The following is a 72,089-nucleotide window of genomic DNA, read 5'->3' on the forward strand; positions in this document are numbered from 1 at the left end:
AAAAGCCTAGACTTTGTGACCCAGATTTCATTTTTATTCCCCGGGAACTGTTAACGGGCTTCGCGGCGATGCTAGGAGTCCACCGGCGGGCGGCAGACGAAGCGATGACCGTGTCCTGTGTTGGCCCTGACAGGTCAGAGTGAGTCACAGTGTACTCGTGTGGGAATTGAGGGAGAAGGAACAGGACGCTGTTACATTTCACGGGGATTTTGCTAAGCATTTCCCACCGAGGAACCCCACCAAACACCTCGTGTTCCTGTCCGTCTCTCAGAAAGGACTCTGCTTCCACGGATGGCGCTGCTGCTCCCTGGCCGGTGCTCTCGTGGTCTGAGCCCTTCCCGCAGGGCGGCCCGAGGGGCTGAGCCTTTACAGATAAGAAAGTGGAAGTGAAGTCCCTCAGTCGTGTCCGACTCTGTGACGCCATGGACTGTGGCCTGCTAAGCTCCTCCATCCATGAGATTTCCCAGGCAAGAGTACCGGAGTGGGTTGCCATTCCTTGCTCCAGGGGATCTTCCCGACCCAGGGATCAAACCCACGTCTCTTGCATCTCCTGCATTGGCAGGCAGATTCTTTACTACTGAGCCGCCTGAGATCTCCCATAGAGCACAGTGTCGGTAGGGCCCAGATTGGAGATGGCAAAGAAAGGTCTTGAAGAAGCATATTTCCGTTTATGACAACCAGGAACCTTGATTAACCTCCAAAAGTTCCCCACAAATCTCTCACACCCTACCCTTTTCAAGCATCTTCTAAACTGTAATTTCATCAAAGATGTCAGTGTTTGAGGGAGCTGACAGCCTGGGGTAACATCTAGCGGTACTGAGTGTCTTCTGGAAGATATGGAAGGTGCATTTTTGTCCTCTGGTGGACAAAAGATGCTGTCATGCCCTTAAGGGCCAATATTTTAAAATTGGATTATGTTGATGTTCATTGAAGTTCTTATCCATATGCAGCTATGTATGCCTTTTGCTTCTCCCTACTGAAATATGTATCATTGAAGAATTGGTATAGAATTCTTCATATTTGGAAACTGTACAGTTTGTGCATTATAATCTATAAAGGCTAACTATATTAATAAAAATAGAAATAACATATTGACTAAGGGGTTACCCTTGAATGTCCTACTTGCCTGAGTTGTAATTCCTATAGCTGTGCCACTTGGGGAACTTTAGATTATGTAAACTTTTAAACCCTTATTTGTAATGGAAAATTTCTAGTGTTATATGTAATTGAAATCAGGTACAGTTAACTTAAGAAAAACAAGAATTTATTACCTGGCAGCCAGGAATTCCTCTGGAATGAACAGCAGGCTGATGAGCAGGGCTTGTAGCCAGCATGACCCAAGCAGCTTCAGAAGTTTCTGGAGAACGCTGGAATCTTCTTGGAAGGTTCTTGGCAGGACATGTGGGCACTGTCTCTGGAATGAAAGACTCCCCACACCCCACCCCGAAGAGAGAGTCTCAGTCTGTGTTAGGCCAAAGAACCATGTCTTGGGTGTATTGGGAGGATGGCAAGAAGGATCTAAGAGGAGGACTTTATAAGAAGCATCCTCCTCCTGTAGTGTATCAGCAGACTTCTGAATTAAGCCTCCTCCCAGGCCTGGGATTAGGCAGAGAGAACAGAGGGTGGGGTTGGGGGAGTGGGGGGATGGAAAAGCCATTGCGTAACATTAGTTCCATCAGGGACTTCCCTGATGACTCAGCAGTGAAGAAACTGCCTGCTAATATAGGAGATACAGGAAATACAGGTTCGATCCCTGGGTCAGGAAGATCCCCTGGAGGAGGAATTGACAGCCCACTCCAGTATTCTTGCCTGGAGAATACCATGGACAGAAAAACTTGACTGGCTACAGTCCATGGGAGTCACAGAGTCAAGCACTTTATCAAAAGTCCGAAGGATTGTTTAAGAGAATTCCATGGGTTTTGCATGTGTACTTAGGTAGAATGATATATCTTTAGTTGCTCCAGAATTGGAACATAGGCTCATCCCTGAAACATGATCAGGGATAGTTTCTTCACATTCTAAGAAGACCCCGTCTCTAGAACTTACTGGGAGATCAAGCCTGACCACCAGGAGTGAATGCTGTTGGTTCTCTGCCCAGATCCGCTGACCAAGCCAACACAGCAGCCCTCGGGAGGGAGAGTTAGCTGCTATTGGCTCCTAGCTGCCCCTTCTTCCCCGGAGATTTCCTCTCAGATGATTGGGGCCAAATTCCTGCAAGATTAAGATGAGCCCTGCCGCACCCCTATTTGCCCTGGTCTGTGGAGTGACATGCAGATGAGATGGATGGGCTGATATGGGTTTCAAAAGACCAACCCTTTTTCTTCCAGAAAGGACAGTGCTGCAATGTGAGTCCTTTGAGCTCCCTGTATATCAGGTCCATCTCTCACAGCCTCAGTAAATCTTGTGCTCTCAGATGCATCTAAGGCTTTGTTTCTGGGGGACCCAAGGCACATTTACCTCCCAGTTCATGTGTTGGAAGGACAGGGAAGGCATTAATATTTGCTATATGGAATATTAAGGGTGCACATATTCCCAACTTCTCATATTTCTCCTTTGGAAACAATTTCAATCAAAAAAAAAAAAAAAAGAAAATACAAGGCCAACTAGGAAATCTGTAATGAGACACGACTGAACAGATGGATGTGTGTCAAGAGACCTGGGATTTTCGAAGTAAATCTAGATCTACACGGAAGAAAAGGGATAGACCTCAAAGCATCCCCTATAGTCTAAAAGCCCTCAAGCAGCATATTTAAAACATGAGGAGCTGTTTCAACTTGTTATTACATCAGCAAGGATGGTTGGGGCCCCAGATAATTCAGTAGGGCTCAGAAAGGAGTCAGGAATGAGTTCCCAGGAAGCTGCCTAGATTCTACCAAGAAGCATGTTTTTAAAGCATGTTTTTAAAGTGCAGTGAGAGAATCTTCTTGAACACTTGGGCCATTGTTCTAAGGAACTGGTAAAAACATGAGCCAATTTCAGAGGGAAATATCAAGAAGATTAAGTACAATACTCAAAGAACAATTGGATGAGCTTTCAGATGACCCAGTTCACCTGGATGAAGATAGAAGTGTCACTTGTTTCCTTGGAGAACATGCTGGAGAGATTTATGGAATTAGAACTCCAGGAAGACATAGGAGGATAAGGTACATTAACAACAAAGTTGTCACCCATATAGTATTTCTGCCAGAAGGCTTTAGTTTGTAGCTAAGCATGAGTAAACCAAGAGACAAAAGTAAACAACTAAGATCGATTTTATAAAAGACAAAACACCTTGAAAAACCTGCTAGATTAAAAAAGACCAAAAAGACATGACAATTAAATGCAAGAGATGAACCTTAATTGGATCTTGGATTAACGAAACAAACAAAAACTGATAGCTCTAGAGGACAATTTTGGGACACTTGGAGAACATTGGGTGTGATGTATGTTAGATAATAGCATAAAATTAATATTTGATGTCCTCCATGTGGTCATTTTATTTTCTTTGGACTTTGAAGTTGACATATGAAACTTTCTTTGACGTTTAACTTGTAAAGGCAGTAGTTTGGGGATCTAAAATTTCTCTTTCTTGAGACAGCTGTATGTCAAATACGTTGAACTTTATATTACCTTTTTGCCTAACCTAGTAGAATATATGGGGCAGACAGATTGGGTGTCATTTGGAACATAATAGCATTGAGAGTAAATCTTCAACCTTTGGGTAAAGTAGAGCCCTGGAGTTCATTAATGTCCCACACTGACCAATTTTAGGATTGCATGAGCAAATGATAACAGGCTTCCCTGGTGGTTAGATAGTAAAGAATCCGCCTGTAATGCAGGAGACCCAAATTCAGGCCCTGGGTCAGGAGGATCCCCTGGAGAAGGGAATGGCTGTCCACTCCAGTATTCTTGCCTGGAGAATTCCCTGGGCAGAGGAGCCTGGTGGGCTATAGTCCATGGGGTCACAGAGAGTCAGACACGACTGAGTGACTAATATTTTCACACTTTCATGCAGGACCCTGGAGTTCATTAATGTCCTGATCTGACCAAGTTTAGGGCTAAGTGAGCAAATGACAACAGGCTCCTGCTAGTCCCAGAAGAGCATCTGTAGGGGAACATGGTGGAAATGGGGGAATGGGCCTGTTTTCGTATGCAAAATCTTTAACATTTAAAAGAAAGTGTCAGGCATGTTAATTTCAACCACTGTATCAATTTTGGCCACCTAGTTAGTTGTATACACACTCAGGTACTTGGAAGGTTATTGCATGACTTTTTTAACTGGTCATCCAGGCAAGGTGATCACTTTTCCCACAACCTGAGTCCATGTGATCTTCGGGGAAGAGATTTATCTGTGCAGACACTGCAGCTGATCTTTGTATCAGCTTTAGGAAACCAGTCAACTTAGCTTGATTCTTGTGACCTCTTTCACTTCAGAACCTCATGTTTATTGAACTGCTGTGCTCAATTGCTTTGGCTGTGTCCAACTCTGTGCGATCCCATGGACAGTAGTCCACCAGGCTCCTGTGTTCATGGGATTTCCCAGGCAAGAATATAGGAATGGGTTGCCATCCTCCAGGGGATCTTGCTGACCCAGGGATTGCATCTGTGTCTTCTTCATTTCCTGCCTTGTCAGGCAGATTCTTTACTGCTTGAGCCACCTGAGAAGCCCTTTACTGAACTGGAGATAGCAATTAAACTAGGCCAGCTGAGACACCACGCCCTCAGGAAAGCAAAACAAAACAAAAGAATTCTAGAATGGCCTTCTAGAATGACAGCAAGCAGCAGTAACATAAGTGTTAGTAGACCCTTCTTACCTGATTATACAGAGGCTGTAGTTCAAGAGTTTTTCCACCTGCAAGACTCTTAAGATTGCTTGCTAATGAATTTTTTGCTTTTTTTTTTTTTTCCCTACTTGGTGGTTTTGATGGATTTACTGTGATCCAGGGGTGTTCTCCTTGCCTGGCCTTTTGCTGGATCTGCTTCAGTGGACTTGAAATGAGATTCCAGGCCTCGTCTGGTCCTGTTTTAATATTTTGTAGCAACCCATAAGCAACACAAACTTTCTGACCAGTACCAAATTGGCCTCACAACTTTCCTTGCATTTGCATATGTTTTTTTGTTTTGTTCTTGCTCGCAGTTTGCAAAATTTCGCCAGATGACCTCTAGCGCTATGAAAATAGCTGAGTCAGAACACAGCTGGTGGAAAAGAAAATGGCATGAACCCTCTAAATCAGCATGGTAGAGAAAATGCCATGCTGTCCTGGTGAGAGATTCTTTTTTTTTTTTTTTAAGAAGTCCTTTTTATTCAGCCTTTTCTTCAAAAATAAAATTTTGATACGCTCATATCACAGTGAGATCATTCTGTCTGGTGTGAGAAAGTAGAGGCAATGGAAAAAAACAACAGGGTTCGGATTACTAGGAGATGACAACTTGACCAAACAGGAGGTGGCAGCCTGCCGGCTCCGTGGCTCAGCGGCTGTGACAGGCAATTAGTGATCTCAGCCATCCAGATGCAATGGGAGGAGCTGCGGTGCCCTGAGCACTTCCGGCTTCTCTGCTGCTATCATTCATGGTGTTTGCAGAGACAAATAAACACTAATGCATGTTTTTTTTTTTTTTTTTTTTTCTTTTTCTTTTAAACAATGAGATTAGGAAGAAAATCACAGGATCAGAAAACCCAAGGTTCTAATGAAGGCAGTGGCCCCAGTGCATGCTGTGGTAGAGGAAATGCTTATTGTCAAACTATTTAATAGCAGATAATTATTTTATTTTTCATGACACCATAGAATGTGAAGGAAATTTTAGAAGTCACCTGGCATCTCCAGCCCAGAACTCACTGATTGCTCTTCTACACTTGCTACAAGTAGCCTTTTTTTCCTCTTTAATTTTGCCGTTCGCATTTTTGCCTCTATTTGTTGTTGTTTAGTCACTTGGTCCTGTCGGACTCTGTGATCCATGGAGTGCTTCTCTGTCCTTTGCTTTCTCCAGGAGTTTGCTCAAACTCATGTCCATTGTGTCAGGGATGCCATCCAACCATCTCATCCTCTGTGTTTCCCTTCTTCTTCTGCCCTCCATCTTTCCCAGCATCAGAGTCTTTTCCATTTTTCCCATGCTTCTATATAAATTCATAACATTGGAAATTACACATCAATAATAAACCTCTACTTACTAATATATATATTTAATTTAAAAAATGTAATGCTCTGTGGCTGTAGATAGGTGAACTTGGTATCTTTGTTAACAGTGTGACCGCCTATGTAAATGCAACTCTACAGTGAGTTAATGTTATTTCTGCACATCACAGTTTGCTCCTGAATTTCATGGATACAGTATCTTCAGGAGTGTACTCAATTCCAAAAAATAGAGCCTAAAATTTGTGATGCAGTTAGCAGCCCATTCCCCAAATAATGTATAAGTTGACCCCTACACATATTAGCACATTATTTCCACATGCAGCACATACTCTTAAATGTAAACCTAAATCACCCTTTTAAAATTAAATATTGAATGCTTGAATAATCTTTATGTATTTAATATTATAGATATATTAAATTTGGAATATAGCAATGGAAACTATAAACTGTCAGTTAAGACCAGTAGCTGGCATTATCAGTGTATCTCATGATCACCTGAACTGCTATATAAGAAAGAAAACATCTTAAAATGATATAATCATGTCTGCCGTGTATGAGTGTGGAAGTAGAAAAAGTTAAGTTTCAATAACTCAGAAGCAGATGCTTCTGAATACTCATTTATCTAGTCACCGAGTATAATGAAATGAAAATATAGAAACATTTACTTGACTACATCAATCTGCAAAAATGCAACTTTATGGTAAAGAGACATTTAAATAAATCTACCCACATTTATTTTGCTAAATGAGTCTTATCATGAAATTATGGGATTTGAAATTTCAGGCAAAATCAGTTTAGGACTGATTCCTTAAAAAAGTATATCTTACTACTCTACGATCATGCCTATTTTTAATTAAAGTTTATTTATGATCTGTTAGCTTACTCCTGTAATCACTAAAATGGGTTTCGAATTATTTTCAAGTGTTTCTAATGAATAACATACACTCAGAGAACAAATGTAAAATTTTTGAAGATACTGAAAAGAAAGTGACATTGTTCTTCAATAATATTTTAAAAGTGGAAATCTGAAACAATACTTTGTATCATGATGGTAATATTTGTGTGATGAGCTTTTAAAGGTCTTAATGCACATCCAACTATATACATGTCTATCAAACATAAGCTTGAGTTTCTGTTTTTGAACTAGGGAGATTCTCCTGAAACAAGAGACAAAAGATAAAAAAAAAAAAAAGAAAAAAAAAAGAGAGACATAGCTCTGCCCACTTGGAGCTCCTAGTTTAATAATAATAATAATAATAATAAAAAAAATAACACCTGAGCAAATATCTGATAAAATTGAAGTATGTTTATAATATTAAAAAAAAAATGGAAGCTAGTTGAAAGAAAATCCCAGAAAAGTCAGTGTTTTTCATGAATATACTAGGTTAGGTTATTTTTGTGTGACCATTCCTCAGAACATAACTAAAAATGCTAGATACATGTAAGATAAATCTTAAGAGTGTGAAGAGGGAATGATATTGATAGAAATTGTCTGGTGAAATTTAAGCAACACAAGACTCCAGAGAGATAAACAGAGGTCTGTAGCTGCTCTTCTCCTGATGAATTTGTCTGTCACACTTTGGGAAGATCATCATTGACAATGTGAAGTCTAAGAATCCAGTTTCTAGTAGAAGAAAAATGATACAAACACATCCGAGATGGAATTAAAAACAAATGAAATATAAATATGCTGATTCTTCCAGATGACTGAATAAATTTAGGAGGCTAAAACCTAATTGTTTTTTTTTTAAAGAAAAAGTGGCAACTCTAACAACTCTGATGGGAAGGGTAAGTGGAGATAAAGACCTTCTAAGATCTCTTGCATTATACTTTACATTAAGGGATTGGGAGATACAAGAAAGGTCTTTACATTCACTCCAGTATTCTTGTCTGGGAAATCCCATGAACAGAGGAGCCTGGCAGGCTATGTAGTCTGTAGGGTCACAGAGAGTCGGACACAACTTAGCGACTGAGCTGTGATGAATTAGAGGAGCATGATGAATTAGATGTTTAGAGATATGTGAACTTCACCTCTACTTTCAAAAGAGTAAATAGCAAATCGTCAGTTTTAAAACTACCAATAGAGAGTGTATAAAGCTACATTCCTCCTATTACATTTTAGCCTGTGTAAGTCTAGGTATAGTGGTGAACACAGATCTCTTTCTCGCCATGAGTAGAAGGTACAGAAATAGGAAGTAAGTGATTTCCTCTAGAAATCATAGAACCAAGAGACAGTTTATTTCCGTTTTTGAATAAATCACACTGCTCCGTTATTAACCTCACATCTCACATGTGTGCATTTGTAAAGAATTGTTGAGATTATTTTCTTATTTAAACTCACTGGAATGAAGTGTTGGAAAATGTTATCTCCGATATTTTCAACATAGTTTTCTTCATGTTACATCATTTGAGAAAACTCTTAACAATAAAACAAATTGGAGCAGGCTAGAAAAAAGAAGGGCATGATTCATTATAAAGTGTGACCCTAATGGATTCACCCTAATGGATAATGACCCTAATACCATTCAAAAAGTATTCAAAAGTATTGAATATCAAAAGATATTCAAAAAGTATTAAAATAATTAAAATAATTCAAATTTAGGTAACAGATCAGCTATTTTAAGTTTTATGACTCATGAAATACAATTCTCATAAATAGATTGTGGTTTGATACTGAAAGCAATGAATGGTGTGTTCAAACAGAAATCCGGCAGTCAGCGTGGCTTTCTATAACACATGCACTCTCTCATTGTCTTCTTGACCAGTGCAGACTCAAGTCTGGGTCCCAGTAAGAGACATGGCCCTTCACTGAAGTTTGTTTAATCATTTTTTAAAGCAGGACCACAGAAACAAGTACAGATTTTTTTTTTTCCTTTAGACATAATACTTTTGACCTTAATAAATTTAAAAGCATTGAGATCATGCAAAGTTTTTCTCCAACTACAATGGAATAAAATTAGAAATCAATCAACAGGAGGAAATTTGAGAAATTCACAGGTATGTGGAATTTAAATAACACACTCTTAAGGTATCAGTGGGTCGGGCTTCCCTGCTGGCTCAGTGGTAAAGTATGTGCCTGTCAATGCAGGAGACGTGATTTGATCCCTGGTCTGGGAAGATCCCACATGCGCCCGCAGAGCAACTGGCCTGGCGTGCCACAGCTACGGAGGCCCACGCACCCTAGAGCCCATGCTCCACAACAGGAACCACTGCAGTAAGAACCCTGGGCACCACAACTGGAGAGTAGCCTCCACTCCCCAGAACTAGAGAAAAGCCAGCATTGCAACAAAGACCCAGCACAGCCAAAACAGCAGAAAGGAAACAGAGTCAAAAAAGGAAAACCAAGAAATATTAGAAAGTACATTGAGATGAACAAAATACATGATGCTTTCTCTATATATACATATATGTTTGGGCTAAGAAAGAATCCTTTCTATAGATGAGCCCAGTAATTTTGAAATTGAAGCAACTACATGATTGCTGTGGATTTCCAAGATAATAGGGGGAAATAATGAGTTGTGAGGATGATCAACCTGATTGTAGACAAATAATAAAGAAGAGAATGGGCCCCAAGGGAAAAAGCAATGATTAGAGTGAAGAAGAATTGTTTATGTAAACCAGCCAAGAGTTTTGGAACTAGATATGTACATTAAGAATACTTGGTTTTCTTAATACTGATTTTCTTTTTTACCCATTTAGGTACTAGCTCCTCAAACAACATATTGTTGTCTTGTCCTCAATGGCTATAATACTCCTTAGAAACCCAGCTGTAAGGAATAGGAGCTCTGGTAAATGTTAACTACAATGATGTACCTTATAAATATGAATTGAAGGTGAACTCTCAAAAAAAAATAATATGAGCCTAGGGAGGGGATAGGGATATAGACAGAAGCCACAGGACTGGAAAAGGTCAGTTTTCATTCCAATCCCAAAGAAAGGCAATGCCAAAGAATGCTCAAACTACCCCACAATTGCACTCATCTCACACGCTAGCAAAATAATGCTCAAAATTCTCCAAGTCAGGCTTCAATAGTATGTGAACTGTGGACTTCCAGATGTTCAAGCTGGATTTGGAAAAGGCAGAGGAACCAAAGATCAAATTGCCAACATCTGTTGGATCATTGAAAAAGTGAGGAAGTTCCAGAAAAACATATATTTCTGCTTTATTGACAATGCCAAAGGCTTTGACTGTGTGGATCAGAACAAACTGTGGAAAATTCTGAAAGAGATGGGAATACCAGACCACCTGACCTGCCTCCTGAGAAATCTGTATGCAGATCAAGAAGCAACAGTTAGAACTGGACATGGAACAACAGACTGGTTCCAAATCAGGAAAGGATTACATCAAGGCTGTATATTGTTACCCTGCTTATTTAACTTATATGCAGAGTACATCATGAGAAGCACTGGGCTGGAAGAAGCACAAGCTGGAATCAAGATTGCCGGGAGAAATATCAATAACCTCAGATATGCAGATGACACCGCCCTTATGGCAGAAAGTGAAGAAGAACTAAGGAGCTGCTTGATGAAAGTGAAAGAGGAGAGTGAAAAAGTTGGCTTAAAGCTCAGCATTCAGAAAACTAAGATCATGGCATCTGGTCCCATGACTTCATGGGAAATAGATGGGGAGACAGTGGAAACAGTGTCAGATTTTATTTTTTGGGCTCCAAAATCACTGCAGATGGTGACTGCAGCCATGAAGTTAAAAGACTCTTTCTCCTTGGAAGGAAAGTTATGAACAACCTGCTGCTGCTGTTGCTAAGTCGCTTCAGTGAACAACCTAGACAGCATATTAAAAAGAAGAGATGTTACGTTGCCGACAAAGGTCCATCTAGTCAAACTTTTTGTTTTCCCAGTATTTGAACTATGGTGTTGGAGATGACTCTTGAGAATCCCTTGAACAACAAGGAGATATAACCAGTCCATCTTAAAGGAATTCAGTCCTGAATTTTCATTGGAAGGACTGATGCTGAAACTCCAATACTTTGGCCACCTGATGTGAAGAACTGACTCATTTGAAAAGACCCTGATTCTGGGAGAGATTGAGGGCAGGAGGAGAAGGGGACGACAGAGGATGAGATGGTTGGATGGCATCACCAGCTCAATGAGCATGAGTTTGAGTAAGCTCGGGGAGTTGGTGATGAACAGGGAAGCGTGGGGTGTTGCAGTTCATGGGGTTGCAAAGAGTCAGACATGAATGAATGACTGAACTGAACTGAAATGAACTGAGAGGTGTAGACCACTTCTGCCTTTGATTAGCAAACCGCAAATATAGAGGACCATATAGTCTTATATTTAGCAAAACTTAATCCTTAATTTTTTCTGTCCTAAGCTAATATAGAGCAGTCAATCACGGAATAGAACATTGAATTGATGAGAAAACCGAGACCTAGATGAGGCTAGAAAGCACAGAATGCTTTACCCTCCATGTTCAGGAGAGAAAGAGAACCAGCCACATGATAGATTTTGATAATAAATAATTTAAAATGATTGTGACTTCCGACTGCTGGTAGAATAATGTTGATTATTTTTTTCTTTCACTCCTCTTTATATTATTGTTTGCAAAGGTAAGATGTATAAAGAGACTTAGATATGATAAATATTTAAGTTAATGTGGGGTCTGAAGACAGAATAATTTTGCCAAATACTGCAATTATAACTTCTAAGACAGATTGTAAGTAGAAATAGAAAAAAGATATTTGATAACATTTACCAATAAAAAGGCAGGATGCTCATAATGGAAATTATAAAATTTATTTAGGGACACAAAATCAAAAATTGCATGAATGAAGAGAAATTCCATTTTTCTAAATTAACACTTGGAAACTGTTAATCCTTCCCAAAGTTATTTATTTTTTTAAGAGCTTTTTTCTTTTGAATTTTAATTTTGCACTGGGATGTAGCCAGTTAACAATGTTGTGAGTTTCAGGTGAGCAGTGAAGGGACTCAGACATACATATACATGTATCCACTCTTCGCCAAATTCCCCTCCCATCCAGGCTGCCATGTAACTTTGAGCAGAGGGTCCTGTACTATACAGTAGGTCCTTATTGGTTTTCCATTTTAAATATAGCATTATGTGTATGACCATCCCAAACTCCCTAACTACTCCCAAAATTTATTTTCAAGTAAATGCAGTTTTATTCAGAATCCCAAAAGAATTTCAGGAAGAGTTGGACAAGATAATTTCAAAGTTCCTATCTGCTCAGTCTTTGTCTGGATGTTGTATTTGATTCAGTGCTGCAGTCACAAATGACCACGGACTTAGTGATTTATAACATCAGAAATGTATTCCCTCATTGTTTGAGGGAGTCAGAGGTCCAAAATCAGGGTGACGTCAGGGCTGTGCTCCCTCCGAAGGCTCTAGGGGAGATCCTTCTGTGGGTCTTTCCGATTCTCGGGGCTCCGGGCATTCCTTGGCTTGTTGCTGCATGACCCCAGTCTCTGTCTCAAGCTTTCACATGCCCCGTCCTCTGTGTCTCTGTCTCCCTCTCCTCTTGACTTTGGACCTGGGATCCACCCAGATCATCCACCCAGGGTGATCTCATTTTGTCATTCTTGACATAATCATATCTGCCAAGATCCTTCTTCCAAATAAGATCACATTCTAAGATTCTGAGATTGGACATAGCTTTTGAGGGGCCATCATTCAGCCCACTACTGATGTCAACTCCTCCTCCATCTTATGGTAACCAGGCCTGATTTTTTTTATTTAGGGCATCGGACCTGACCTTCCAGCACTAATCGCTGTTAAATACCCCATTACAGGTCAATTACATGATTCCACCCTTCTGGCCAGAGTGATTGGTTCCTTCATTTAAACCAGTCTGTGCTTAGGGCTGTATTGGTGCTGGTGGTGGTTTAGTGGCCAAGGCGTGACGAACTCTTGCAACCCCATGGACTATAGCCTGCCAGGCTCCTCTGCCCACGAGACTTCCTAGGTACTGGAGTGGGTTGCCATTTCCTTCTCCAGGGGATCTTCACAACCCAGGGGTCGAACTGGCATCTTGAATCTGCCTCCCCTGCATTTCAGGCAGATTCTTTACCATTGAGCCATCAGGAAAACTCAAATATAGCTTCAAAAGGGCTGTATTTCTCTGTCATAATTAGCAAAAGAAGCTAATGCCTGTGTGTATGCTGTCTCTTGGTCATGAGCAGCCCTTTTGCAACTCCGTGGGCTGTAGCCAGTCAGGCTCCTCTGTCCATGGGATTTTCCCAGCAAGAATACTGGAGTGGGTTGCCATATCTTCCTCCAGGGGATTTTCCCAACCCAGGGATTAAACCCCCCTCTTCTCTGTCTCCTGCGTTGTCAGATGGATTCTTTACCACTGAGCCACCTGGGAAGCCACAACCTAATGCCTAGAAGGATTTTAAAAATGTTTTAAAAAAATCAGTCAAATATTCTCAGTTTAGAGGCCTAGCTTCAAAACTCACTGTTGTTCTAAGCAACTTTGCTTTTTTTCTTTTGATTTATTTTCAGATTTTATAACATGGATATGCTCAGTCTTTAATTATTATGATGATTAGTATATTAAATAGTCACAGCTAGACTTTGTATAGGAGTTAGTGTTATGTTTGAAATTTTATAAATTGTTCTCTGCCTTAGGCAAGAATCTTGGTATTTAATGTTAAATGCATTCAGTTATTTAACTATAGATGCAATAGAAAAATAGTGTTTGATTGAACAAAGGGGAAAAATTAAACTAAGGCGGTATCACTATTGTAAAGTGATGTTGTACATGATTCAACTAAAACCATGGCATTTAACTTCACATCAGTATTCATAAAAATACAATTAAAGAGAGAGCAGGGCAGTGGATTATACAGTAAGCAGTAAAATGAAATAAGTCCATTTGCCTTTAAGGTTTGCATGTGACTTATGGATGGAAACACATTGGATTCATGGAGGATAAAAAATACCTCCATCTAGGTAGATGAAAAATCATCTATCTGAATATTTAGTAAAATTAAAATGTACCTGAAGCCTAAGGAAATGTCACTGAAAGAAAGAACAGTAACCGCCTGTGAAATAGAGCCTGTTTCCCGCTGGATGGATTTTTAGTAAGCGTCCTCTCATCATTTCAAGAGGAGCTAGCAAGCCATGTGAAAAATGGAAAAAGCCGGTCAGCGTACACGCTTGCATCATGGTTCTTTCCCATCGCCCATCAAGGAAAGTTAACTGTCACTGCAGTGGGAGCATGGATTAATGTCTAACTTACTGCAGCCTGACACCCCCATCTATCTTCAGCTGTCCCGAGAGCGTGAGGCACGCTGAATGGAAGATAGCTCAAAAATGATGCAACTCACTCAAGCCACAAAGAAACTTCTTATCCAGGCAGCATTTGGCCGAAGCCCCAGGGCTCTCTTGGATATGAGATGGGGAAAAAAATTAAATAAACTAGTGGATGATAGAGTGGAAGGCACGAAAATTATAAACCGGATTTGATCTTGTGAGCTTTCCTTGGTGTTTCTGTTTGGGCATTATGTAATGTTTACTGGAATCATGTCTACTTTTGCCAATGCACCCTTTGGAATGTCTTACAAAGAGAAAAAACCTAGATTTAGAGTGAAATTTATTTTTTTTTTAAAGCAAGTTAAATCTTTTTCTTCCTTCTTCTGTATTTATTTGTTATTTTCCTTGCTGGTGAGTCTAAGTTGTGATGAAGGATAAGCTCCAACCTTTTTGTTCATGTTTGATGCTCAGTTTTTCATCTCTTTTTGAAGATGCTAAAGGTTTTTGTTTTTGCTTTTATTTTTGGAAATAGCATGAAGTGAGTTTCTGCTTCAGCATCTACTCATGGTAGAAACAGAGATCTGAGTTCACTTTTCAATACTATACTTTCAAGTTGCATGAGTGGCTTGGGTTTCTGATTTTTTAAATGCTTTAGAGTCAAAGGGGCCACAGTGTTTCTGCAACCCAGGGGAATTCAGCACGCAAGTGCACTCAGCACTCATTTCGCTAGATGGAGTCATTCCCAGGAAGATTCTTGATGCAATAAGGTTATTCCACAAGCATTTATTTAATTAAGACTGTTTAGTATATGTGTCAGGCACAGTGGGAACAACAAAAATAAACAAACAAACCAAAAGTCAGAACACAGCAGACCTGCATCTGAGCAGCCCAGAACTGCTTGGCATTATGGAATTTGGGGCATGGGTCAGGTGATTTTTTCAACATACTTTCCTTATAGATGAGACAACTGAATTTGGGAGATATCAAAGTACATGTCCAGAATCACATGATTAATGTGCTAACAGGAGACATGCAGTTCCTAAATCTCATCAGTGCTCTTTTTTCTCCTCCATGGAGAGCAGACTTGGAACCAGAGTGGAGAAAAAGGAAAGCATCTAGAAGCATACATTATGAATACACGAACTGGGGAAGAATTCATGGAGCTGACAACCATGTATCAAGAGGATGCTTAACTCACAGTAGGAGATATCCATAGACATTAGTATGAAAATGGAGACAAAAAGTGATCTATTTAGGAAATACTAAAGAGCCCTGTTCATGGGGGAAATATTGAGGGCAATAAGGGGGCAACAGAGGATGAGATGGTTGGATGGCATCACCGACTCAATGGACTAGAGTTTGAACAAACTATGGGAACAGTGAAGGACAGGGAAGCCTGGGGTGCTGTAGTCCATGGGGTCGCAAAGTGTCAGACACAATTTAGCCACTGAACAACAACAAAATAGCCGTGTGTGACTTTAGCAAGAGTTTAAACTAAACAGATTACATGAGTTGATACAGGAGAGGAAGGGCCCAACTCATGTTGTTTATGTTGACTATTCAAAAGTCCTTAGAAGTTAACTGGAAACAGATATTAATGATACAATTTAATACATTGGAATAAAAACAGGTAACATGAAGACCTCTTAAACTAGTGAAAGTCACTCTACTTTTTGGAAGCCAATTCAGTACAGGGATGATTTGGGGTAAACTTTATCAAATGTAAGACATGGATAATGACTTTTTGTTAAGGATGCTTCCCTTCACACACACAACATTTATTTTGCATTTATTAAGTAAAAACCGAATTGTAAATCTGACGTTAAACATTTTCTCGGGCGTAGGTGTGTCTCTCTGCCAGTTTACCCCTGGTTATTGCAGGTTGGTATGTTTCTGTGCCTGAAAGGTAGCACTCACTTAATTAAAATATCATTTAAAGGGAAACATACAAAAGGTTGTGACATTTAAAAACTTTCCAGGCAATTTGTATACAAAATCATACTTATTTCTATCAACAGTTCTTAGAGGATTCAATATAGTCATGGAGTGGTGGGCAAAATGAGAAACGATTGTGGGTTTTGGAATCACTTTGAACAAGGAGTGCTTATAAAGTAAAAATAACTTAGAATGACAGTATACATGTGGGAACTCATTAATTATACATTAAAATTAAGCAAAGATTAAAGGTGTAGGGCATTAATACCTCAGATTAAGGAGATGCATGGATTTTTAAACCAAGAATGTGTGTATTTGGAAGAAATATGTTATTTTAAGATTTCTAAATACAGGCTAGATCACAGAATAGTTCATTTTTCGCTTATATAAGTGTTAAACAGAAGAATGTGTTTGTAAGTTATTTATAAATATTCCATTTTGTTTACTTTATTCATTCATACTATCCAATAGTTGGAGGTACCCCTAAACATCAGAAAGAGAGCTAAAATTATTCTGCACAAATCCAATTTTACAACAAAAGGCTGTAGAATTTGTACTCACTGAAATTCTGGTAACAAGAAATTTTTTAATTTTCGTCACTTCAGATTTTCCTGTGTGCTCAGGTGTGTCCAATTCTTTGAGACCCCATGAACTATAGCCCACCAGGCTCCTATGTCTTTGGCATTTTCCAGGCAAGAATACTGAAGTGGGTTGCCATTTTCTTTTTCATGTTGGCAAACCTAATACAAAATTGGCACTGAATATAAATATGCAAGGGAATATTGTACATTAAGAAAGGCAGATCTATACTTGAAATTGCATAAAAGGGGGGAAAAAACCCCAGAAAACTGAATTTCATTGCATGGTTTACACCTAGTATTGCATCAGTTCAGTTCAGTCGCTCATTCCTGTCTGACTCTTTGCGACCCCATGGACTGCAGCATACCAGGCCTCCCTGTCCATCACCAACTCCCGGAGTTTACTCAAACTCATGTCCATCAAGTCAGTGACACCATCCAACCATCTCATCCTTGTCGACCCCTTCTCCTCCTGCCTTCAATCTTTCCCAGCATCAGGGTCTTTGCCAGTGAGTCAGTTCTTCACATCAGGTGGCAAAAGTATTGGAGTTTCAGCTTCAGCATCAATCCTTCCAATGAATATTCAGGACTGGTTTCCTTTAGAATGGACTGGTTGGATCTTCTTGCAGTCCAAAGGACTCTCAAGAGTCTTCTCCAACACCATAGTTCAAAAGCATCAATTCTTTGGCACTCAGCTTTCTTATAGTCCAACTCTCACATCCTTAGGTGACTACTGGAAAAGCCATAGCTTTGACTAGATGGACCTTTGTTGGCAACGTAATGTCTCTGTTTTTTAATATGTTGTCTAGGTTGGTCATAGCGTTTCTTTCAAGGAGCAGGTGTCTTAATTTCATGGCTGCAGTCACCATCTGCAGTGATTTTGGAGCCCCCAAAATAAAGTCAGTCTCTGTTTCAATTGTTTCCCCCATCTATTTGCCATGAAATGATGGGACCAGATGCCATGATCTTAGTTTTCTGAGTGTTGAATTTTAAGCCAAATTTTTCACTCTTCTCTTTCACTTTCATCAAGAGGCTATTTAGTTCTTTGCTTTCTGCCATAAGGGTGGTGTCATCTGCATTTCTGAGTTTATTGATATTTCTCCTGGCAATCTTCATTCCAGTTTGTGCTTAATCCAGCCCAGCATTTAGCCTGAGAAAGAGAAATTGGCAAAATACAAGTTGAAAATCAGTTTAATCCTTTTTACTCTACAATTGTATATTTGTTGTTTAAATTTTCTTAGTAAGTGAAGGCATAGAATGATATTGGTGATGGACAGAAAATCACGCTTCTTTTGTACACAGGGATTTTTTTTTAATACTTATTTAAGACTCAATTTTGAAAGAGTATGGGCTCGCAGGATACAATGTTTGACATGAAAAACCTTTACACAATACTTAGTGCAGTCTCTTATCGGTTATGTCACACTTGACGACACAGAAATACAGAATTTGGCACTAATAGGCAAAGCCAGTTTATGCGTTTAGTACTTGGTCATTGTTTAGTCGCTAAGTCATGTCCCACTCTCTTGTGACCCCAGGGACTGTAGCCTTCCAGGCTCCTCAGTCCGTGGCATTTCCCAGGCAAGGATACTGGAGTGGGCTGCCATTCCCTGCTCCAGGGGATCTCCGCAACCCAGAGATGGAACCTGCATCTCCTGCCTTGCAGGCGGGTCCTTCACCCCTGAACCACCTGAAGCACTTTCCTGGCTGTAGCAGCACGATTTATTTCTGTGATGTCTTATTGCCTTTTGTCTATATTTTTTATTTCTTCACATTTTCCCTCTTACGAGGGTGGCTAGAGAAGGTCAGAATGGGGAGAATTCCCTTCCTAGAGCTGAGACAGTGTTTCAGAAGGCCTTGTGCTCGGAAGGCCTCTGTGATGTTAAGTCTCTGCATTTCTTGTCTTGACTCTTCCCTTCCCTGGGCAGTCAGGAGGGGACTTTTCTTGGATATTTATTAGGAGAAGCTGGTAGAACTCTTTAGGTAAGTATAGTTCAAGTTCCCCCAGAGACTGCAGCCCTAAGATTTTCTCACTGTTCCGCTATAGTCCACACTCAGATTTCAGCAATTTGTAAAAATTATAATAAAGTGTTCCTAACCGTTCATGGCTCTAGTAGCTTCATTCCAGGTGAATAAATCTTGGTTGCTGTTTCTTTCAATAAAGAATCCTGATTATTTTGGAATGAAATCTTGAGAAATAAGTGACTTGTGAATTGCTCATTGCAGCCAAAGTGATTCCACTAAATTAAACACCCCTTAAGTACTAGTAATACCCGCTATTCATCTTAATATTGCTCAAAATACTTCATGTTGAGTTTCACATTTAACAAGCTTTTGATATATATTTGATTGATTTGCTTGTTGAAATCAGTCATTGAAGATAACCAGGATCCCTGTTTAAAGGGGGTCTGTAGTGGTCACACAGGCAATCTTAAATAATACCAGTATCATCTTTTATAACCCTAAAATGAATTACCCTTGCAATATCAGTATGATGTTGGCAAGGATTATTAGTTTCAGTTAATCAATGAATCAAGCCAGAATTTGCACCTCAGTTTTACTAAGGTGCAAATTAAATGATATTAAATTGTATTAAGAATGAATTGGTCATTTTAGCACATTTATTAATGAGGAGAATTTATGATAAAGCAACCAAAGTTATTTCCACTAAACTCAACGCTCGACATACATACACATTTATAATTGGGTATGGTTTTAATCAAGTGGTTTATGCCATCTTATTTTATTCCTATCATTTTACTTCTGTGATTAAGTATTTCTATATATATATATATACATATATATACACACACACACACACATATATATATATTTGAAAATGAGAATGCATCTAACAAATCCATATCGCCTACTTACAATTTGATGAGTTCTGAGGCAACCACTTGCAGTCACATTAAAGCATATTTTTAAGAGAAAAACTTAGCTGAACACTTACAGAAAATAAACTGAAGCAGGTGGTGGATTCTTACTCTTTGTTGAGAGCTTTCAACACTTTACCCTAAGGACCAGTTTTTTGAAGAGATTAACAGCTGTTATTACAGAAAATATCATATAATTCAGGACATATTCTTGAGACTTTTAAGGCATTATACACAAGGTCTAAGAGTTCACCCTGTTACGTTATACAATATTAGTAGTCATGTTAAGTAATCTTCAATACATACCACAGTAAATACCCAAATTTTTAAAAAGAGTACAACCAAGAACATGTTTGTTTCTACTTAAGTTTTATATTTTGTGCAATTATAAGCAATACTTCCTTCAGTTCAGTTCAGTTCAGTTGCTGAGTTGTGTCTGACTCTCTGCGACCCCATGAACTGCAGCATGCCAGGCCTCCCTGTCCATCACCAACTCCCGGAGTTTACTCGGACTCATGTCCATCGAGTCGGTGATGCCATCCAGCCATCTTATCCTCTGTCATCCCCTTCTCCTCCTGCCCTCAATCTTTCCCAGCATCAGGGTCTTTTCCAATGAGTGAGTTCTTCACATCAGGTAGCCAAAGTATTGGAGTTTCAGCTTCAACATCAGTCCTGCCAATGAACACCCAGGACTGATCTCCCTTAGGATGGACTGGTTGGATCTCCTTGCAGTCCAAGGAACTCTCAAGAATCCTCTCCAATGCCACAGCTCAAAAGCATCAATTCTTCGGTGCTCAGCTTTCTTCACAGTCCAACTCTCACATCCATATATGACCACTGGAAAAACCATAGCCTTGACTAGATGGACCTTTGTTGGCAAAGTTATGTCTGTGCTTTTTAATATGCTCTCTAGGTTGGTCATAACTTTCCTTCCAAGGAATAAGCGTCTTTTAATTTCATGGCTGCAGTCACCATCTGCAGTGATTCTGGCGTCCAGAAAAATAAAGTCAGCCACTGTTTCCACTGATTCCCCATCTCTTTGCCATGAAGTGATGGGAGCAGATGCCATGATCTTAGTTTTCTGAATGTTGAGCTTTAAGCCAACTTTTTCACTCTCCTCTTCCACTTTCATCGAGAGGCTCTTTAGTTCTTCTTCACTTTCTGCCATAAGGGTGGTATCATCTGCATATCTGAGGTTATTGATATTTCTCCCAGCAATCTTGATTCCAGCTTGTGCTTTATCCAGCCCAGTGCTTCTCACGATGTACTCTGCATATAAGTTAAATAAGCAGGGTGACAATATACAGCCTTGATGTACTCCTTTTCCTATTTAGAACCAGTCTGTTGTTCCATGTCCAGTTCTAACTGTTGCTTCCTGACCTGCATACAGGTTTCTCAAGAGGTAGGTCAGGTGGTCTGGTATCCCCATCTCTTTCAGAATTTTCCACAGTTTATTGTGATCCACCCAGTCAAAAGCTTTGGGATAGTCAATAATGCAGAAATAGATGTTTTCCTGGAACTCTCTTGCTTTTTCAATGATGCAGGGGATGTTGGCAATTTGATGTTTGGCTCCTCTGCCTTTTCTAAATCCAGCTTGAACATCTGAAAGTTCATGGTTCACATATTGCTGAAGCCTGGCTTGGAGAATTTTGAGCCTTACTATACTAGCGTGTGAGATGAGTGCAATTGTGTGGTAGTTTGAGCATTCGTTGGCATTGTCTTTTTTTGGAATTGGAATGAAAACTGACCTTTTCCAGTCCAGTGGCTACTGCTGAGTCTTCCAAATATTTCCTTAGCAATGCATTAATACTCTTTTTGTGCAACTTATTTTATCTTTTTTTTTTTGCAAATTTAAAATAATATTATAAAATATTTTTAATATTTAAATAGAATACAGATTATACATTTTTACTATTTAGTTTCATCATGGGAATAAGGGCAAACAAATTTTAGAAGCTCACTAGTGTTATTAAATACAAGATTTTTTGCCATTTCATTATATAACTCCCATTGTAATGGAAGAAATTTACAGATTTCTCATGACCCAGGTGTACATTTACATGTTAGTAATGCAATAGAGTATGTTAATTGCATCTTGATTTCTCTTCCTCAGTTTCTCTAGTTATAATGGCATTAATAATGCATCTGTAATGAAGGCCTAACTCAGATTGTGTGTTAAAAATGAATCAGAAATCCCACTGTGGTATCTGCATTTTGAAAAGAAAAAAATCATGAAAGAACATAGCCCCTCCCAAATCCTTTCTTGTTATAAATTTGATTTTGCACTGATGTCTTCAAGCAATGTATTCAATAAGCCAATTTAAGATGATTCAAACCTTATATTGAACTCAAACGACTTCTGACCATAAACTCAAGCACAAAGGTGGCATCTGTCAGTCTCCACACCACTTGGGCTTTCCAGTTACACAAGCACTTTCTTTCTTTGTGATGAAATATTGTGTTCAAGTTAACTAAATTTCATTTTGGTCAAGTAAGTTTTCTTGTTTGAAAATGTGAGGTATGTGATGTTCTTGCATGTACAATGTGATGTTAATTGATAGAGGTTATTCCTTAAATTACTTTCCTTTTTCACTATTTATGATTTTACAGGTAGACATCACCCTCTATATGTTTGCAATTTGGGCTTATACCTAACTGTTTTATCTGGAGGGCAGTTTTATCATTAAAGCGAAAAGTTAATATTGATAAATAGGCTAAACAAGTAATATAAGAGGAGGAACACACATTATGAAAGCAAAATAGTTTCCAGTGACACATAGGCTGTGTTCATTTTGCCTGATTAAAAGCATTTCAGAAGCTTTAAATGAGGAAAAGGACAATATTCTGTTCATGAGCTCAGTTAATTGATGACAGTATATTTTGGCAATGGATATAAAAACTTTATAAGTCCTTCAACATAAAGACGAATTTCTTATCACCTGTAAGTATAGAGCAGCAGTAATTAGGAATTGCCAGTGATATTCTTTTGTGAATATATTTCACTTTAAACCTCTTCTAGAGGAGATTCTACATTGAATTTCACACAAATTGTTGTCATGTACCGTCTTGAGAGAGGCTTATGAGAAGATTAGAATATATATCCACTAGACATGACTTGAAGTTGTTTCAAAAGCCCTAAGAAAACCTGTTTGGAATCCCAAACTTCCGTTTCATTGCATTTAACTTTGAGGATGGAAAGAAGAGAACGTTGTCACGACGGCCTCAAAGCTTGCTCTGTGTTGGGGCCAGTGTTTAGGACCCACAGAGCATGTTTCTCAGCTGCTTTGGTGGTTCACTTACACTCCATTAGCACCGAGACCTGCTTAGCACACACTCTCCCATGTAGCGCCGACACCCGCCCTCAGAAAGGAAAGAGAAAACCCAAATGTTTTTACAGTAAAGATCATGTACTTTTGGAAATACAAGTTGGCTAATATGTTATTTCACTAAATGGAATTCTAAAATAATCATTCTTTATATGTAGGGTGAAAGCAGTTTAGATCATCTCTAAGGAGAAATCTGGGATATAACTTATAAATAAAACTTAAGGCTACACACAGTCCCAAAGTTAGAGTAGATTTATTCTGCACATTTAAACATTATCTTAAAAGCGGTTCACAAAGTCGTTAGAATATGCATATTCCCTTACATTGGCATGATGTCAAAGATTCTAGGTTTAATGATCTTGTGATGAAATTCTCCTTAAAAATATTCAATGAAAATATTTAATTTTTTATATATTCAGTCGAGTAGTACCAAATATACACAAAATTCCAACAATATTGATATTTGTAGATGCTTGATATAGGCTCTATGATATGCTATATCATGTGTAAGCCTGTGATATCTTATATAATATTTGTAACTATATTATATTTATAACCTAGCTTATTTCTGATTAGTTACATATTAAATATACTTTCATATATGTGCAAATGATGCATACATATAAAGTTTTATTTTGTTACTGCTGCTTCTTAATTTGGATCATGCAAAGGATAATGTAATGCATTTACAATACTTTGGAAAAGGAAATGGCAACCCACTCAGTATTCTTGTCTGGAGAATCCCATGGACAGGGGAACCCTGGTGAGCTTCAGTGCATGGGGTCATGGGGAGTCGGACCCTACTGAGCAACTTGACACACTCACACACTTACAATACTGAAAACATTTTAGCTAAATTGTAGACTTTCATATTTGACCTAGGAAGTGATCAGTTTTGTAAGAGATGCTAGGTTGTTGAAAATACATAAGTAACAATATAACAGGGATTTTTTAGGCTAAGGGAATAGTGTGGAAAAGGGTACCAAGACAAGAAGCATCTCTGAGTTTGTAAGGAAAATGTGTAGTCTGTCACCCTTTGGTATAAATTACTCTGTGAGCAGTGGCCAGCGATGACATTGAGGAAGATGACAGAGGCATTTGCATGATGCCCAAGTCCAATGTTACAGGTGTACAAGTGACTCAAGGCTTTTTTAAGAGACAAGGATCAAAAGCCTGGCTTATATATTAAGGACAGGATCCCCAAAGTAGAGAATGTTTGGAGTTGAAGAAGCCAATTTGAAGTTTAGAACACGCAGGTCGGCAATGCTGAAGCCCTACCTTCAAGGAGTGGCTGTGATAACAAGAGGAAGGGACAGCTTTGAGACTAATTGCCTAAAAGCCTGGAAACCCATGATTAACTGGGTATGGATGAGTGAATGACATGATAGGAGCATTCTCAGTTTTCTGGCTTTGATAACTGGTGAACAGACCATAAATGAATTTAGGAACAATCTAGAAGAGGAACGATATGATGAATTTATATTCTGAGCAAAATATGATGAATTCAGTTTTTGACATAATGTGTCTTAGATGTCCACTGGATAATCCGAGTGGAAATGTGTGGTGAGCAGATTTATACATGCACCTGAATCTTTGAGGTCATAGCACAGAAATCATGGCTGGAGATTTTGCTGTAATAAAGATAAGAGAGTGGATTCAACTACCTAGATCCAAATATGTTTACATAAGGAGAGCAGGGGTAAAGTGAAATGCAGCCAAAGAATTCTAAAACTCATTGTGAAGAAAATAAAGGCAACCAGTGAGGTAGAAAATTTCAGGAAAGAGAAATATAATGAAAATCAGAGGTTTTGGAACTTTCATTATGTGAAGAGTAGTCAAAAGCATCAAATATTTTCAGTTAGATAAAAATTTATAGAAGCCGAAGACACAGACAGTTTCACTTCTGACGTTTGTTTTTTCAAATGGTTCGGTGTGAGTAGAGTCACGAGGCAAAGGTCTGGACAGTGGCTCAGATTTGAGGGCGTTCTTAAAGTGAGTGTCATCGATTCTGTCAAAAATCATGGCTAAGAAAGGGAAGAAAGAAATGCGGTGGGATTGATGGTGAGAAGCATGGCCAAGGATTTCTTTTTTTTTAAATCGGAGTATAATTGCTTTACGATGCTATGCTCGCATCTGCTATACCACAGTGTGAGTCAGCCGTATGTGTACGTATGTCTCTTCCCTGTTGGACCTCCCCACCTTCATCCCACCAGTCAGTCATCACAGAGCAGCACGCTGAGGTCCCTGCGCCATACGGCAGTTTCCCACTAGCTCTCTTACACACAGGGGAGTGTACATATGTCAGTGCTGAAGTATTTTTTCCCCTTATTTCTTCTATCATGGAGCAGACTTAGATAGAGTAATGTGAAATAATCAGTCAGTTCAGTTCAGTCATTCAGTCATGTCCGACTCCTTGCGACCCCATGGACTGCAGCATGCCAGGCCTCCCTGCCCATCACTAACTCCCAGAGTTTGCTCAAACTCTTGTCCATTGAGCCAGTGATGCCATCCAACCACTCACCCTCTGTCGTCCCCTTCTCCTCCTGCCTTCAATCTTTCCCAGCATCAGGGTCTTTTACCATGAGATTATTTCTAATGAAATAATCATTAGGAAAAGTGATTTAAGAAAATAGGAAACAAACTCCACAGAAGAGAAAGAAATGCCCAACTTGGGGGGCTGATATTGACTGGAAAGAGTGCCACTTCATCAACTGGTAATGAAGAAAAAGAGGAGGGATGCTGGTTTCTGATGGGTGGAATTGGGAAGTGGAGACAGTTCATGCCTGAGCCTCCAATTCTCTCTATAAAGGAGGAAGAGAGGTGCTCTCTGTAGATAAGAGCTGTCAGCAAAATAGACTAGTCACTGAGGATAAATGGAAATTTAACTGGAAAAAGAAAACCAAATGAGAGAGTTGCTGGATGACAGTATGTCTTGTGACTTTGGGGGCAAAAAGTGAAAGTGTTGTTTGCTCATTCGTGTCTGACTCTTTGTGACCCCATGGACAGTACGCCAGGCTCCTCTGTCCATTGGATTCTCTGGGCAAGAATACTGGAGTGGTTTGCCATCTCCTTCTCCAGGGGATACTAGGAGTGCATAAAAGAGAAAATATGTGGAAATAATGATTTTCTACTTTTAGATTTTGAATGGACAACACAGGCTTAATTAGGTCTTATCTCTGTAGTTCCAAAGGTGGAATTCAGAACCACTGGATGGAAATTATGTTGATTCAAGTTTAAGTGTGGAGACGAAACTTCTAGCATATATGTAATTTATTTGTATGCCTGTTTCTCCCTTGCTACTATTAAGATTTGAAGGATAAATGATGGATCTTATTTATATTTCATTTTAATAATACTTATCACAGAATCTTACATAAGTTGTTGTTTAATTGTTAGGTCCTGTCTGACTCTTTTATGACCCCATGGACTGTGGCCAGCCAGGCTCCTTTGTCCACGGGATTCCCAGGCAAGAATACTGGAGTGGGTTGCCATTTTCTCCTCCAGGGATCTTCCCGACCCAGGGATTGAACCCGTGTTTCCTGCTTGGTAGGTGGGCTATTTACCACTGAGCCACCTGCAAAGCCCTCAGTCATCTTGCGTATAGTAGATCCTAAGTAAATATTTCTTCTCTTAAGCCGACTAATGCCCTATTCTGTACCCATTATGTACAGGTGAGGTACTTAGTAAAATAAATTCAGTTGAAGAACACTTTGAATTTTATTTTGGTTGTGGCAGAATGAAGAATAAAATCCCAGTGGCATTCAAACTGATGTAAGAATAAAATATTTTCCATGAACATAATTTCACTGTGGTATTCGGCCACATAAGCAAACACGCAACTGAGGGGGAATACATTTGCTAGCAACTCTTAGGTCAAAGAGTATTCAGTGTTGTGAGTGAGTGCCTGTCTTCTGTTTCACGCTGAACTCTACACTGAAATATGAGAGGGTACTTGCTTTGCCTCCTTCATCACTACTGGAGGACAGGCTTGAGTATCGGAAAAAGCCTGGTGTTTAGAATAAGACCGCATCCTAGATTCCATGTTTACCAACTATGTGATTAAACAAAGCAGCAGATATCTTTAGGACTCAGTTTTGTTGTCTCTTTAATGACCACCATGATACACCGCTCTCACAATCATTCTTAGAGTAAAATGGGACAATGCATGTGAAACCACTCAGGCCAGTGTCCGGCTCATGACATACATTCAGTCCCTGTCATTTGGGGATACTAGAATAAATGTCGCAGGTTAAGGTTCAGGTGTGAATGGCAGAGACCGCCACCCCCTTGTTAGGCAATTATCCTCCAATAATAATTAAAAAAAAAAAAGCCCAACAGGATGCTCTGCAAGTGGTTTTAGGTATAGATGCATTTTGGAATATAAACCAGTACTTAAAAATGCATGTTCCTTTCCTCTTTTCCTGTAATATGTATGAACGTTTTTCTAGTTTTATTGAATAATTTGCTCTGATATTTGCAGTATAGATTACATTTTCCCTTGAGGCCATTAACTGAGAGACATGTTATGAATACTTTATAGTCAATTTATCCCTTTCTTTTTAGTGCCTTAATGCATTTTTTGTATCAATAGTCACTTTATGTATTTTAGCAATTATTTAAACATTTTCTTGTACATAATTTTTTCAAATGCACTTGAATTATCAATGTCAAGTTTACTTAGAATGTTTGTAAGTTTTCTTCCTTAATATATGTTTCAAATGAAGCCTTTTGAGCACTTTGGTCATTCTAATCTCTCACACATTTCCCCGTTTGGATCATGGATGTTAAATATCACTCTCCTTTACTTGTATGATATATCATGCTTTGCACAATTCATTCTCAGAAGTTTCATGGTGTGGTTTTCTTGAAGGCTGGTGTAGTTTTCACAGTTCTGTTTTACACTTCAGAACACTACATAACTACTCCTTATCCTCCATTGGCCACTGTGCTCAAAAACTTCCTCATTTCCACTTTATTAGGCAACAAAGTGAACAGAAGGAAAATCTGACCCGGGTTTCTTTTAATAATAAGATGACATTTCTAACGCTTTCAGAAATGGCTTATTCTCTTTTATGAACCAAGTGCTCCAAGTGTTTCTTCTGTCTGGAATGAAAACACGTTTCTGTCAAAATTTTCACATATACCAGTTTGATATGCAAAAAATAAGACAGATTTACTAAATTAAACAAATCATCTGAAAATTTAATGAAGTGCTGATTAGAGCTGTTCAAATGATCACCTGCTTCTGCATCAGGCCACTGATTATATATTAAGCCACAGTCTTTTATTTCCATGTTTTTAAAAGACTCCTTTTTTTTTTTTTTTTTTTACATAATACAGGATTTATTAAATAGTTTGTCACTCAAAGGTGACTGTTTGGTTCAGTCTAGATTTCATGCATATGAAATAATCTTTTTTTTAAAGTCCATAGTCCATAGTTCTTGAATTCCCATTTTAATTAATGCCTCATGATTCTTATCCATAGAATAAATAATTTTCCTATGTAGCAGTATTAAACATGGGTGGAATTTCCAATGCAAATTTGAATATTCTTCTCTATTTTAAAGGTAAGTGCTAATCAATCATGAAAGAAAATCTCTTTAGGATTTTCCAAATATCTTGCATTAATCTACTCAAATTATTTCCTTCCTGTCTGCCTACAGTAGCTGAGAGCTTACCTGATTATATTTAATTAATTTAAAACTCTTTGTTCATTCTCTACATAATTATTTCTATAAACATTTCTTAATCTACATTCAGAAGATGAGAGAGGAATATGATTTTCATATGCTTGATTTCCTGCATTTGATTTGTGAGGAAACAATGAAATTAATTCTTCACTGATTTTTCAAACACATTATTTCAACTGGGATTATTTCAGAAGAGGACAGTACTTTCAAGGAAGTATCAGGAGGACTGCTATTCAAACAGATTTAGTAGTTGTAGTCAGCTGATGGTGAACAGCCATATAAAAGTAAAATGAGAATATAACACTTACCTCACTGGGGTATTCTGATAGCTAAATAAGAAAATGCATGTGGGACACCTATGAGCCCAGGAATATAATATTGAATAGCCACATTACTATTTTGTAAGCCACGTGTATACATAAGAATAGAGAAATATTTAAGTCTTCCATGAACTTGAGAAGTCCTTTAACTAGCCTAGGAAAGCCAATGTGTGTGTGAATGCTCAGTTGCTTAAACAGTTATGTCCAACTCTTTGCAACCCCATAGGCTGTATCCCGCCAGGCACCTCTGTCCATCAGATTCCCCAGGCAAGAATACTAGAGTGGGTAGCCACTTCCTTCTCCAGGGGATCTTTCCAACCCAGGGATCTCAACCCGCATCTCTTGCATCTCCTGCATTGGTAGGTGGATTCTTTACCACTAGCACCACCTGGGAAGCCCAGGGAAGCCAGTGAAACCCACTAAGTGTAAAGAAACCAGAACATTGCATAAAACAGAAAATTACTGTGGTGGGCTGAATAATAGCCCCCGAGGATGTCTGGGTCCTAATCCCCAGAACCTGTAACTATGTTATCATGATTGTAAAAGGGAATTTGCAGATGTAAGTATCTGTAAATTTGGACTCCTGAAAAGTATTGATTACCCTGGATTATCCAGGTGGGCCTGGTAGAACCAGAAAAGCCAGTAGAAGAGGTAGTGTGATCGGAGTTGGTAACAGGAGATGTGATGATGGATGTAAAACATTGGAGCAAAACCTGAGGAAAGGGTCACGCATGGATGGATGCAGCAGCCCTTAGACCTGAAAAAGGCAGGAAAACAGATCCTCCCCCCGGAGCCTCCAGAAGGGTGCCCTGCTGGCAGCCTTAGCCCAACAAACGATGACTTTTGTCTTCCACCGTTAGAACTGTCTGATAACAAACCTGTGTCCTTTTAAAGCTAGTCAACGAATTAAAAAGCAGTGACATCACTTTGCCGACCAAGGTCTCTATAGTCAAAGCTATGGTTTTGCCAGTAGTCACGTATGGATGTGAGAGTTGGACCATAAGGAAGGCTGAGTGCTAAAGAATTGATGCTTTCGAACCGTGGTGCTGAAGACTCTTGAGAGTCCCTTGGGCAGAAAGGAGATCAAACCAGTCCATCCTAAAAGAAATAAACCCTGAATATTCATTGGAAGGACTGATACTGAAGTTACAATATTTTAGCCACCTGATGAGAACAGCCGGCTCATTGGAAAAGACCTTGATGCTGGGAAAGACTGAGGGCAGGAAAAGGAGGGGACAACAAAGGATGAGATGGTTGGATGGCATCACCGACTCAGTGGACATGAGTTGAGCAAACTCCAGGAGATGTTGAAGGACAGGAAAGCCTGGCATGCTGCAGTCCATGGATCCAAAGAGTTGGACCCGACTTAGTGAGTGAAAAACAACAACGGAGTTTGTGAAAATTTGCTGCAGCAGAAACAGAAAACTAAAACAGCTCTCTAAAAGTATCTTCTCATTACAGTCTGGAAGCACTAACACCAGTCCTTTGAAAAGAATGAAATATACAAAAATTGTTTTCGTAGAGTTCATGCAGAAAAATGTCTTCAAAATTTAAAGAAGAGTTTGTGTTTCCTCATCACATCTTATTTCATGTAAAATCATAATTGAAAAAAAATCCATACATACAGTAACTATTCTAATTAAAGTCTGTTACTAACCAGAGAAATTTGTTTTCAGAATCTAGAATTAGCTATATTTGTTTTGACTTTAACCAGATAATGATAATAAAATTACTTCGAGAATTTTTGAAAAGACTATAGGACTTTTACTGATTCTAACATTAATGTTAAAATAAAAAAATCAAAGTCATATTAAATATTATAAGTGGAATTGATAAATTTTCATGAAATCAACAAATGATAGTAATTTACTAATGTATTGTTGAGTTTTAAAATTGAGCCCTTCCTGTGAGCTTTTCAATTCTAAGCAAGAACAATGCTTGATATGAACAGGAAAGAGTAATAACTATTGGGTATTTTATTTTTAATAAAATCCTGTTGTTACTAGTTATTTGGGACCAGTGGTGAAAGTTTGCAGATCATAAGGGGGACTTTGCCACCTTAAACTGTGGGTCTCATGTTGACTTTCCAATGTTTACGTTAGAAACATCTAGTGCATTTTGCTCCTCTCATGTTAAAGCTTGGCTTCTGATGGACTACTGATATCATACTTTTATGTTATGGAAATTCTTCCATAATTGTACATGTATTTAGAAAGGCAAGATGTATTATGAGAGACACTAGAGTTCTTGATAGAGAAAATATATATTCACAACATTCGTGTATTCAGTCAGTTCAGTCACTCAGTGGTGTCTGACTCTTTGTGACCCCGTGGACTGCAGCACACCAGGCTTCCCTGTCCATCAAAATCCCAGAGCTTGCTCAAACTCACGTCCATCAGATCGCTGATGCCATCCAACCATCTCATCCTCTGTTGTCCCCTTCTCCTCCTGCCCTCAATGTTTCCCAGCATCAGGGTCTTTCCAAATGATTCAGCTCTTTGCATCAGGTGGCCAAAGTATTGGAGTTTCAGCTTCAACATCAGTCCTTCCAATGAACATCCAGGATTGATTTCCTTTAGGATGGACTGGTTGGATCTCCTTGCAGTGCAAGGGACTCTCAAGAGTCTTCTCTGACACCACAGTTCAAAAGCATCAATTCTTTGGTGCTCAGCTTTCTTTATAGTCCAACTCTCATATCCATACGTGACTACTAGAGAAACCATAGCTCTGACTAGATGGACCTTTGTTGGCAAAGCAATGTCTCTGCTTTTAAACATGCTGTCTAGGTTGGTCACAGCTTTTCTTCCAAGAAGCAAGTGTCTCTTAATATCATGGCTGCAGTCACTATCTGCAGTGATTTTGGAGCCCAGGAAAATAAAGTCGGTCACTGTGACCATGACCATCTATTTAGTAATGTATTGTAGAATTTTTAAATCAAGCTCTTCCTGTGAGCTTTTCAATTCTAAAGAAGGACAATGTATAACCTTGATATGAAGAGTAAAGAGTAATAACTATTGGGTATTTTGTTTTTAATAAATTGTTACTGTTGTTACTAGTTATTTGGCACCCGTGAAGTGATGGGACCAGATGCCATGATCTTAGTTTTCTGAATGTTGGGTTTTAAGCCTACTTTTTCACTCTCCTCTTTCACTTTCCTCACAGGCTTTTTATTTCCTCTTCACTTTCTGCCATAAGGGTGGTGTCATCTGCATATCTGAGGTTATTGATGTTTCTCTTGGCAAGCTTGATTCCAGCTTGTGCTTCTTCCAGTCCGGCATTTTCCCTGATGTACTCTGCATATAAGTTAAAAAGCAGGGTGACAATATACAGCCTTGACGTACTACTTTCCTGTTTTGGAACCAGTCTGTTGTTCCATGTCCAGTTGTAACTGTTGCTTCTTGACCTGCATTCAGATTTCTCAGGAGGCAAATAAGGTGGTCTGGTATTCCCATCTCTTGAAGAATTTTCCACAGTTTGTTGTGATCTACACAGTCAAAGGCTTTGGCATAATCAATAAAGCAAGAGTAGATGTTTTTCTGGAATTCTTTTGATCATTGATGGCTAATGATCCATCAATTGATAATCTGATGTTTGGTTCCTCTGCCTTTTCTAAATCTAGCTTGAACATCTGGAAGTCCATGGCTCACGTGATGGTGAAGCCTGGCTTGGTGTGTTTTCAGCATTGTTTTGCTAGTGTGTGAGATGAGTGCAATTGTGCACTGGTTTCAACAATTTTTGGCATTGCCCTTCTTTGGGATTGGAATGAAAACTGACCTTTTCCAGTTCTGTGGCCACTGCTGAGTTTTCCAAATTTGCTGGCATATTTGATGCAGCACTTTCACAGCATCATCTTTTAGGATTTGAAAGAGTTCAACTGAAATTCTGTCACCTCCACCAGCTTTCTTCATAATGATGCTTCCTAAGACCCACTTGACTTTGCACTTCAAGATGTCTTGCTCTAGGTGAGTGATGGTACCATCGTGGTTATCTGAGTCATGAAGATCTTTTCTGAATAGTTCTTCTGTGTATTCTTGTCACCTTTTCTTAATGTCTTCTGCTTCTGTTAGACCCATACCATTTCTGTCCTTTACTGAGCCCATCTTTCAATAAAATGTACCCTTGGTATCTCATTTTCTTGAAGAGATCTCTAGTCTTTCCCATCCCACTGTTTCTTTCTATGTCTTTGCATTGATCACTGAGGAAGGCTTTCTTATCTCTCCTTGCTATTCATTGAAACTCTGCATTCAAATGGGTATAACTTTCCTTTTCTCCTTTGCCTTTTCCTTTTCTTTTTTTCTCAGCTATTTGTAAGGTCTTCTCATACAGCCATTTTGCCTTTTTGCATTTCTTTTTCTTGGGAATGATTTTGACCACCAACTCCCTAACTGTGTTATGAACCTCCATCCATAGTTCTTCAGGCACTCCCTCTATCAGATCTAATCCCTTGAATGTATTTGTCACTTCCACTGTATAATTGTAAGGGATTTGATTTAGATCATATCTAAGTAATCTAGTGGTTTCCCCTACTTTCTCAATTTAAGTCTGAATTTGCAATAAGGAGTTCATGATCTGAGCCACAGTCAGCTCCTGGTCTTGTTTGTGCTGACTGTATAGAGCTTCTCCATCTTTGGCTGCAAAGAGTATAATCAATCTGGGTTCGGTATTGATGATCTGGTGATGTCCATGTGTAAAGTCTTCTGTGTTGTTGTAAGAAGGTGATTGCTATGACCAGTGTGTTCTCTTGGCAAAACTCTGTTAGCCTTTGCCTGCTTCATTTTGTACTCCAAGGCCTTGAAGGCCTTGTAGGTCTTCATAGAACCATTCAACTTCAGCTTCTTCAGCATGACTGATCAGGGCCTAGACTTGGATTACTGTGATACTGAATGTTTTGCTTTAGAAATAAAGAGAGATAATTCTGTAATTTTTGAGATTGCACCCAAGTACTGCATTTAGGACTTTTTTTGACTGTGATGGCTACTCCATTTCTTCTAAGGGATTCTTGCCCACAGTAGTAGATATAATGGTCATCTGAATTAAATTCACCCATTCCAGTCCATTTTAGTTCACTGATTCCTAAAATGTCAATGTTCACTCTTGCCATATCCTGCTTGACCACTTCCTGTTTAACTTGATTCATGGACCTAAGATTCCAGGTTCCTATGCAGTATTGCTCTTTACAGCATTGGACCTTGCCTCTGTCACCAGTCACATCCACAACTGGGCATTGTTTTCACTTCGACTCCGTCTCTTCATTCTTTCTGGAGTTTTTTCTCCACTGATCTTCAGTAGCATATTGGGCACCTACCGACCTGGGGAGTTTATCTTTCAGTGTCTTATCTTTTTGCCTTTTCATACTGTTTATGGGTTCTCAAGGTAAGAATGCTGAAGTGGTTTGCCATTCCCTTCTCCAGTGGACCATGCTTTGTCATAACTCTCCACCATGACCTGTCCATCTTGGGTAGCCCTACAGGGCATGGCTCATAGTTTCATTGAATTAGACAAGGCTGTGGTCCATGTGATTAGTTTGATTAGTTTCAGTGATTGTGGTTTTCATTCTGTCAGCCCTCTGAAGGATAAGGATGAAATGAAAGGCTTATGGAAGCTTCCTGATGGGAGAGACTGACTGAGGGGCAAACTGGGTCTTGTTCTGATGGGTGGGGCATGCTTAGTAAATCTTTAATCCAATTTTCTATTGATATGTGGGGTTGTGTTCCCTCTCTATTGTTTGACCTGAGACCAAACTATGGTGAAGGTGATGAAGATAATTACCTTCAAAAGGTCCATGTATTAACTAACTAATTAATTCATGTATTTATAATATGAATAGTGGTGGCACTGTTGTGTACCAGGCTCAGGGCCTGCCAGTAAAATGTGTTAGTGGAAAAGTTAAAAATAAATATCACTGATGAATATAGATGCAGAAATCCTTAACAAAATTCTGGCAAACAGAATCCAACAACATATTAAAAAGATCATACATCATGACCAAGTGGGCTTTATCCCAGGAATGCAAGGATTCTTTAATATCTGCAAATCAATCAATGTAATACACCACATTAACAAATTGAAAGATAAAAACCATATGATTATCTCAATAGATGCAGAAAAAGCCTTTGACAAAATTCAGCATCCATTTATGATAAAAACTCTCCAGAAAGCAGGAATAGAAGGAACATACCTCAACATAATAAAAGCTACATATGACAAACCCACAGCAAACATTATCCTCAATGGTGAAAAATTGAAAGAATTTCCCCTAAAATCAGGAACAGGACAAGGGTGCCCACTCTCACCACTACTATTCAACATAGTGTTGGAAGTTTTGGCCACAGCAATCAGAGCAGAAAAAGAAATAAAAGGAATCCAGATAGGAAAAGAAGAAGTGAAACTTTGACTGTTTGCAGATGACATGATCCTCTACATAGAAAACCTAAAGACTCTACCAGAAAATTACTAGAGCTAATCAACAAATATAGTAAAGTTGCAGGATATAAAATTAAGACACAGAAATCCCTTGCATTTCTATACAGTAACAATGAGAAAACAGAAAGAGAAATTAAGGAAACAATACCATTCACCATTGCAACAAGAAGAATAAAATACTTAGGAGTATATCTACCTAAAGAAACCAAAACCAGTACATAGAAAACTATAAAACACTGATGAAAGAAATCAAAGAGGACACAAATGGAGAAATATACCGTGTTCATGGATTGGAAGAATCAATATTGTGAAAATGAGTATACTACCCAAAGCAATCTATAGATTCAATGTGATCCCTATCAAGCTACCAACGGTATTCTTCACAGAACTAGAACAAATAATTTCACAATTTGTATGTAAATACAAAAAACCTTGAATAGACGAAGCAATCTTGAGAAAGAGGAAGGGAACTGGAAGAATCAACCTACCTGACTTCAGGCTCTACTACAAAGCCACAGTCATCAAGACAGTATGGTACTGGCACAAAGACAGAAATATAGATCAATGGAACAAAATAGGAAGCCCAGAGATAAATCCACGTACCTACGGACACCTTATCTTTGACAACGGAGGCAAGAACATACAATGGAAAAAAGACAACCTCTTTAACAAGTGGTGCTGGGAAAACTGGTCAACCACTTGTAAAAGAATGAAACCAGTACACTTTCTAACACCATACACAAAAATAAACTCAAAATGGATTAAAGATCTAAATGTAAGACCAGAAACTATAAAACTCCTAGAGGAGAACATAGGCAAAACACTCTCCGACATGAATCACAGCAAGATCCTCTATGACCCACCTCCCAGAATATTGGAAATAAAAGCAAAAATAAACAAATGGGATCTAATTAAACTTAAAAGCTTTTGCACAACAAAGGAAACTATAAGCAAGGTGAAAAGACAGCCCTCAGATTGGGAGAAAATAATAGCAAATGAAGCAACAGACAAAGGATTAATCTCAAAAATATATAAGCAACTCCTGAAGCTCAATTCCAGAAAAATAAATGACCCAATCAAAAAATGGGCCAAAGATCTAAACAGGCATTTCTCCAAAAAAGACATATAGATGGCTAACAAACACATGAAAAGATGCTCAACATCACTCATTATTAGAGAAATGCAAATCAAAACCACAGTGAGGTTCCATTACATGCCAGTCAGAATGGCTGCTATCCAAAAGTCTACAAGCAATAAATGCTGGAGGGGATGTGGAGAAAAGGCAACCCTCTTACACTGTTGGTGGGAATGCAAACTAGTACAGCCACTATGGAGAACAGTGTGGAGATTCCTTAAAAAACTGGAAATAGAACTGCCATATGACCCAGCAATCCCACTTCTGGCATACACACCAAGGAAACCAGATCTGAAGGAGACGCGTGTGCCCCAATGTTCATCGCAGCACTGTTTATAATAGCCAGGACATGGAAGCAACCTAGATGCCCATCAGCAGACGAATGGATAAGGAAGCTGTGGTACATATACACCATGGACTATTACTCAGCCGTTAAAAAGAATTCATTTGAATCAGTTCTAATGAGATGGATGAAACTGGAGCCCATTATACAGAGTGAAGTAAGCCAGAAAGATAAAGACCAATACAGTATACTAACACATATATATGGAATTTTAAAAGATGGTAACGATAACCCTATATGCAAAACAGAAAAAGAGACACAGATGTACAGAACAGACTTTTAGACTCTGTGGGAGAAGGGAAGGGTGGGATGTTCAGAGAGAACAGCATTGAAACAAGTATACTATCAAGGGTGAAACAGATCACCAGCCCAGGTTGGATGCATGAGATGGCTGCTCAGGGCTGGTGCACTGGGTAGACCCAGAGGGATGGGATGGAGAGGGAGGTGGGAGGGGGGATCAGGATGGGAACACATGTAAACCCATGGCTGATTCATATTAATGTATGGCAAAAACAACTACAATATTGTAAAGTAATTAGCCTCCAATGAATAAAAATAAATGGAGAAAAAGATAAATTCCATGTCAATATTAATGTACAGTTAATTTGCTCTTGAAAGACCTATGTGAATGTGAAGTTACATATTTTATTTTGTCTTTCTAGATTCTGAAGAATTTATTTGTAGGAAAAATTGGCATCTCAGTGTCTGTAGATGGATGGCTATTATCTACTTAACTTTTAGACAAAGGATGGGGGATGTGATGGATTTAACTAGAAGTCATTAATCATGGCTTATAAAATAACTATGGAAGTTTTACAATCTTAAAGATATTATATGGTCAAATAGGTTTGAAATAAGACTTGCAAGATTAATTTGCAAAAAGCTGGTCATAGAGAGCAAGTTTTATCCATTAATAGAATCCATATATTCCACGTTTGTTTCACATTAACTAGCTTTCAAAATGTATGTTTGTGGTAGGGGAGTGGCACTGGGGATATTTTGTAACTGACAAGGTAATAGAAATTAAAGGGAAATTGTAGACTATATTAAAGTTGAGTTTAGGATTTCTGGCTTCCTGGGATGTAGAAAGCTGAAAACAGCTGAGTTCCATCCTGTCAACTATAAATGGTACTTTTTATCCACCTCTACAAAGACTAAGTCATGTGCTGCTGTCACTGCTGATTTTCAATACCCTCTGAAAGGAGTTCAGACTCAAGATCAGGAATGAGGCACTCTCTGCTCTGGGAAAAACAGGCAGAATAGCTCTTCACATAGTTAGATATTTTCTGGAGCAAGTTTTATAATTCTTGTATCTTCTTATATCTAGAAAAGCCCTAATATCTTTCTTGGTGACTAGCAGAAACCTTCTGCAAAAAAAAAAAAAAAATACATGCTTTAATGCATATGTTCCCCTTTCACCAAAATCATACAAACACTAACCTCTCAGAGTGGTTTCCCAGAACTATCTTAAATGCTGTCTCTCTGGCTATAGTCCTTATTTTGCTTCAAATCAAGCGACTCACAACTCTCACGTGCATTTTTTTTTTTTTTTAACGTGGGGACAATCCTTACAGTTAAAAAGACCCAAACTAATATTGAATTGATGATGTTTTCAAACCTATATGATAGCTGAAATTGCAAAGAAAAAACAGGATGAAAATCTGAGAGTCATGGTGCCTGTAGGGATCAGGAAGGCTTGAACAGCTGTTTACCGATTATCGACGCAAGAGAGTGCCAGTGACCAGAGCTTGGCTACAAGAGTTGACACCCTGGGCAAGGCTGAGTGTGGCTGGAGGGACACCACAAAATCCCTGGGGTAAGGGACGTTTGAGGAGCCGGCACACACTCTTTCTCACCAGGCGATCCCAGATAAGCTCAAAGAGCACTGATGCTGTAGTTCTGGGCAGAGAATGTACACCCATGTGTGAGAAATGGGAAACTCCATCTCCTGGACCTCCCTTTCTCCTCTTCTTGTATGTCCATGCTGGACAAAAGCCTTCATTTGTGGGCAAAGCGGCTAACCCTTGGGCTGCAGTAAATAATCACTGCAGATGGGGATGAGGAAGAAGGAACTCTGCTCCTGGAAGAGTGGCAGCAGTGAGTCCCAAGCCCACAAAGGCAGCTTGGGGAGGACAGGAGAATGGAGGAGGTCACCGCCCCGTGGTCAGGGCACCATGCCCGCCTTCAGCAGAGCCTTGATCAGAGCAGAGCCTGGGGCCTTCTACAACCCGAGCAGTTTCAAATAGTGAGTAAGAGTAGAACGCTGCTGAGAGGAGGCCAGTAGACAAACAGGTGCTTGAAATGAGACCCACTCATGGTCCAGCACAAAGAGAGGCCTTAAAACTCACAATCAAATAGAGGTGGTTCTGTCAAACCATTCTCCTGGAATGTCCTGGAATTTGAAGCTTTTGCTGCACAGTTAGTAACCATAGCAACAATAAATCACAAACACAACCCAGCTCCTAACAGGAGTAACACAACCCCCTACACTAAAAGGTCTCGCAGAAGGAAAGGAATGCTGTTTCCATGCATATTTGGTTATCATTTAAGTACTAAGAAGGGTGACATTTCATTATGAATCATCAATAATGAACTTGATTTTTTCCTCTGTACTTCAACTTAGAAATGATATACCATAACATAACAACACTTAGTGTGTTCATGTGATTATTTAGTAACATGTTTCTTCTAAATAGTTTTAATTACAAAGACCTATAAACACTCTCCAATATGACACGATCTTGGTCTTGAGTGATGGTAATAGATCTGGATGGTAATAGTTTCATCAGATATTTGAAAATTAGTCACTATATTAGCAAGTTTTAGTACATTCTTTGTGTGTGGCTGGTTAATTTTCACCTTCCTTTACTGTTTTTGTCATTGTATAATCTTAATTTTTAAAAGAAACTTTTATTGGAGTTTAGTTGATCTCCATGTTGTGTTAGATTCAGATGTACAGCAAAGTGATTCAGTTATGCAGGTACATCCAGTTTCTTTTAGATTCTTTCCCCAAGTAGGCCATTATAACGTACTGAGCAGAGATCCCTGCCGTACTCAGTAGGTCTTATTAGTTATCTATGTTATACATAACAGTGTACATATCTCAAACTCAGCCTCCCAATTTATCCCTTTCCACCTTCCCCCCATGTCAGGAAAATCTCCTGGAAGGGGAAATGGCAACCCGCTCTGACACTCTTGCCTGGGAAGTCCCATGGAGAGAGGAGCTTGGTGTACTATGGTCCATGGAGTTGCAAAGAGCTGGACACGACTGACCAACTAAGCAACAAGAACCTTCCCCGCTGGTGGCCATGAGTTTGTTTTCTACATCCGGGATCCTGTTTCTCTTTTGCAGATAAGTTCATTTGTCAGTATAATTTATTCTTACCAACAGTGGGCAAGGTTAACTTGACAGAGGCCTTTGCCAGGCTGTCAAAGTGAAAGTCGCTCATTCATGTCCAACTCTTTGTGATCCCATGGACTATACAGTCATGTCCTCTCAGCTCCCATCTGGAGGCAACTTGCAGCTTTGTTATGCAGTTTCCTTAAATGCCCTGACTTCCTTCCTCAAGCAGGCTGCCTCTCCCCTAAGGGCATCAGTCTAGTGTTGAAGTGCCAATGAATTAGTGCCTCCAGTTTAGTTCAGTTCAGTCACTCAGTCATGTCCGACTCTTCGCAACCCCATGGACCACAGCATTCCAGGCCTCCCTTCCATCACCAACTCCCGGAGTTTACTTAAACTCATGTCCATTGAGCCAGTGATGCCATCCAAACATCTCATCTTCTGTCGTCCCCTTCTCCTCCTGCCCAATCTTTCCCAGTATCAGGGTCTTTTCAAATGAGTCAGTTCTTCGCATGAGGTGGCCAAAGTATTGGAGTTTCAGCTTCAATATCAGTCCTTCCAATGAACACTCAGGACTGAATTCCTTTAGGTATCAACCATCAACTAATGAGGGAGGGACAAAAGTGGGTAGATGACTAGCCAACTGTCTTATATATTTGTGGTCCAACCTAGAGTTGTGTTTCATAGTCTCTCAGCCACCAGCAGTAACCTGTTCATTGACCTCAACCTCCTTTACATACCTGCTTTCTCTGTTTTACCTCCCATTCTTTCACCTTGCTTCTGGGGATCATCTCTCAAATAGTCTACTTGCACCAAAACCCTCCCCCCCGCCCCCGCCCCCAGTATCATGTTTGGGGAAAACTCAAATGAAGACAGACATCAATTACACAAGTTTGTGTGCCCGTGTGTCGATTCATATCATCAACATGCATGTGGTGTGCTAAGTCGATTCAGTCATTTTAGTCAGTTCAGTCTGACTTTTCAACCCTACGGACTGTAGCCCGTCAGGCTCCTCTGGCCATGGGATTCTTCAGGCAAGAAGACTGGAATGGGTTGCCATGCCCTCTTCCAGGGGATCTTCCTGACCCAGGGATCGAATGTACATCTCTTACATCTCCTGCATTGGCAGGCAGGTTCTTTACCACTAGTGACACCTGGGAAACCAAAAGATATATATCATCTATCTATCTATCTATCTATATTTAAAACTGGAGTGGAAGGAAAAGAGATTGTATTGCAAGTGTATGCATTTCCTAGATAACAAATCGCTGAAAACTTGATGGCTTAAAAGAGTTGAAGTTTATTCTTTAACAGTTCTGGGGGCTGGAAATCTGAATCCAGTTGTCTGCAGGGCCAGCATTGCCTGAAGGCTCTGGAGGAGGAGCCCTTCTTGCCTTTTCCTAGCTTCTGCTGGCTGCCTTGGCAGTCTTTGGCTTCTCTTGACTTGGAGATGCACCGTGTCTCTGCCTCTGTCATCACACGGTTTTCTCTCTCTGTGTCTGTGTCTCTGTATTTCTTCATGTTTTTTTAGAAAGACTACAGTCATAGAATTTAGGGGTCCCCTCTAACCCAGTCTGACTTTGTCTTTGATGGTGGTGTTCAGTCGCGTCTGACTCTTTGCGACCCCATGGACTACCACACACCAGGCTTCCCTGTCCTTCACTATCTCCTGGAGTTGGCTCAGACTCATATCTGTTGATCATTACATAAGGAAAAAGACGTATTTCCATATGAAGTCACAATTACAGGTACTGAGGCTTAGGACATCATTTTTTTTGGAGGACATGATTCAACCCACAAAAATATGTTGGGTATTTTATCATTACACTATTTAAGTTTTCTATATCATATTAGATTGTGACAAGTAACCATTTAGACTGGCTACATCCCCAAATACAGTCCATGTTCTTATTTCAGAGTAAGAAATTAAGAGTGTCTTTATAGCAATACTAATTTCAGATATACTGTTGATTTTGCAGATTATGGAAGATCTCCAGACTGAAATTCCGTGACTTAATTTTTTACAACATATGCTTAACTGTAGGACTTTGCAAGACTCTTCATGACCTGAGCTTCATCACCATCTTTCTATTAGCCATGTCATCCATACCCTGCTGTAGTCAAAGCCCAAAGCATCAGTCTCTTCCTTACTCTGTGACATGGCTTAGGATGCTTGTCCCACAAGACAACAGGCTCACTTCTGAGCACCTTCCAGTTCACATGTGAGGATAATTTCCTCAGGAGCTTCCTCTGATGTTCATTAGTGCAGCCTCTATATCTTATCTTCATATATTCCTTTAATCCCCCATGCTTACAACTATTGTAGCAAAAATCACAGTGCTAAGTAGCTTTACATTTACCTGTCAATTGTAGGCTGCAGCTAATTAATGGCAGGAACACTTGACAGGTACCAGGGGCTTCTTTTGTAACTTAGATGGTAAAAAATCTGCCTGCAATATGGAAGACCCAGGTTCAATCCCTGGTTTGAGATGATCCCCTGGAGAAGGGAATGGCAACCCGATCCAGTGTTCTTGCCTAGAGAATTCCATGGACAGAGGGGCCTGGTGGTTTACAGTCCATGGGGTTGCAAAGAGTCAGACATGACTGCGCAACTACACCTTTTTTTTCCCCAAAATAGTACAGAATGTCAGATAAGTAGCAAAGTGAGAATGAATGGATACCTATTCAAGTATATCAAGCTGAAAAGCAGCCAAGTTGTATATATTTGGTCAATAATATTCTTTAAATCTTATTTTAAAATGAGAAGTCAAATGGATACTAAACATTTCAGAAGAGATCCTTTAGGATCTTTAGTTCACTTTAGTGAACTCTGAAAATCTTACCTTATCAGACTTATTAAGATGATGGGCTAATGATGCATTTTATCAAGCTTTTGACAGATAATTGCTGTTTTTCAGTCAGTCAGTCATGTCTGAATCTTTGCAACCTCATGGACTGCAGCACACCAGGCTTCTCTGTCCTTTACTATCTCCTGGTGTTATAATAGATAACAGATAATAGATATCTATTTAGATACAGATGTATCTATATATGTATCTATATATATGTATATATATCTACAATAGATACACTTGAGTGTTTACCGCATGACAAGCAAATGTTCTAAGTACTATACTTTTATAAAACACTTGTTTCCTATAAGAAACTTACTGACTATAAGGTCGGTGCTGATATTATGTCCATTTTAGCCATGGGGAAATAGGGTACAAGGTTACACACATGGCTGAATAATTAGTAAGTGGCAGAACCATGACTGGAATTCACTGAGTCTGGCTCCAGGCCCACAGTTCTGATGAGAAAGCCGGTCTCCTCTGCACGGCCTCAAGTGGCACTGTCCACGCTTGCTCTTTTTCATTTGCCACTGTGGACGTGCTCTCAATTCCAGAAATAAGCACCATCAGGCCATAATCATGCTGTGTTGGACAAAAAACAATTTGTAGACTTTGTTGAATAAATTATCACTTTCCTTCATACATGTGTCACCAAAAAATGTGAACCTAGCTTTCCGGATACAGCTGAGAGGAATAAATAAATTCCAAAATCCAAATAAATTCCAAAATTCACCTTCTCTGATTTGGACTGTTATTCTCCTATTAAAGAGACCTAAGGAATATTTTAATGTACTGCCTGCCCTTCATTAATTTTAAGTCTGTTTCCCAGTCTACAGATTAAAAACTTTACTATCCATTTTTTTTTTAAAATGTGAGTTGTTGCAAACAGTATTCTGGGAGACTGGAAGGGCAGGTTTGCAAGCATCATATCCATTTGTCTGCTCAGTTTTTCCTTCAGTGATGGTCCTCAGAACACCTGCACAGTATCTGAATGGTGCTTGTAAAACAGGAGGGGTCAATCCCTTTCTCCCTTCAGTTTAAAGTTTCTGCTAGCGGTGCCCCCAAATGTGTATTTTAACAACCACTCAGGGCATTTTCACAGTGAAGTAAGAATCACCAGTCTGAATTTTATACTGTCATCCTACTGATCATCAATAAATAGTATCTGGGAGTTAATTCTTTCTGTTCCCTGCAGTCTGAGCTGAGTATGTCTCCTTCACCTGGCTTTCAACAAGAGTCACCTTCTGATAGAGTCATTGGCTTTGCCACTGGGAGATAGTTGATGCTGTCACTAATTTCACCACTTAATATTTCAATAAAAGGACCAGAAGATTAGTGTGTCCTAGATCTGAGAGCTGGGAAGGACTCAGTTCCCCTGAGTCAATTGTGTTCATGTATGTGTGTGTGTGCAAATGCATGTGCATATGTATCATTATATGTGCACTGAGCCTTTTATAACTGATGTGCCTGTAAGTTTGCAATCTCTGCTGCCTAATTTTACTATTCGTCATTTTTGGATTTGTGCCACTGTCTTCCTATATTGCATATATTTCTGTGATTCACCTTAATGTCTTTTTGAAATGAGGCACAGTAGAGATTAAAAGAACAAGCAGATAAAAAGAGAATTAATAAGTCTGAAAGTACTTAAGCATCAGATGCTACTATTCAATTTGTGTGCTTATAAAATAAAGAATTGATTTGCATTTACAAACCAACTCATCTCCAGTGGAAAATAGTACCTATTGTCAGAAGCAGAAATGTTAATATTAGGGTTGGAGATTTTTAAAATTTCTAGATGTTAAAAATAGTAAGGCTACTGAACGTATTAACAGGCATCCATTCATAATGGTTTGGTTGAGAAAGGCAATCTCAGATTCAATCAAGGGTAGAAAAGTGGTCTCTTTATGAGATCTACTGCTCCAGTCATCTGGAAGGTCAATGATATCTGACCTTTTGCAAACCACTTGTAAAGCATGGGGGGCGTAGCATCTGTGGGCTTATTTTCCTGGTCTTTCTATAAATAAATCATCTTATTAGCAGGCACAGAAAGCAGCGTTTTTATGTCAGCAAAGCAAAGATGATTTAGAACACTTATAAAAAAGTAAAGTGGGTCATTTCTAATGTGAGTTGATAAGGAATCCAAATGTAGTAGAAACAGAAATATTACTGAACTTAAATTTCAAATATATCATATTTAATTTTTTTCATTTCTTTCACCACTATGATACAGAAAATGTTTCATCAAGTCATCATACTCAGGATATTTGGGGTCTTTTCAGATTGCTTGAATAACTTTAGATAAATATGTATTTTTATTTTCATAGTAGATATAAATATGGATGATTTTAAAAATGGGACTGCTTATAATTTGGATTCTTTTATATTTTACAAAAAAAACCTGGAAATTATGAGAAAAGGCTAGATTCCATGTAAAAATAGCTTGCTTATAACTTTCGGGTCCCAAGTATGATTAGAAAGTGGTGTAGAGTGGTTAAAAAAATCTGTACTATGAAATAATTTTAGGTATGCACAGGACAAAAAAGCAAAAAGGTAAATGGCTCTATATTTCTTATATATAGTGTTATGTTAATTTATATGTTAACAGTTTGAAAATACTCTCCAGATGCAGCTGAGTATATGTACGTATATATACATACATCTGTGTTAATTCACTCAGTCGTGGCCAGCTGTTTGTGTCTCCATGTAGTGTAACCTTCCAGGCTCCTCTGTTCATGGAATTTTTCAGGCAGGAATACTGGAATGGGTTGCCATTTCCTTCTCCAATACATACATATACATATTTATATATGTACATACATGTGCATATTTACACACACACACACACACACACACATATATATGTATGAATCTTGGCCTAAATTTCTTCAAAATCATGTTATGTTGAAGAATAAGAACGCATTTTTGCAGTCTTCTTACTGTGCATGTATCCATATTTACTCAAGGTTAAGTTTATATTAGAAATTTACAAACACCTATAAATGTCTTTGCTGTTAAAGATAAATGATGCAGACTTATCTTTCTTGGTTATTATCAGAAATTTGATCTGGTGATATCCAATCTGCACATGGATATGCAGAGCTTTCAATGAACGCTTAAAGTATTCATTCTATCAACAAATGTTATGTATAACAATCTATATAATAAATGTTCAATAATTATTATTACTTATGAGTGCAACACTGTAAATATAGCACTACTGAAATGTTTGTTAAGAGACAAATCACCTGTGAAGTAAACCTTTATGATAACATCAATAGGAAAACCTGGGAAGGATCTTTATTTCATTGTTTCAGTATTGTTGTGTGTGTATGTGTGTGCCTGTAAAGAAAAAGCTTTTACTTTTGCATATGATGTCAGTTCTGTGAAAATACTACATGCCTTCCATTGCAGCAATTGCATTTAAAATAAAATTTATGTAAACCCAGAGGCAGGCAAACCCTCTGAGCACATGCACAGTTTAATTTTCCCAGGTGCTCTGTGGTGCTGTTCTGCCGACACTGTTGGGGAAGGAAGAAGGGTCCCGTTTGTGTGCAGAGGGACGTGGTTCGCCATCGGCACACAGGAGGGCTGCTGGGGACGTCCTCTGCTGCTCAGAGTAGCCTGGCTTCCACATGGGTTTAATCTTTGGCCTCCGAACTTGGCCCTTCTTTTGGGGATTCTGTGCTGGGGCACCTGTTACCTTGGAATTCCACAGAGGCTGTAGGTCTCCTTTCATTGACTGTCAATTGGAAACCAGATTGTAGGATTTTTTAGCCACTGTTAACTGAGTCTGGATTCAAATGGTTGACCTGTGGGTCAGGGGTCCATTACTAATCCTTGGAGCAATTCAGTTTCCTTGTTATTATGTGTCATTTAGGAGACTTGATTTATATGCACATCTCTGAGCAACATCAATAGAAAGTCCGTGTAGGGACTTGAGAGCAATGAGGGCCCCAGACTTGATTGAAAAAATGCAAGAGAAGCGCTGGATTAGCTTTGTGACTTGGAGATGTGACCTCTCATTGGTTGTGGACGGGGATCTGTGTGCACACGAAAACCAGTGTGGTCAAGCACAGGTGACACGTGAGACAAACAGATTGTTTTACAGGGCTATGGAACATGCGTAATTTTTACTGCTCTCTAAAGCAATCAGGGTGTGTGTGTATATATAAGTGATCTATGCTACTTTTCTCATTTTCTATAAAAATTTCACTATTTTAACAGACTTTATACTAAACACGATTTCTACAGAACTTGCTTTTGCGGCAAAGGCATTATTTATTCAGGTAGAATAGTGCAGTATATTACAAAGCTTTGAGACAACATTCTTGAGTAGTAAACATTAGTAGCTATATAGATACTTTTGGGGAAATGCATTCTGTTAGATTAGTTTTGTCTAAGAGAAAGAAAGTAACAGAGTTTGTTAAAAAGTAGAAATAGGCATGGAGAGTAAATGAATTTATATTTGGGGGCTGTATCAGAAAGCAATGTGAGCAACCATATTCCACGTTTACAGAGGATATATTGTGATGTTTGGTAAAAGAGGATTAAGTTAGATCTAAGATAGTTGCAACCCTATGGACTGTAGCCCACAAGCTCCTCTATCCATGGGATTTCCCAGGGAAGAATACTGGAGTGGGTTCCCATTTCCTTCTCCAAGGGATCTATTTTCCCGACCCAGGAATTGAACCCAGGTCTCTTGCATTGTAGGCGGATTCTTTACTGTCACCAGGGAAGCCCCATGTTAAGGGAAAAGATGGTTAAAGGCCAACTAATAAATAATGGAAATAATAATGGCCAGCATTTATTGAAATCTCACTAGGAGTTAGGTATTATTTAAAGCAGTGTTCATTCACTTGAGACTCACAAAACACAAGAAAATAAAGGTGAAGCAGTTTCTAGCGTTTTCTCCAATCTCGAGGATGAGGGTAGGCACACACAGGCCAAGTTGTTTGCCCAGGGTTATATTGACGGTGCGTCCTGGAATCCAGGGTTGAAGCAGGCAGTCAACCTCCAGAGCCTGTACTCTTAACCTCTAAGCTACTTAGAAAAAGTTCCTTTTCCATTCTTTAGACTATCATGGAGAGTAACCATAAAATCAGACGCATCATTTCTCAAAGCTTTCCTAATCCCCATTTCCCTCTTTCCATTACTAGATAATAGCATAATGATACTTATCCTGTAAGCTGGCTTCTCAGTCATCTCTGAGTCCTTCTCATCCTCCACACCCTGCATTTCATCATTCACAAGGTCCTGCGCTTGACACCTGCCCTCACTTCATCCTGCTGCCCCTCCAGGCTTGATCTTCAGTACATTCCCCCCTGGAAAATTGCAAAATAGTCTTAGGTTATCTCCTCTCCTGACCCAAGATGCATCATTTAAGACACAATTATCTTTGTGTCACTTCTCTCCTTAAAACTTCTAAAAATCCCCTGTCGTCAGTGGAATAAAGAATAAACCAATAGCTTAGTCTGAAATGGAATGTCCCCTGTGACCTTGTGACCTAGACTCATCTCCCTCTGGTCTCCTGCATAATCTGATAGGCATTCCTTTAATAAGACGACACTGTTTGCACTTTGAGTCCATGCTCCGGTATCTCTACCTCTGCCCTTCCCCGCATGTCCTTCCTCCTTGGGGAAAGCAGTCACCCCCACCTCCTGCTGGACATGCTTCCATGCCTTTTCCAGTCTCAGCAATTGTATGCAAACTTTTTTGTTCCTTGACCTTCAAATGTTATGTTTATATTTCTCCTTCACTGCCATCTGCTTTTTCTCATTATCTGTGGTCTTTCAATAACACCATGAACCTTAGAAGAGAGTTGATGGATTATTAAATCCTCTTCTCAGAAGAACCTGTGTGAGTGAGTGAGTGAAAGTCGCTCAGTCATGTCTGATTCTTTGTGACCCCGTGGATTGTAGCCCACTAGGCTCCTCTCTCCATGGGGATCTCGGGGCAAGAACACTGGAGTGGGTTGCCATGCCCTCCTCCAGGGGATCTTCCCGACCCAGGGATCAAACTCGGGTCTCCCACATTGCAGGCGGATTCTTTACCATCTCAGCCACCAGGGAAGCTTTAGTTAAGTAACCTGTGCACTTAACTAAGGTTTCAGAGTCGGTGTTCTACCCAACACCTAAGGGATGAGGATGTCTGGCATCCACAAGCCACGTGTCCTGCTGGGGCTGCATTCTCTCCCAGGTTGGTGCTTGTCTGTAATTCACACAGAGGCCAGCACCACCGTGCTGACGCCTTGCCGTTTTACTTGACGGTTGCTCTATGTCCCTCCCACCCTTTGATTCTAAATGTGGTTCACTGATTTAATCATGGCTTGTGACAGGATGGGCCATAAAACCAGATGTGCTGTTTCCACTGCGTTCTGTAATTTACTGCATGACGTATCACAGACCATCTAATGGGTTTCTTATTTGAAGAGTGTGGTTAATGAGTCACATTTTATTTTCCTACATCCCCCACCCAACCAGCACGTCCTGATTAGTAAGATAGCACTTAGAATCCAGACAAAAAGTGGACCCAGAAAAGCTTCCTCTGTACAGCTAGCCCAGCGTGAGCATTCCTATTCATGGTTAGGATTTCATGTTTAATCTCTCGTTCACGGACCCACAGTCATGAGGCTTCCCGTGGTTCCCATGGGCAAAGGTGTCCCTGAGGCAAAGTGTTCCTTGGGCTCAGACTTTGGGAGTCTTCAAGATGCTAAATTCTAACTTCAGAAAGCAAATGTTAATGCAGAATAACTTGTTGGGGGGAGCCCGTGCCTTGGACCCTCTTGTATATCAACACAAGGCACATGCCTCGGGGTATCTTGACCCAAAGCAAAAGGCCTTTTGTGCAGTGTTCGTGAATGGTTAGCTTCCCCCAGCTTCTGGGAAAGCTCACTGCATGCTTTTCTTCACTTGCCGATGGAGAGGAACTCTTCCTTCTACTTAGAATTTCCTATAAAGCCTCCCATGCTCAACTCTGCCTCCCTATAACTCTCTGAGAACAACGAAAGAGAATATTGGCTTCAGGTGGCTTTTGAGGACTTCTTAATAGTTAAGGAAGCACATAATGAGGCCTGGCTTGGTGTGTACTGTTGCAGAAAGGATGAAAGAACAGTACTGGTTTTCAACAGTGGTTACCTCAGAGCTGTCTGCTGACAGTTAAGATTATCTCTCTAATGTCGTTCATTAAATCTTATAATTTTTATTTTTTTGACTAGAAATATATAAGAAATATAATTTTAGTTACAGATGCTTCAATGTACATTTCCTGTACACTAATGGCTTTATTTGGGAGTAATGAACATATTTTCACCCCAAAGTTCTTTTACACAGAACAAATTTTCTAGTAACCAGTGGACATTCCAGAAACACTGGGTCTTTCAGTTATGAAACTCATTAAAAGATCCTCCAGTTAAAAGTCAGAAAAGAACCTAGCGTGTTTACATCATTATTCATGTTGACCTAATGGAGATTTAACCATGAAGGCAAAGGAGTAAAAGATACTTGCTCTCGTAAGTATCATCGGTCACAGGGCAAGTGAACCTCTTTGAACCTCTCAGTAGACCATCAGCTACACCAGATAATAACAGTACTTGACAAGTTAAAATTTTATTTGCACGGTAACATTTTGTACAGTCAAACTAGGAATAAAAGGCACTTTGGCCTGAGTATTATCACTAAAGTAAATATTTATTCTCCTTTATCAGGCTGGGGTTTTGGATGTACTTTCATTACATTTCTTGTTGTCTCATAGATTATCACTTTCATTCCATTGAACTTATTCATACTTTATATTTTATTTGTAAAATATGATAAATTTTAATAGCATCCTGTGATTGTAATGGTTTCCTGTGAGTTTAATAGCAGAGGTACAGTATTTTGCCAGAAGCAGTACAGATGTCTGTGCTAAGAAGCACTAAACAAGTTTGCTTTTCTGCTTTGAAATGGTTTATACATGTTTTAGGGCTTCTCATGTGTTGCTAGTGGTTAAGAACCCGCCTGCCAATGCAGGAGACATAAGAGACACGGGTTCAATCCTTGCGTCAGGAAGATCCCCTGGAGAAGGGTATGGCAGCCCATTCCAATATTCTTGACTAGAGAATCCCGTGGGCAGAGGACCCTGGTGGGCTACAGTCCATGGGGTCACAAAGAGCTGGACATGACTGAAGAGACCTAGCATGCACACACACATGCATGCATTAAAGTTTTATTTGATTTTAATCTGCCAAAGCTAAGAAGTATGCTATTTTTCTTTGTACAGTTCTTGTCCTCTATATAATGTAGAAATTTCAGCTTTTTCATGTCAGTATTCCTTTTTCTTAATGTTGCTAGAAAAAAATCATCCACTAACTAGACTTTTGCCTTAAAACAATATTTATTAAACAAGAATATTCATTGTTTAATAAATAAAGCCACAGATTCTTCTCTACATAGCCTTGGGATGTAAATAAATATACAGAAATGTAATAAATATTGATAAGATAGATTAGGAACATTAGCAAGTCACAATAACTGAAAAATAAAATTGATATTAACTATCAAAACTTAAGAACAGAAAGAGTTAGTTTTATCCAGTGATAAAGCATGGTAAAAATTCATAATATGCATCACTTCTTTACTTTACTAAACTCTTTACTTAAGAAATGATATTTATTAAATTAAAGTTATCTATCATATAACCATTAACTGTATACTTAGTACTGCCAGCTACTAGAAAGCTATGTTAACAAAATATGAAGTGTCGGTCGAGAGCAGCATGCAATATTTTGATACATCATGAACTTCATAGTAAGAGATAACACTTTGTATAATTTGCTTTAATTTTATTCCTAATTTAAAATTTGTTCCTAAGTTGTAAATTTTATATTCTTCTGATCAGCCAGTACATACACTTGTCACCATCTCCTGCTAACAACAGGTTTCTTTTTCTTCTATGGCCCATCAACCAAGATTCACTGCCAAACTGCCAGTGCGTTATATATATTATTTAACTTCATTGTTTCCCCGTCTCCTTCCAACCAAAGCCAAAATTCTCACGTTGACCCTCCAAGGCAGCTGCGCGTGTGACTCCCCCTGGCCTCTCTGGCCGTCCCCGCCCGGGCCGGTCCCACCCCTCGGCCGCGTCTCCCGGGCGTTCCCCGGACAGCCGGCGCGCATTCCCCGGACAGCCGGTGCGCATTCCCCGGACAGCCGGCGCGCATTCCCCCTTGTGTCTTTGTGCTGGCAGTGTTTGCTCCCTGTCGCATGCACACTGCAAGCCTCGGTCCATGAGCAGTTCATCTTCTCAGTGGTACCTGTCCTGGCCGCCTACTTAAAATTTGAACCCAGTCTCTGCTTCCCTGGCCAGCACTCCTGATTCTTTCCACCTTCCTGTACCTTTTTACTTTTCCGTGGCATTTATTATCTTCTGCTACTATACTGTATGGGCTACCTGGTGGCTCAGTGGTAGAGAATCCGCCTGCCAGTGCAGGAGACGCAGGTTCAATCCTTGGGTCGGGGAGATCCCCTGGAGAAGAAAATGGCAACCCACTCCAGCATTCTTGCCTGGAAAATCCCGCGGGCAGAGGAGCCTGGCGGGCTTCAGTCCATGGGGTTGCAAAAGAATTAGACAAGACTTAACGACTAAACAATGACTACTACTATACTATAAAGTTTCTTCTATTATTTTTCTAGCTTTTTGCTATTTTCCTCTTGATTGCTGAAATGTAGGCATCGATTATTTTCTAATTGGTTTACTGATGTATCGTAAGTGCCCCAAGCAATTTCTATCACTTAAAAAGCATCCAGTAAATATTTGTTGAATAAATTGTCATTTTTTTATATTTTGTGAAAGTAATTTTGTCCCCGGGGCTTAATATTTTTTTTCAACTCTGTTGTAACTTTTCCCTATGCATAATTTAATGAAGGCATACTTTATATAGAGTGAAATGCACAGATCTAATTAAATGTTCCAAGGAGTTTTGACAAATTCTGTGTAACCCATCACTCTACCAACTTGTAAAACAGTACACATATTGATTTGATTTCTAGTACTATTAATTAACTTAGCATATTCTAGAACTTCATATCATCACATAGTAAAACCTCACAGTATGTACTTTTTCATTTCCTTTCACCCAGTCTAATGTCTTTGGGTCTTACAGTGTCGGGGTGTGTATCAATAGTTTGTTCTTGGTGAAATCTGGACTTTTCTTATTTTCATTCTGCTATACAAATGGTAGCTTATCAATTAGAATTCTCTCTTTTAGATGTTTCAAAAGGATGCATTTATCCTTCTACTCCTGGCCCTGTAGATGTTTGCCATTTAGCATTTTCGGTACAAGCACCATGCTGATTGAGAGGCATCCAAACACTATTTGAGATGAGTGCAGCAGAGAGATTGGAAAGTTTGCTTCCACAAGTACCAATTTGTCCTCTTGTTTACGCGTGCTCCATTTCTCAGAGGGATGATGGATGAAAATGCATTTGGATTTATCTTATATGCCCCAGTATTTTATAGCCTTTGATTGTCTTAAAAGCTCCTGGTGCGATTTACTCTCGGAGAGTCTTCTCTTCCACTTCCTCCCTTTCTAATGCTTCTGCTACTCTTCATTTTGTTCAACAAATATCAATACTGACACTCATATTTCCTGAAACTCTGGCAATTTTATCCTAAAGGACCCCGCATAGTTTCAGCAACAAGATTTAAAGGGATGCTTAAAATTAATTTTCCATGTAACTTTTGCCATTTGTGCTCAAGTGATTTTAGGCTGAACTGATTTGTATCCAAAAGCTGCACTCAGTGATGACCTTCGTGATGGTCTCAACTCTGGTCCACTTATTTGCAGCCAGATACCAGTGGAGCAGACACTAGGAGAAGAGCTTCCAAATGCAACCAGATTATTCAATGGTGGCAAGAGAGCAAATTTCATAAATCGCTCCTTCTCTGCCTTCAAAGAAACCCTTTTTTCACATTGAATCCATTCATACAGATCTTATTTGTAATTAGAACACCAAATCATTAGTAGCAAAGGCAATGATTCAAATAAGCATGCTGCTGCTGCTGCTAAGTCGCTTCAGTCGTGTCCGACTCTGTGCGACCCCATAGACGGCAGCCCACCAGGCTCCCCCGTCCCTGGGATTCTCCAGGCAAGAACACTGGAGTGGGTTGTCATTTTCTTCTCCAGTGCATGAAAGTGAAAAGTGAAAGTGAAGTCACTCAGTCGTGTCTGACTCATAGCGACCCCATGGACTGCAGCCCACCAGGCTCCCCCGTCCCTGGGATTCTCCAGGCAAGAACACTGGAGTGGGTTGTCATTTTCTTCTCCAGTGCATGAAAGTGAAAAGGGAAAGTGAAGTCACTCAGTCGTGTCTGACTCATAGCGACCCCATGGACTGCAGCCCACCAGGCTCCTCTGTCCGTGGGATTTTCCAGGCAAGAGTACTGGAGTGGGGTGCCATTGCCTTCTCCTAAATAAGCATGCTAGTTAAATGTAAATAGACTGGCATTCCCTTCAATAGTTAAGTATAATTATGGGAGTTTCTCTTTGGCCCCGTCATATCAGTTCAGTTCAATTCAGTTCAGTTCAGTAGCTCAGTCATGTCTGACTCTTTGCAACCCCATGAACTGCAGCACACCAGGCCTCCCTGTCCATCACCAATTCCCGGAGTCCATCCAAACCCATGTCCATTGAGTCAGTGATGCCATCCAACCATCTCATCCTCTGTCATCCCCTTCTCCTCCCGTCCTCAATCTTTCCCAGCATCAGGGTGTTTTCCAATGAGTCAGCTCTTTGCATCAGGAGTTTCAGCTTCAGCATCAGTCCTTCCAATGAACACCCAGGACTGATCTCCTTCAGGATGGACTGGTTGGATCTCCTTGCAGTCCAAGGGACTCTCAAGAGTCTTCTCCAACACCACAGTTCAAAAGCATCAATTCTTCAGTGCTCAACTTTCTTTATAGTCCAACTCTCACATCCATACATATCAGTAGCAGCTCTTACTTATTTTTGGTGGTACTGGGTCTGCACTGCTGCATGAGGGATTTCTCTAGTTGTGTGAGCGGGAGCTATGTTTATTTGCAATGCACAGGCTTCTGATTTCAGCGGGTGGCTTTCCTGGTTGCAGAGCGCATGGAGGCTTCAGAGGTCGCAGCACGCACCGTCGGTAGTAGTGGCCCTCAGGCTGTAACTTCACTTTTCCCTTTCGCAAGCTTCTCCATTCAGGTCGACAGGAAGTACCGCACACAGGTGGGCAGGCGGGTGCCTGGTTGCGCTTTGTAGTGGCTGAAGAGACTAGAAAGGAGCCTAGAGGGACCCTGTGTTTTTCCCCCCTGATAATATCTTCTTTAGAGTTTTAACCACAGAGCTGACAGTGTATTTCCACAAAGTTGGCTTTTTTAATAATGAAAAATATATATGGAGAGAGAGGCTATTTTTTGACACCAGCATAAGTGTGAAACTTAAGTTAGCAAATAGGTATTTCTGATCCTTTTTATACTCTGCAAAGGAAAATGGGGGAAAAGGGAAGAAAGATTTTACAAGACTATCAGCTGCATCAGATGGATTCATTTCTTTATTTGTCCTAGTAACTCAATAGCTATTATGAGAAAGGATGAAGAATATATCTTTTAATTAATTGTGTGTGTGTGTGCCATAAAGGACAAATTTATGTAAAATATCTTCAGCATGCATGTGTACTCCATCGTGTATGACTCTTTGCGACTCCTATGGACTGTAGCCTGCCAGACTCCTCTGCCCATGGAACTTGCCAGGCAAGAATGCTGGAGTGGGTTGACGTTTCTTTCTCCAGGAGATCTTCCTGACCGAGGGATCAAACCTGGGTCTCCTACACTGGCAGGCGGATTCTTTACCACTGCACCACCTGGTATACATCTTACTCTCTTTTATTTAAGGTAAATTCATCTAAAAGGCATGCTTCAAAAACCATAAATAAAGTTATACTTCTATTTATAAACAGGCAAGAAGACATTAGTTCAGAAAAGGACCCTAGCTTTATTTGAGATTTATAAATATATTCTTCCTTCCATCAAAACATATCATTTTTAAAAAGTCAAGTTTACATTCTGTTATCTGTGTCTGTTCTCACAGCATCGTGTTGGCAAGTCATCCGTAGGAAGGATAAACATGACACTTTTGACTAGGTGACAGATTTTATTAAAAATGAAACATCCCTTCAGAAAAAAGTAGGAAAATGACTGAGGAGAGGAGGGGGCAAGAGAAGTAAATAGGCTGTCTTGAAATTCAGAGAACTTTCTTCTAATCACTTATTTTTTCTGATGAAGCATAGGCTGTTACTTTGTGAAGACTCAGTTTCAAATGAGGAGCCTCGTGGAACCACTCTGCTCCTAGGTATTGGTGGCAATGGATAGCAATATACACGTGTGTGAAGAAGTAAATGGGCTGCCTAGAATTTAAATCCCTGCCTAGAGTTATTGTGAAATATTGACTTTCTTGCAACAATAAATGCACTTTTAGGGTCTTCAGCCACCATCTGCATCCCAATGCGATATAAATGAAGAAGTGGCATTGGTAATTGGCATTCCGTCCCTGGTTGCCAGCCGCCCACTGGGCACGCACACATGTAATGCCATCGATTTGTATGCAGTGCTAAGTCATTCTCTCGCCCACATGACTCTGCGGCAGAGGTGTCTGACCACTGCCTCGGAGAGCATCCATAAGGAATCCTGTGTTGAACCGTTCACTCAAGTGCTTGACTTTTCAACTCTGTTTGCTCACAGACTGCTGTAAAAACTACCCAAAGCCATTCCTCTTTCTAAATTCTTCATTATGATCTCTTCGGGCTACTTACAGATGTTTGATTTTCCTTCTCTAACAGACAAGCATTTGACGTTTTGCTTATTTGTTTTTTTGGTTTGACAGGAACCCAAAGATGAGTTACATGTTTTAAAACTACCATCCTTCATATTGCTTAAAGTTTCTACAGTTTATAAAGGTCATCTTGATATTACCTAAATATTGGAAGTAAACCAAGGGACAGATATTGGAATTTATATTTAATCTCTATATAAGATTTTCAGCACACACTCATGAGAAAAAGTATAATATAAGACTAGTTAAAACACACACACACACACACAAAAATACATCAACACATCGAGCTGTCTTTTAAACACTGAAAATGCTGATAACAGTCCATACAAAAGTGAAAGCCATAGCCAAATGTTGGAGCCATGGCCAAATACCTCTAAGATACACTGGAGCAATTTGTCAACTATTTTAATCATTCCTTTGATAAGTGTAAAGTATCCTATACTGGCTCAGTCAAATCATTGTGGCGTGTGTGTGTGTGTGTGTGTGTGTGTATGTGTGTGTGAGTGTTTTTTAATTGATCAGATTTTCCAGAATTAGGGGTGGATATTATATGAAATGGGTGTTAATAGGTATTAAATGAAATCATGAACTATGTACTTGATAGTTTATGAGAAATAAAACTTTTGACATTTAGTTTACTTATGGGTGGAGAAGATCCCTTGGCAGAGGAAATGGCAATCCATTCCAGTATTCTTGCTTGGAAAATTCCGTGGACAGAGGAGCCTGGCAGGCTGCAGTCTATGGGGTCACAAAGAGTCAGACATGACTGGGCACAGACACACACACACATGACATTCTAAAAATTCAAAGTTGAATAAGGCAGTTATGTTTAGAAGTTCTTTCACAGTGTACTGAAGAGACACATCTGCATCAAACCAGATCCTAGGTGTGCCCAGGTTATTTCCTGGATGAAAGCCTCTTAAGAAAAAGGCCTTGATGGCAAGGCTAACTTTTGAAATTTACCATAGCAACATTTTTGTCAAACTCTCTATTGAAATCACATTCATAAAAGAATGTGTGTTGATGCATTTCCAAGAGTCTGTGACATAACTAAGAATCCTTGAAAGGAAAGTTCAAGCCCTAATAGTAGATTAAAGTTTTCATAGAATGACAGGCACTGTAGGAACCTCAGTGATGAACAAACAACATTCTATAGATTAATGACTAAAGAAATGACTGTCATTGGCCACTTAGTGTTTTCAGTCATTCTTGGAAATACAGTTGTATTCTCAATTTTGAATATAAAAAAGTAATACATTGCCTCATCCATTATGATATATTAGTACTGCAATGCATTAGGTATGCATGTCTCACGATGAGATCAACGTCTGTTGTAAATTGCATAACTAGCTTCTATAATGCATTTGGATACTTTTAAATAGGGAGGATTTTTATTTTGCCAGACATAGCTGAGTACTTCCTATAAATGAGTTAATATATTTAAAGTTCTGAGAGGCACATCTGGCCCATAGTAATATCATGTAAGTGTTAACTGTTGTGAGTTTGGCTGATGTTATTACTTATGTCAGATATGGAGGGTGGTGGATTCCCCAGGCCTCATCATGCTCACAATCTAAACAGAGATGAGTTAATTCTTTTCACATAACTAGTCTATTTGTCCTCTCCATCCTATATTCTATCTTTCCCTTAGGTGATTGAAATAGTCATCTGGATAAACAGTCTAACGCTCTAGCTTAACAGCTCCTTACCTCTTTCAAACATAATGACATCTCTCTCCACTCCTCAATGGTGAATTGGTAGAAAAGATGATGTTTTTTTTTAAATAAAGATAAAAATTTAAGTCTTGAGAATTTGGACAAATATAAACAACCATTTGGGCTTCCCTGGTGGCTCAGATGGTAAAGAACCCTCCTGCAATGTGGGGGACCTGGGTTCGATCCCTGGGTTGGGAAGATCCCCTGGAGAAGGGAATGGCTACCCATTCCAGTATTCTGGCCTGAAGAATTCCATGGATAGAGGAGCCTGGCGGGCTACTAATCCATGGGGTCACAAAGAGTTGGACATGACTTAGCGACTTTCACGTCACATTCATACAACCATTTAAGAATCGTCCTGATAAAGATGTATGATCTTTCCAGTGTTCCCTTATATCTCTTTCATTCAATCTTCATATCTCATGGTAACTACTGTTGTAACATCTGATTTTGCCTTTTCTATCATATAAATGAAATCATAAACTATGTACTTCACATAAGTGAAATTGTAAAGTATGTACTCGTTAGTTTGGCTTCTCTTGTATAGAATAACATTTTTGAGATTTATCCATAACATTTATTCCACTTTTCTTACCAACTATAAATGCTTTGAAAGAATACACCAGCATTTATTGATCTACTTACCGCTTAGTCAACACTTGTGTTGATGCCAGTTTTTGACTTTTACTACTATTGAGGGTAGTTTTGAAACAGTAGTTTTGAACAGGATGAAAAGGCAAAAAGAGATGACACTGAAAGATGAACTCCCAGGTTGGTAGGTGCCTAATATCCAATTGGAGAAAAGCAGAGAAATAGCTCCAGAAGGAATGAAGAGGCAGAGCCAAAGTGGAAACAATGCCGAGTTGTGAATGTGTCTGGTGGTGAAATAAAGTCCGGTGCTGTAAAGAACAATGTTGCATGGGTACCTGGAATGTTAGGTTCATGAATCAAGGTAAACTGGAAGTGGTGAAACAGAAGATGGCAAGAGTGAACATTGACAGTTTAGGAATCAGTGAACTAAAATGGACCAGAATGGGTGGATTTAAATTCAGATGGCCATTATATCTACTGCTGTGATGACCATTATATCTTCTACCCCTGGAAGAAATGCAGTAGCCCTCATAGTCAACAAGAGTCTGAAGTGCAGTATGTGGGTGCAATCTCAAAATTACAGAATGATCTTTGGTTGTCTCCAAGGCAAACCATTCAATATCACAGTAATCCAAGTCTAGGCCCTAACCACTAATGCTGAGGAAGCTGAAGTTGGATGGTTCTATGAAGACCTACAAGATCTTCTAGAAGTAACACCAAAAAAAGATGTCCTTTTCATCATAGGGGACTGGGATGCAAAAACAGGAAAACAAGAGATACCTGGAGTAATGGGCAAGTTTGGCCTTGGAGTACAGAATGAAGCAGGGTGGAGAGGGAGATAGCAGGGGGTTTCAGAATGGAGGACACATGTTCCCCCTTAACTGATTCATGTCAATATATGGCAGAACCATCACAATATTGTAAAGTAGCTATCCCCAAATTAAAATAAATTAGTTAATTAAAAAATATTAAACAGGCAAAGGCTGACAGAGGTTTGCCAAGAGAATGCACTGGTCATAGCAAACATGCTCTTCCAACAACACAAGAGAAGACTCTACACATGGACATCACCAGATGGTCAATACTGAAATCAGACTGATTGTATTCTTTGCAGCCAAAGATGGAGTTCTATATAGTTGGCAAAAACAAGACCGGGGGCTGACTGTGGCTAATCTTAAACTCCTTGCCAAATTCAGACTTAAATTGAAGAAAGTAGGGAAAACCACTATGCCATTCAGGCATGACCTAAATCTAATCCCTTATGATTATACAGCGGAACTGACAAATAAATTCAAGGGATTAGATGTGATAGACAGAGTGCCTGATGAATTGTAGATGGAGGTTCATAACATAGTTAGGGAGGCAGTGATCAAAACCATCCCCAAGAAAAGAAATGCAGAAAGGTAATATGGTTGCCTGAGAAAGACCTACAAATAACTGAGAAAAGAAGAGAAGTGAAAGGCAAAAAAGAAAAGGGAAGATATACCCATTTGAATACAGAGTTCTAAAGAATAATAAGGAGAGATAAGAAAGCCTTCCTCAGTGATCAGTGCAAAGAAATAGAAGAAAACAATAAATGGGAAAACTAGAGATCTCTTCAAAAAAATTAGACATACCAAGTGAAAATTTCGTGCAAAGACAGGCACAATAAAGGAGAGAAATGGTATGGACCGGACAGAAGGAGAAGATATTAAGAAGAGGTGGCAAGAATATACAGAACTATACAAAAGAGATCATAATGACCCAGATAAACATTGTGATTACTCATCTAGAGCCAGACATCTTGGAGTGTGAAGTCAAGTGGGCCTTAGGAAGCATCACTACGAACAAAGCTAGTGGAGGTGATAAAATTCCAGCTGAACTATTTTAAATCCTAAAGGATGATGCTGTTAAAGTGCTGCACTCAATATGCCAGCAAATTTGGAAAACTCAACAGTGGCCACAGGACTGGAAGAGGTCATTTTTCATCTCAATCCCAAAGAAAGGTAATGCCAAAGAATTCTCAAACTACCACACAGTTGCACTTATTTCACTGGCTAGCAAAGTAATGCTTAAAATTCTCCAAGCTAGGTTTCAATAGTACATGAACCGAGAACTTCCAGATGTTTTAGCTGGGTTTAGAAAAGGCAGAGGAACCATAGATCAAATTGCCAACACCTGTTGGATCATAGAAGAAGCAAAAGAATTGCAGGACATCTGCTTCACTGACTATGCTAAAACCTTTGACTGTGTGGATCATGACAAACTATGGAAAATTCTTAAAGTGATGGGCATACCAAACCACCTTACCTGCCTCCTGAGGAACCTGAATGCAGGTCAAGAAGCGACAGTAAGAACTGGACATGGAACAATGGACTAGTTCCAAATTGTGAAAGGAGTACATCAAGGCTGTATATTGTCACTCTGCTTATTTAACTTATATGCAGAGTACATCATGAGAAATGCTGGACTGGATGAAGCACAAGCTGGAATCTAGATCTCCAGGAGAAATATCAAGAACCTCCAGTATGCAGATGACACCACCCTTATGGCAGAAAGCAAAGAAGAACTAAAAGCCTCTTGATGAAAGTGAAAGAGCAGAGTGACTCAAACATTCAAAACACTAAGATCATGGCATCTGGTCCCATCACTTCATGGCAAATAGATGGGGAAACAATGGAAACAGTGAGAGACTTTATTTTCTTGGGCTCCAAAATCACTTCAGCTGGTGACTGCAGCCATGAAATTAAAAGATGCTCGCTCCTTGGAAGAAAAGCTATGACCAACATAAACAGCATATTACAAAGCAGAGACATTACTTTGCCAACAAAGGTCCATCTAGTCAAAGCTATGGTTTTTCCAGTAGTTATGTATGGATGTGAGAAATGGACCATAAAGAAAGCTGGGTGCTGAAGAATTGATGGTTTCAAACTGTAGTGTTGGAGAAGACTCATGAAAGTCCCTGGGGCTGCATGGAGATCAAACCAGTCAATTCTAAAAGAAATCAAATCTGAATATTCTTTGGAAGAACTGATGTTGAAGCTCCAATAGTTTTTCCACCTGATGAGAAGAACTGCCTCATTAGAAAATACCCTGATGCTGGGAAAGATTGAAAGCAGAAGGAGAAGTGGATGGCAGAGGATGAGATAGTTGTATGGTATCACCAACTCGATGCACATGAGTTTCAGCAAGCTCCAGGAAATGGTGAAGGACAGAAAAGCCTTGGGTGCTGCAGTCCTTGGGGACATGAAGAGTTAGACATGACTGAAGGACTGAACAGCAACAAAATGGTTTTGAGTTTTTGTGCATATATATTTTCTTGTCCTTTGGATAAGAGCCTGAAGTTTAATTGTTGGGTAATAGGGTTATTGCATGTTTAGCTGTATAGGGGACTTTCAAAATCTTTTCTAAATCAGTAATACCATTTTATACCTTATCAGCATTGTATGCACATTCCCAGGGTTCCAGACCCTGACCAATGCTTTGCATTATCATTGTTTTTAATGTTGGACATTTTAAGAAAGGTGAAGAGGCGTAATTAGCATTTTCCTATGACTAATAATGTTTAGCATTTTCAATGTGTTTATTCATACCTTCTTTTGTTAAATATCCATTGAAATACTTTGTTCATTTTTTAATGGGTTGCATGCCCTCTTCTTAAGTTGTAAGACTTCTTTTGTATTATGGATATAATTTATTTCATATTGGTGTGTAGTTTGCTTATTTAATTTTCTGTTACTTTTAAAAAAAAAATTCATGTATTTATTTGGCTGCATCAGGTCTTAGTTGGAGCACAGGGGATCTTTAAATGTGGCGGAGGGACTCCCTGTTGCCTTCATTGTGCAGGCTCAGCAGTCGTGGCTTATATCCTCTGCAGCATGTGGGATCTTAGTTGTCCACACATGGATTGAACCTGAGTCCCATGCATTGCAAGGCAAATTCTCAACCCCTGAACCCCCAGGGAAGGCCCACAATATATTTTTTATAAAATGCTTTTTAAATTTCTGTTTGTTTGTTTTGCTTAAGTGAAATGAGTTTGGGTTTTCTGTCACTTCTCAGACAAATTCTAAACAAAATTTTTCGTTGTTACTGCAGTCAATATTACTTTCAGCTTTTATTTGATCCTTAGGATGAGAATTAGCATTCTTTAAATTATGAATATGCCACATCTCTTATGTCTCCTGCATTGGCAGATGGTTCTTTAACACTAGTGCCACCTGGGAAGCCCATGAATATGCCAGGAAAGACAGTATTAGGAGGATCATCTATTTAAGGACTTCCCTGTTAGCTCAACTGGTGAAGAATCTGTGCAATGCAGGAGACCCCAGTTCGATTCCTGGGTTGGGAAGATCTGCTGGAGAAGGGATAGGCTGCCCACTCCAGTATTCTTTGGCTTTCCTTGTGGCTCAGCTGGTAAGGAATTAGCCCACAACGCAGGAGACCTGGATTCGATCCCTGGGTTGGGAAGATCCCCTGGAGAAGGGAACAACTACCTACTCTAGTATACTGGCCTGCAGAATCCCATGGACTGTGTAGTTCATGGGATCACAAAGAGTCAGACACGACTGAATGACTTTCACTTCACTTTCATCTGTTTAAAATCATCATCACCTACAAGTTGATATTTGAAGTTGTCAGAGAATTTCTGTGTTTACTGAGTGTGTGCATGCATGTTCAGTTGTTCAGTTGTGTTTGACTCTGTGCGACCCCATGGATTATAGCCCACCAGGCTCCTCTGTCCATGGGACTCTCCAGGCAAGAACACTGGAGTGGGTTGCCTTGTCCTCCTCCAGGGGATCTTCCCGACCCAGGTATCAAAACTGCTTTTCCTGAGTCTCCTGCATCACAGGTGGATTCTTTACCCCTGAGTCACCTGGGAAGCCCCTACTGAGTAAGTTAAAAAGAAATGTCACTTGGTAAATATATGTAAGTTTTTTCTTTTAAATTTCAGGTTAAATGGTTAGGAGAGTGAAACACTTATGTCAACTTATTTGTACAAGTGCGTGTGTTTTATTCTGTTAGTGCTAAGATTTTTTTGTTCTTCATTTAAGATGTTGGGAGGGAGCATATGGATAAACAAAAATAAAAATTGTGCAGTTTCAGATTTGAGTACTATAGTTTAGTTTTTCACAGAAAAATGCTATGGACAACTAAATACAATAACTAAAAAGGTGATATATCACATAACAAAATTAAATAAAGCATAAGAAGATCTAGAAAGAAATGCTATTTTATCTGAACCTTTAGAGATGAGAAGATTGTTTGAGAGGTGAGGATAAAGGATGAGTAGACTAAGAAAGAACCAAGAAAGGAAACTTCGGACTATTCTAGAAGGAGAGTATAACTTTGGTGTGAGTTAACAGGTGATGAGAGATAACTTGGAGTCAGATCTTGGAAAGCTTGACAGTCTTACAAGGAGGTTGAACTATATTCTTCAGGCAGTGGGGGTCCCTCAGAGCAATGGAGGGCTCATTCCAACATACACTGTAGAACATCACAGGATTGGAAATGTGAGAGGTAGATTTTGGAGAAAGAGAATAGAGAAGCCTCCTATCAAACTGGTGTTAGATAATATGAACTTGACATAGAGCATTAGCACTAACATTGGAAGAGAAGGAATATTTTCCAGTTTCATTTCCCTAAGATACTCAATTCATATATGGACCATTCAGGGTATTTTCAATCCCTTAATTTTGTCTTTTTTTTTTTTTTTTTTTTTTTGGTAAAGCCTCACTTCTTTACAGGCTCTTCAGAGCAACAGGAAAGCCCTTTGTTTCCATATACATGGGAACAATCTGTTTATTATTTAACTCAGCAGAGATGTCTTCCTGGAAGTCATCTCCCCACTGTACACTGCTTGATACACTTCTATGCTTCCTTGAAAAGAGAGCAACGAGCAACAAATATAATTTAATTTAAACTCCAAAGAAAACCAATGTGATTTAGATACAGAATCACACTGTAATTCATGCTGGCAAACCATTTTAAAAGATTAAGTTGCTAAAATTAATTGGAAAGTTGAGCAGAGTTAGCTCCTGTGAAAATAGCATTGAAGCATTCATTATACAAAGACGATGTGTTTGTTTCTCCAAACTATTACCAATGTTTTATGAGTTTTTGTACTTTAGTTATTTTGGGGAGCTTTTCCTGGTAGCTCAGACAGTAAAGAATCTGCCTTCAATGCAGGGGACCTGGGTTCAAATCCTGAGTCAGGAAGATCCCCTAAAGAAGGGAATGGCAACCCACTCCAGTATTCTTGTTTGTAGAATTCCATGGGTAGAGACACCACCTTATGCCTTTATAGAATCTATCACCTCATTCCTTCAGGTCTTTCTTTAATATGGAAACTTTCTTTAATAAGGAAACTTGGCTTTTTTGTTTCTTCTTTTCTTTTGGCCTCTTCCTTGGGCCTGGTTCCTATCACTTAATTTCTAAAGATTTCTATAGTTTCATTTTTCTAGAATCTTTTTGTTTCTCCAGCTAGTTGTATACATCACATTGATCTTCCTGAAAAAATGCTTTCAACATATTCCTACAATGTTCATGATCATTCATTTCTTCTGTAATATTTCTAAACCCCAATGGAACTATATAATTTTCAAGTTTGTCAACAATCTGGTTATCCCATTAACCTACTATTTCATTCCTTTATCCCAATTCCTTTTCCTAATGAAGTGAGTCCTGACTGCCCACCTCCTCCATATATACCTCTCTTCTTCATTTATACTTTACACCCACTCAGGGAGTGCTTTGGGTGTTCTGGTTGTAGTTAGAGCAAAGTCTAAACTTTTGTATTTCACAAAGCCATGGTGGTTTAAAGAAGAATGTTAATGATGTTAGGTTGCTTCCAAGTCCTGGCTATTATAAATAATGCTGCTGTGAACATTGGGATGCATTTGTCTTTTTGGATTATGGTTTTCTCTGGATAAATGCCCAGAAGTGGGATTGCTAGGTCATATGGCAGCTCTATTTGGTAACTCAGCATTGTAGGAGGGTTCCCTTTCCTCTCCAGCCTCTCCAGCATTTATTGTTTCTAAATTTTTAATGATGGCCATTTTGACTGATGTGAGGTGATATCTCACAAACAAACTGTGGAAAATTCTGAAAGAGATGGGAATACCAAACCACATGACCTGCCTCTATGCAAGTCAGGAGGCAATAGTTAGAACTGCACATAGAACAACAGACTGGTTCGAAACTGGGAAAGGAATACATCAAGGCTGTATATTATCAGTCTGCTTATTTAATTTATGTGCAGAGTACATCATGAGAAACTCTGGGCTGGATGACACACAGACTGGAATCAAGAGGTCTGGGCAAATATCAGTACCTTCAGATATGCAGATGACAGCACTCCTATGGCAGAAAGTGAAGAACTAGAGAGCCTCTTGATGAAAGTGGAAGAGGAGAGAGAAGAAGTTGGCTTAAAACTCAACATTCAAAAAACTAATGTCATGGCATCTGATCCCATCACTTCATGGCAAATAGATGGGGAAACAATGGAAACAGTGGCTGGCTTTGTTTTCTTGGTCTGCAAAATCCATTCAGATGGTGACTACAGCCATGAAATTAAAAGACACTTGCTCCTTGGAAGAAAAACTATGACCAAACTCAGTTCAGTCAGTTGAGTCGCTCAGCCATGTCCAACTCTTTGCCACCCCATGAACTGCAGCACACCAGGCCTCCCTGTCCATCACCAACTCCCAGAGTCCACCCAAACCCTTGTCCATTGTGTCGGTGATGCCATCCAACCATCTCATCCTCTGTCGCCCACTTCTCCTCCCATACCCAATCCCTCCCAGCATCAGGGTCTTTTCCAGTGAGTAAGCTCTCTGCATCAGGTGGCCAAAGTATAGGAGTTTCAACTTCAACATCAGTCCTTCCAATGAACACCCAGGACTGATCTCCTTCAGGATGGACTGGTTGGATCTCCTTGCAGTCCAAGGGACTCTCAAGGGTCTTCTCCAACACCACAGTTAAAAAAAAAAAAAAGCAAACAAACTTCAACCAACACCACACACACACAAAAAAGCATCAATTCTTCTGCGCTCAGCTTTCTCCACAGTCCAACTCTCACATCCACACATGACCACTGGAAAAACCATAGCCTTGACTAGATGGGCCTTTGTTGACAAAGTAATGTCTCAGCTTTTTAATATGCTGTCTAGGTTGGTCATAACTTTCCTTCCAGGAAGCAAGCGTCTTCAAATTTCATGGCTACAATCACAATCCACAGTGATTTTGGAGCCCAGAAAAATGAAGTCAGTCACTGTTTCCACTGATTCCCCATCTATTTGGCATGAAGTGATGGGACGGGATGCCATGATCTTAATTTTCTGAATGTTGAGCTTTAAACCAACTTTTTCACTCTTCTCTTTCACTTTCATCAAGAGGCTCTTTAGTTCTTCTTAGCTTTCTGCCAAGAAGAAAGGGTGGTGTCATGTGCATATCTGAGGTTATTGATATTTCCTGGAAATCTTGATTCCATCTTGTGCTTCCTCCAGCCCAGTGTTTCTCATGATGTACCCTGCATATAAGTTAAATAAGCAGGGTGACAATATACAGCCTTGATGTACTCCTTTTCCTATTTGGAATCAGTCTGTTGCTCCATGTCCAGTTCCATGTCCATGACCAACCTAGACAGCATTTGAAAAAGCAGAGACATTACTTTGCCAACAAAGGTCCACCTAGTCAAACCTATGTTTTTTCCAGTATTCATGTATGGATGTGAGAGTTGGACTATAAAGAAAGCTGAGCACAGAAGAATTGATGCTTTTGAAGTGTGGTGTTGTTGAAGACTCTTGAGAGTCCCTTGGGCAGCAGGAGATCCAACCAGTCCATTCTAAAGGAAGTCTGTCCTGAATATTCTTTTGAAGAACTGATGTTGAAGCTGAAACTCCAATCCTTTGGCCTCCTGATTTAAAGAACTGACTCACTGGAAAAGACCCTGATGCTGGGATACATTGAAGGCAGAAGGAGAAGGGGATGACAGAGGATGAGATGGTTGGATGGCATCACCGACTCAATGGACATGAGTTTGAGTAAACTCTGGGAGTTGGTGAAGGACAGGGAAGCCTGGAGTGCTGCAGTCCATGGGGTCACAAACAGTCGGACATGACTGAGTGGCTGAAGTGAACTGAACTGAGCTGATACCTCATTGTAGTTTGCATTTCTCTAATAATTAGTTATGTTGAGCATCTTTTCATGTGCCATTTGCAGTAATATGGATATATGTTGAGATTATCATACTGAGTGAAGTTAAGTCAGACAGAGAAAGATAAGTATCAGATGATATTGCTTATATGTGGAATCCAAAAAAGTGGTATCAATGAACTTATCTACATAATAGAAGTAGAGTTACAGATCAGAAAGAAAACTCATGGGTACCAGGCATTAAAGGGGGTGAGGGATCAATTCAGTTCAGTTCAGTTGCTCAGTTGTGTCTAACATTTACGACCCTGTAAACTGCAGCGTGTCAGGCCTCCCTGTCCATCACTAGCTCCCAAATCTTGTTCAAACTCATGTCCATTGAATCGGTGATGCCATCCAACCATCTCCTCCTCTGTCGTCCCCTTCTCCTTCTGCCTTCAATGTATCCCAGCATCAGGGGCTTTTCCAGTGAGTCAGTTCTTCACATCAGGAGGCCAAAAGATTGGAGTTTCAGTTTCAACATCAGTTCTTCAAAAGAATATTCAGGACAGACTTCCTTTAGAATGGACTGGTTGGATCTCCTGCTGCCCAAGGGACTCTCAAGAGTCTTCAGCACCACAGTTTAAAAGCATCAATTCTTCAATGCTCAGCTTTCTTTATGGTCCAACTGTCACATCCATTTATGATTACTGGAAAAACTATAGCTTTGATTAGATGGACCTTTGTTGGCAAAGTAATGTCTCTGCTTTTTAGTATGCTATCTAGGTTGGTCATAGCTTTTCTTCCAAGGAGCAAGTGTCTTTTAATTTCATGGCTGCAGTCACCATCTGCAGTAATTTTGCAGACTAAGAAAATAAAATCTGTCACTGTTTCCATTGTTTCCCCATCTGTTTGTCATGAAGTGATGGGACCTGATGCCATGATCTTAGTTTCCTAAATGTTGAGTTTTAAGTCAACTTTTTCACCCTCCTCTTTCAATTTCATCAACAAGCTCTTTAGATCTTCTTTGCTTTCTGTATAATGTTGGTGTCATCTTCATATCTGAGGTTCTTGATGGTTCTCCTGGCAGTCTTGATTCTTGGGAGATTGTAATTGACACATACATATACTCTACTAAATACTGTGTAATGGCTTTATGGGAAAAGAATCTAAAAAAATTGAAACTTGAAATATGTGTATATATATATACACACACACACATATATATACATATATATATGTTTCCCTTTGCTGTACCCCTGATACTAATAGATTGTAAATCAACTATGCCCCTGTAAAAATTTTTAGAACATTTTAATGTAACCATGTATACGCAGAGCAGTGAAATAAAGTTCAAAATATTTATCTTTGGTTTTTTTTTAAAAAAGAAGAATGTTTATTCACTGACCTGTACCTCCCCTGGGTGATGTGCTCCACATGAGCGTTCAGTGATTCTGATTTCTTTAATGATTTAACCTCACCATTATCTAGATTAATATCTTCATCTCTGTTATTACAGCTAGATACAGACACATCTGTGTTGTCGTGATGGTGAAGAGGAAATTAGTGAGGGCCATCCAAGCAATTTTCTGTTAAGCAAGGCAAAAGTTATACATGTCAATTCTTTTCAGATCCATTTGGTGAAGACTTAATTACATGACTGTAACAAACGACTCACAGAGGAGGACTGAAAATGTATACTCTCGATAGAAAGCCATATTTCTTCTTTAGACTCCATTATTATGGCAAATGAGAAGATGAATTTTGCTGGCCAACTACCAGTCACTGATATACTCCTCTTTATTGATTAAACTCAGACCCATCTTTAACATTTCCTAATCTTATTTCTTTTCACAGTTTCAAATATTTCTCTGTCACCTGACTTAGAAAATAAGTCTATATTTTACTTTCTAAAAGTCAACCTTATTGACGTATAATTTAACTTACTATTATTACATTTTAAAACACACATTGATGAGCTTGGATGAATGGAAATATCCATGTTATTCTGGCCGCAATCAAATTATAAAACATTTCCATCACCCCAAAGTTTCCCTGTTAACCCCAGTTTAGCTGACCCCTGCTCTGCTTTCTGTCACGCTTTACTAATGGAGTCATAATGTGTCTGCTATTTTTTATCTGACTCCTTTTCATTAGGAAAATGACTGAGGTTTACTTATAACACATACATACATTATATAAATAAATTTCAGGTGGTCATACATTATTAATTTTTTAATAAAATTTCATTAAACATCTACCTTTTATAAGATACTAAGATACTGTGTTAGATGCTAAGTTATCAAACCTGATAGTTTCATCAAATCACAAAAAAGATATAAATAAAAAATGAATTCCTGTGAAGACCAAGCCTTAGGTAGTCAATTCCAGTTGTTCTGAAATACGGGATTCTTTATATTAACAGTCTAAATTTTTATTAAAAAATTATGCAGAGAAATTCAAAGAACTTATATAAGTATTTTACTATTAAGGAGGTGAGCTACATAATTAATTCACAATTTTAGTCAATGACCAAAGTAAACCATCGATGGTGATAAGTCATATTGATAATTTATACCCTTAATAAGATGCAATAAGAATGACACTTCACTCCTGTGATCTTCCTTCTAAAACAACATAACCACCGTCTAATCATGAGAAAAATTTTGGCAAAATCCCAATTGAGATACGTTCTGTGAAATCTCTGACCAACCCTCTTTAAGACTGCCAAGAATGTTGCAGACAAGGAAAATCTGAAAAACTGAGATGTTGGTTTTTTTGGGTTCTCTATATGTTTCGTTTGTACTTTATTACTAAAATACAATATAAACATAAAATTAGATAAAAACTTCCAGGTAAAAAATTACTATAAATCCAAAATTAACTTATGATACAAATTAACTCAGATACAAATGACAAAAGGACAAAACTACTAATATCTGATCAAAAAGATTAAGGTTATTGAGTATTTTTTAAAGTTCTTTGTCTTTGGCTTAAACTAAATTGTTAATCACCAAATACATAGAGTGAATTTTTATACTATGATAGGTCACTCACTGTCCTATTCTTCTTTTTTAAAAATTACTATTTTATTTTCCATTTGAAGTGCAATGAGTTTTTCACTCATATTTTACTGTGACGTTATTCAACCTTCACTTTTGTGTCAAGCGTCACTTCCATACCAAGTTTTCCTTTATGCCTAACTTTGCTTTTAAGAAAATCAATGTAACATAACTCATGCTTGTGAGGCCCTCAATACAAAGAAGTGCGCAGAGTGAGACCCACACTAGGTGGTTGCCCATGCTGCCTGCTTAGTCACTCGGTTGTGTTGGACCTTTACGACCCCAGGGACTGTAGCCCGCCAGGCTCTTCTGTCCATGGGATTCTCCAGGCAAGAATGCCAGAGTGGGTTGCCATTTCCTTCTCCAGGGAACCTTCTGGACCCAGGGATTGAGCCTGGGTCTCCTGCATAGCAGGCGGATTCTTTACCATCTGAGCCACCAATCACTGGGTGGCTGGATGGCTGTCCTAGGTCATAAACCTGTCTTTCAAATGGTCGCATACTGCTGTTATTTTTTAACACAGTTACTGCAAGCGTGAAAGCATTCAGTTTTAAAGTTTGTGGAGAAATCTGAACTCCAGAAATGAATGGCCACACCTTCCAGTGTAGAAAAATTGTT

This window comes from Muntiacus reevesi, chromosome 11 (genome assembly GCF_963930625.1).
Source record: "Muntiacus reevesi chromosome 11, mMunRee1.1, whole genome shotgun sequence".
In the NCBI taxonomy this organism is placed as follows: Eukaryota; Metazoa; Chordata; class Mammalia; order Artiodactyla; family Cervidae; genus Muntiacus; species Muntiacus reevesi.